Source organism: Nothobranchius furzeri, chromosome 15 (genome assembly GCF_043380555.1).
Source record: "Nothobranchius furzeri strain GRZ-AD chromosome 15, NfurGRZ-RIMD1, whole genome shotgun sequence".
NCBI classification, from domain to species: domain Eukaryota; kingdom Metazoa; phylum Chordata; class Actinopteri; order Cyprinodontiformes; family Nothobranchiidae; genus Nothobranchius; species Nothobranchius furzeri.
In genome coordinates this window covers 25983815-26055903 of record NC_091755.1, presented here as the reverse complement: position 1 = coordinate 26055903, position 72089 = coordinate 25983815, and the positions used below count along the sequence as shown (strand labels likewise).

Here is a 72089-nt window from a genome sequence, read left to right as displayed (position 1 = left end):
TGGCTATTCAGAGCAATTACTTCTATCTATCTATCTATCTATCTATCTATCTATCTATCTATCTATCTATCTATCTATCTATCTATCTATCTATCTATCTATCTATCTATCGTCATGTTATTTGAAGTTTGACCAAATTTCGGTCCCACTGAGTCTAATTTTCTTTCTAACCATTTTGCTTATTTTTATAACATTTTGGGACAGGGCATTTAATAAATAAAAGTCCAGTTAGAATATGTAATAAGTGCTGTTCACATATGTGTTTATGTGTGTTGTTTTTACAGTTTTTCTCAGTTGCTTTGGTGCATTTCTCAATAGATCTCTGCACCATTACTAAGGCTCTTCTCAAAACAATTAGCGCAAACTGCAAATCATGGTGGATAACTTGCAAAAGTGAGTCACTTCATCAAAAAGAAAAGTCAGTTGTTCAAAAGCAAGTCCCTTCATCAAAACAGATAATATATTCATCAAAAGCAAGTACTTACATCAATCAAAGTGCCAGGGCTGTCACAATTACAAGTCATTACACCAGCACCTTTGGTCACAAAATCAAATGGTTTGAACATGATCTCATTGTGACGGATTTCTTTGTAGGTGCTTCCCAATCACATGTCAAGTCTGGACAGCATGCATGACATGTGTAAAACCATAAATTGTAAAAAAAAAAAAATCAAGACACTTCATATGCACTCTTGATAATATTTAATTGAAACTGTTCACAGCATTGTGCAACTGGGGAAATACAGTAAAACAAGCAGCAAACATAAACTCACAGACAGTAAACCTTACTGCAGTAGTTATGAAACAAAAATAAAACTGAACACACTGCTGCATATGATATCTAGACGCTCCCGTCTGTCTGCCCACATATTTTCATCAACATCATAGGGAATGTCAGCTCCATCGATGCATCTGGGAAAGTATCTTCTGGAGTGTAGAATCCACCCTCTGCAGGACTCTGCTGTGAATTCATCACAAGCTGCATCCATAGCTGCTAGCAGGGGCATTTGGGTATGTGGATGCCTGTCATATACCTTCCACCTCCAGGAAGAGAAGAACTCCTCAATTGGATTTAGGAATGGAGTGTAAGTAGGAAGAAACTCCATAAGCATCCTGCCGTGTGCTGCATATCACTGCCTGACTACAGCAGAGTGATGGAAGCTAACATTATCCCAAACCACTACATACAGGTTGTGCCAAAACGACTGCACGTTGTGGAGGTTGAACTAACTGTTGTGCAAAGTTTAATTCTGTTGTGAGAAATGCACCAAAGCAACTGAGAAAAACTGTTAAAATTACAGTATTATTACGTATTACCTCCAGTTATTACCAGTAGTATTATTATATAACTTGTTGACCCATCAGGCATAATAGATTGCTTAATGTCATTACTAAGAAAGATCATGCAGAACATTCGTTTTCAACTACTTTAGATAACATCTTCATCACATTAACCACAAATCCTTCCACAAGTATAGATGCGGTTGTTTTATGTATATACTTCACAAGTAAGACTTTTAATATATTTACTATTTTTGAAGAAGTACAGAAGTACAGAAGTACTACTCCTACTCTTACCCCTCCTCCTCCTCCGCCTCCTCACTCTACTCCCAATCTCAGTGTGATAAAGAAGAAACAACATTTTTCACGGAAAGAGTGACTAAGATATTTGAAGTGAAAGTATCAGATTGGAAGTTTTTTTGTTTGTTAGAATTTAGTTTAACTGCAAGGAACTTATTTTAGAACTGCTAAAATGTTTTAAAAAAAATCTGAACAAAAAATGTAATGCCCACAAATAATTATTTGAACAGCCTCAGTTCAGAGAACTGAGTGAGCTGCTGATTAGTTTGAGTGAGATCAGTTACAAATTGCTTTAAAAACAAACAAACAAACAAATATATATATATATATATATATATATATATATATATATATATATATATATATATATATATATATATATAACATACATTTTTTGCTTGGTTGTTTGTTTGGTTTTGTTTTTTAACAACCTGCATGAACTCTACTTGAGGTCAATGTTTTGTAGAGTGCATCTTTGAAAATGCTGTGATCATACAATAACTTCAGTTTGGTGAAAGAAATTCTACTCTTACTCCTCATCCTCACACACACACACACACACACACACACACACACACACACACACACACACACACAAACACACACACACACACACACACACACACACACACACACACACACACACACACACACACACACACACACACACACACACACACACACACACATTCAAGAGCATGCCACTTACTCAAACTACATAGTTGCATCATTGAAAGCACATTTTCATGTCAACAGTGTTATCAAAATAAAAGTCCTGACATCATAGTTTATGAACAAGATGGCCTAATGGCTGTGTCATGTTTTCATTATGACGATTCACTCTGGAAGTGTTTTCTAATGCACACAACTCAGATCTTGTTGACACTACCTGACTAGACACTATTAGAACATCTATTTGAACCCTACAGTTCAAATTAACAATTAAAGTAAATAAGCAGAACCTCAATGGAGAATAGCCATGCCTTCCGTCTTTTCATACAGTTTTTCTCAGTCGCTTTGGTGCGTTTCTCATAACAGAATTAAAATTCTCATACCTATTAGTTCAACCTCCACAACATTTAGTCATTTGTGCACATCATAGTAGCAATTTCTCCTTTCTCTGAACAAACTGCAAATGATTTTGGACATGTATCAGTTGCTTTCATACAGTTCTCTGCTGTTTTTTGACATTTCCATTTGCTTATGTCATGTCAGTCAAAATTAATTGTACTTATGGATGCTGAATAGTCATTCTCAATAAAACTAATAGTCTTACTTTCATTGCTTGAGTCATTACACACAAAATTGTTGAACTAGTTATCAAATGTCAAATATCAGTCATCTGTCAAGCAAATTCTATACCTTTCTTTATCATTTTATTCTGGAAATGTCTCCTAAATTGAACAGTTGATCACAGGTGAATTTCATCTGTCACTCATGAGGAGGTGAATCCTCAATTGGCAAGCATATTTGAACTGAGCAGGAGCTAGTGTGTACCATTTCTATACTTCTGTATACTTCTCCACTCCAGGAGATACTTTCCTCGCTGCATTGCGAGGGACGACATCCGTTGTGATGTAGATTAAAATATGTGGCCAGTCGGACAGGAACGTCTGGATGTGCCAGAATGATTTAATGTACCTGTATGTTACAGTACTGTGCAATACTGTATGTACTGTTACATGTACTGTATATTGTTCACATTTGTGCACAGCTCTACCAAAAGGGTGATTTTTTGTTTACATGTATTCTACAGTAAACAAGTGACTGGAGCATATTTTTCTTTTGCACAATGCTGTAGAATTACAAACACTTCTATACAGTAAAAATGTAAAATGTACGTATTCAGTGTCTCAGTTACTCCCCAAACTCCCATAACATCTACAGTAACTTTACTGCACATTTCAAATGGCTGTACAAGTAGGGCATAGTGCTGTCTTGAGCATTTTCTGGTGTCACCAAATACTCTTGCAATGGAAAACACTGAAATTATAAAATGTCATAGTGAAAACATGACAAAGCCATTTGACTATCTTGTTCATAGAGATGGTGTCAAGACTTAATTTTGATGGCACTGACAGTTTCATTGACATGAATACTTGCTTTTGAGGAATGGATTATCAATTTTGAGCATGTGACGTGCTTTTGCAGGCTATCCACTAGGTTTTGCAGTTTGCACTAATTGTTTTGAGAAATGCACTAACTGCTGTGCAAATGTTAATAATGCTCTGAGAAACGCACCAAAGCGACTGAGAAAAACTGTAACTTCAACTTGAAAGATATTTTCAGATTTTGACAAATAATTCAACATTTTTGTAGGTAGGCAACTAAATTAGGACTATTAGCTTTTAGGAAATGACTATTCAGCAGTTATAGATCATTTCGACTAACATAACAAAACAACTGTAAATGCTAATGAACAGCAATTAGTCCAATTGTGTTGATAAAATTGATGCATGTCCAAATTCATTTCTGATTTGAATGAGCAACTGCTTCCATGATGTGAACAAATGACGAAATGCTGTGGAGATTGAACTAACCGCACTAAAAAATGACCTACATTTATTTTCAGATCTTTTAAAATCTAAAATAAACGTGCCGTGAATAAACAATATATTCAGTCATTTTGTTAAACAGACCTCATCAGATATGGTGATAAATAATTCCTAAATACTCTCATTGCCCGTTTGAAATGCTTTAGCTTTGTGAGTACACAGTCACGATGATGATGATGTTGGTTCCTAAAAACTTAAGCAGCAATAAGTCATCAGTGTCTTTAATATCTTTAAGTTAAATAAAGGGTTGAATTAATAAAACAACTGTTTATGACAGAAATTCTGAGACTGAAATACCTTCTGAATGCTGATCATTCTTTCAGATGAGCTAATCTATATATATTTTGCATTTCGTTTATTTTGAGCTGCACGTCTCTGTCTCACCACTAGAGAGAGCCACACTGCCAGACATCGGGAGAGCGCGGTAGTTTCGATAAACGCCCCACAAAAAAAAGTGACTGGTTGGCAACAATGAGCCTGACAATTGACTGAAATCATCTCCGAAGAAAAGTGAAGGCTAAACGGGACTTCCCTGAAGATTGCCCCGACGTTTTTGGGTTTGTTCCACCGCCTTGGTAACTTCTCTGTGCGTGCCATCCACTGGTTACACGTCTGGCTCCGGCGGATGAAGCCGAGGCATGCACTCCTCTAGAGTAGTCAAAGAAGAAGAAGAAGGTAGGATTTTCTGCTTTAAACATAAATCACCCCCCCTGTCGTGATTAATTAAACGTGGCTAAGAATAAACAGCAGTTGGAGTCGCGTATAGCCGGGCGTGTGTTTACTCATCGTGTGAGGAACACGTTACGGCAGGGCATCAGATAATTACAGGCTGCTCACACGGGCTTGGGGACTGAGCGGAACGCGAGTTGTTGCCAACAGACGCACCTGCAGAGCGCAGCTTTGCCTCAGGCTTGAGAGAAGTCTTCAAGTGTGTGTCTGTCTGTCACCCCCCCCCCCCCCCCCCACCACCACCACCACCACCACACACACACACACACACACACACACACACACACACACACGCACACCCTGCTGAAAGTGCGTTTCATGAGAATAGCGCCACTTTGGCGCATGACTGATAAGTTTAGATCATCATCATCATCATCATCATCATCATCATCATCATCATCATCCAGGATGGTTGGTTTAACTCAGGAAGTCAAGGCACAAAATGTGGAAACTTTTCAGATCTGTAAACTGTGTTCAAACTACTTATAAAACATATTCCATGAATGTATTTATTCTCCAGCCACACATGTCAAAATGCTTAAGTAAAAAAAAAAATAACCCAAACTCTTGTGTTTTCTTTTCTCCTGAGGCGGTATTTAGTGCCCAGCTTCCTCACAAGGGCAGTTTTATGTGCAGGGAAGGAGGCATGGAAAAGAAGACCTTCCTTTTGAGCTCACAGATTTGCAGTAATTACTGAATGACTTCCATATGTGGCTCTCTGGCTGCCTTCTCTCTGCCCCCACCACCCCTCTCTTCTTCCACACTGTTCTCTCTTTTCCCCTTCTCCCCTCTTTCATTTTGCATTCCCCTCTTGTTGTGCATTTTTAACGCTTTTATTACTTTCGCCTCAAATTCAAACAATGATATGTGTCCTGTAAAAAAAAATCTAAATCCACAGCTGATAATCAGAACATCCTGCATTTTCTTTGGCAGACACCAGTACCTGGTTTGGTGATTCCATTCAAAGGAGGAGGGGAAAAAAGTTCTTCCTTTACATTTGGGAGAGGAAAGAAAAAAAAAGTACAGAAATGGACATATGAAAGACAAGTGAAGATCTGAGAGGCAGGAGCAGAGCATGAAAGGAGGGAGAGGTGGAAGAGAAAATGAGGTGGTGAGAGGGAGGGCTGGAGTAATGCATTCTGACAGAGGTGGGTTCAAGATGGGTTCATGGTGACATCATGGCTGATTTTTGAGCAAAGTATAGACAGGAGAGCCGTTCACCTTTCATTGGACGCACATGTTGGGGAATATATAGGCAGGGAGTTCTGATTCGCTGGCACATTTGCTGGTGGCTGTGCCGGCAGCCTAGTGAACCCTAAAATATGCACAAAGGCCAACGGTTTTCATCTTCTCGTTTCCTCCCGTAGTTTCAGACACAGTAAAACCGACTTTGGCCCCGCGCTCCTCTGTTTCCAAAATTACGTCCATTTGTTTTTCTTACAGTCGCAGCATATGCCATTAGGTCCCTAACACATACATTTCTCATTTTTGCCATGAGTAACTCATTTTCCTCTGTGGTATTCCTCCGTGTATGTTTTTACTTGGAGGCAGTTGGACTCTAAACGAGCACACTTTGCCAGGGAGAATGAATGCTCCCCTTCATTCACAGGATGTGTATGTAAGTCCCTCTAACCGAGAGTGCAAGGAAAGTGTACATTTATGTATTTGTGTGTGTGTGTGTGTGTGTGTGTGTGTGTGTGACTTTTAAGTGGGTTGCTGCCGGTCTCAGGGTGCCACCAAACTTCACATGACATCAGTCTGATGTGTGGAAATAATGATCTCATTATGGATGTCTTATATGGACTCACCTCCACCTTGTCTCCACACATGCCTGATACCTGTGGCCCTCACACCTCTAAACCCCCTCTTCCCTCCCCTTCTCATCTCCCCCGTAACCCCTCTGACCTCACTTCCTCCTTCTTCATCATCAACCCCCTCCTTCAACTTTCCTCCCCTTTCTGCATTTTCTCCTCTTCCTCTTGCCAGCGAGCCCCGGGCCGTCATCTCCGTGGCTCTTCGAATGCTAATCCGATGAATCTAAAGTGGAAACACACGACCGAGGAAGATCTTGCCATGAATATTTCATATCTCTCTCTAAACACACCCACAGAAACTGCAGAAACTGCAGAGTTATGCGCTGAACAATGTCTGTGTTTGCCAGATGACTTCCTGCGAGGAGTCGCCGTGCAGTCTTTGACCGTTTTGTGAGAGCGCAATGCGTAGGGATTGAAGTCAGGGGCAGTACGTTGTGATGTCACCCGGCTGAAGTTAATGATATGAGAATGGCGGGGGCCATAGGCCACGCTTCCAGCGGTGCCCAGAGAGAGATAGCACCCTGATCCGTCTTCATTATCCCCCTCTCTGCAGCCTCCCAGACACAATGATCATAAATCTCAGCCTGGAGCACACTTCACTGACACTGAAACACAAACACTAGTAACCTTTGACCTTTTCACTGCTACTGCCTGCACACACTCATCCATGCACGCAGTCTCAAGCTCAAACATATCACAGCTGCGGCTGTGCACGCTGCAGGATGAGCACAGTTAAACTTGTAGTTTAATGAGGACACAATGGAGGATTATCTTCATGCACATGACTGCACACCCTGACACGAGTTAGCCTGATGTCCCGACACCGACTTGAAATCCACACCTCTCTCTTATCATCACACAGAGATAGCTTTTGAACCACAGCTGCATTTTCCTTCTTACTTCCTATTACACATGTGGAGATTTAGTGCTGCTATGTAAACAGTCAGGGGATTTCTATTAGCCTTAGTGGCCTTATAAGCAACCCGCAAATCAAATGTAAACCAGATAAGAATCTGCTGGAGGGCTTTTTGTTGTATGGCTCTGATCTATGCTTCCTGAATATATAAGGCTCTGGCCAAAAGGCTGCAGCGCCCCTCTCCGCCAGTCCATTCATCCAGCTTTATTACGTATCGGCAAATCCACGGTTACCGTGGACCATGTGTGGCTGTGAGGGCTGGGCAGACCAACGAATAAGAGAGACAGATGGGTTCGTTTCCTTGTGAAGGTGGCCTAACTGTATCCTGGAGACAGATTGAGGTCAGGCTGAGATCTATCTAAGGCCAGTTGCTGAGGTTTGCAAACAAAAAGTACAAGTAGCAAGAACATAAGCTAAATAAATCACATAAAAATGATATTGTAGATGGGGACATTTGGGAAAATGCAAGTCTGAATAGTTTTATGTCTGGCGGATTGTTAAAATAAACACTTTTTTATCACCTCTAATAAGAAAAGCCTGATTATAAAATTTTTGCCAGTTGTTCTTTCACTCAACAAATTTAAACAAAATTCTTGGACATTGATCCTTTGTTGTACATTAAAAACTGATTAAGATATGGAGTTAAAGCAGAAATCTGAATTCTATTCTCAGACAGCATCATCCATAGGCAAAAAAGTGTATAGCACCTTAAGCCCCTCTCTCTACTTTCGTGATTATGGCTGAAAGCAATGCCTCTAGTTCATGAATGCTCACCTCTAGCCGACCAACAGAGCAAAAACACATTATCTTACACTTGCGGCTTTTTCAGTCTTTACTCGACACAAAGGTAGCACAAGGTGATCTGTATGCCACACAGCAACACAGCACAGCACAAATATATCAGCGATGTTGAACATTCTGCTCAGGTGTTTTGTCAGACACCTGGAGATGGCTACAGGCAGCGAGGCAGCAGGTGCTGGAACAACCACCCACTAGCCAATCAGTGATCAACAGTCACTAATGTCCTGTTTTGGGACCAGCTGAGCACACTAGGAACCCCAACAAGTTGGGAGAAAATACCTTACTGTGCAGTTGGAAGAAGCTGTCCGACCGTACCGAACACGTCGGTTACCCAGAGTAGTACTGTTGGAAAATCTCCATTAGAGAACACAAACATGGTTGTAACTCAGTCAGTTTTAGTAACCGTGAGCTACAATTTGATGTGCTAGTATAGCTAGAGTCTGACCATCCACCATCAGATGATCTCAACCCTGGTATGAAACACTTCACATGTGTTCATCAGTTCACAAAAGGGATAGGCCTTTAAATTCTCATCCGATTTGCTGAGTTTAGATTCTCTGTGTGTGTGAAAGCGTGAAAGCATCTTCCACATTTGATTTGCAAAGGTAGAAGGGTCTGCTCAGAAGGGCCAGTTAAGGTGTGTCTACTCCTCCTAGTTTTGAGGTTTGAGGTGCTTCTCATAACCAAAACTACTTGAGAAACATTAAATTGAGAAAAACAGGGCACACACCCAGAACCACAAACACATAAACACAGATCTGAAACACATGATCTCACATGGAGAGAGAGTGAGAAAAGGGGCATGCTCAGGGGCACACCCAGATGTGTCGCTATCTGCCGCTGCACAGTTCTGCCATCTCATCTGGGACTTCCCTGCAGCTGATGTGCCAACCCGCTAGTTTCGATTTAAAAGATTAAGTGATTTAGTCACAGGTATCAGTTCTTTTAGGAGATAATCTTGACTTTCAGGTAATACTCTTCATGATGTGTGGCAGGATGTTGACAGATGTTGTTAGCACTAAAAAATGCAAGCTGTGAAAGCCAAATTCTGGTTTTAATTTCATAAGTGCAGTGTTTTATGGTGAATCAGATTCCTTGTGTCCAATACTTGTCTAATGTGTTTCAAATGGTGTCTGTCTTTAATATTCACTGCTCCGTGCGCTGATCAGTCTAAGAAAATGCTTAAATTACAGTCAGGAAACAAACAAAACTAGTACTGCCAGTTTTTTTGCGTACAGCGAACAGGCAGGGCACACGTTTATTGAGTAGATACTTCTAAGAATTCAGGACTCAAGGTAAAAAAAAAAACAATACACCAAAATAAATAAACCAATAGCATGTGAGCTTAATCAAAACAATAAAATATGGAGGATGTGCAGGAAAACTTCCTCTTCTCATAAACCTGGCTTACTTCACTTAGTGACGAGACACGAATGATCTAAGGCCGCGAGGACGTTCAACAAGTGCTGCTTGTGGGCAGACTTACGCCTCAGTCCAGAAGTAAAAGGAGAAGAAGAAGAAGGAAATCAACAACAACAACAACAACAAATAATTCACCAAGAGACAAAGAGGGCAGAGAATTAAAAACAGAAACTGAAGCTCCCCGAACCCTTTTCTTCCCTGCAGGCATTTTGTGGCTTGTGAAAAAATGTGCTGTATATTTGAAGTGTTGGAGTCACGTGACAAAGGAAGCCTTTATGAATCACAGTGTAATTATTTCTCTGTGAGAGAGTGAGTGTGTTCTGGGAGTGAAAGAGTGATTTTAAGAGGTAGTGACTGAAGGAGGAGGAGTGCAGGAGGGGGGAGCGCAGGACGGAGTTGGAGTCTCACTGCTGCTCTGTCTTCACCGTTGAAGGGACGCCGCCGACCGTGCACTCGTCTTTCCTCCCTTTTCATTGGCTCCAGCTAGTCATCAGATCATTTTGACGGCAACTTCATCCGTCTGTCTGCATCGTCACATGAGAGCTCGTGAGTAACTCGTACTGAACTTTGGAATGAATCGATAGCTCGAGTCAGTGTTTGTTTTCATTCATTCATGACTAAGACAACTGACTCTTACTTTTATTATTGTTAGGAAGGAGTTAAAAGCTTTAATTGAAGACAGAAACCGGCCTTGCAGACAGATTCAGGACACAGTTGCAAAAATCTAAACAAATGCTTGCGCGTAAACTCCAAATTGTCATGTTTGTTTCCATTCAGCGTTTCAGTTTGTTGTTTTTTCTTTGTGCTTTATAAATGTACGCGTGACACTGAGTTTATGTGAACTCCACCATGTGTTGGCCTGCATGCCTGCATATGTGCTTATTAGTGAGTGTTTCAAGTGTTACCCCAGTGCCTGTGGAGCTCTTTATTATTAGCATGTGTGTGTGGATGTGTGTGTGTGTGTGTGCTTGCGTGTGTTTGATGTGTATTCACCAAAGAAGTCCCCGGTCCTTGACCTGTTTTTTTTAATAACTAGCATATGAACACTTGGAGAAGAGAGGCATTGTTTTTGCTGTATTAAACAGAGGTGGCTGATTCCTGTGGAGTGAGGTGTGTCGCTGGCCTTAGTTTACTTGGAGTGTTCATTGTGCACCCATAGCTAGCAGGATGTCAGTGAAGATTATTTAATGATGTTGGCGCATGTGCTAGTGTAACAGGTTCTGCTTGTTATAGCCATGTGCAACAGAAAGTATTAAGCGCTGTGTGTGATATGGGTGCCAGATAAAGATTAGGCAGCAGGTATCACGGCTTAGCTTTCTAGTGACAAACTGCTCCAGCTTTGCACCTGCTGTCCAGCACTGGTTTCTCCTGGTGAGTTTGACGTAAGTGCCAGAGACAGAAAGTGAACTGACCCAGGGATGGTTCCTGGTTTTTGCATCGCCCTCCTCTGACATCTGGTTCCACACAGAGTCGTGACATCTGGAGTGGAAGAAGCAAGGCTCATCTTTCTGGCGGAGAAATGTCAGTGCACTCTGCTCCTTCTTCGGTGAACTACCCCCGGGTTTGATTTGAGGGCCAAACAGAGGAGCTTCACTGATTCGGTGCACAGAGACTTTCGTCACTGTGAAAATGGGATCTGAGCTCAACCTTGTACACATCAGTTGGATTTAATTAGCCACGATTCTTATTTCTTATTTTCAAAAACATTAATTAAAAAGGTTATGTCTATAGTGTCTCAGAAACGAGCTGTGCTTTAGTTTGACATATCAGAACAAGTCGCAGCAAAAATGTAACAAAAAGACTAAATCAGCACATTTAAAAATCAGTATTTTAAACACACTGTCAAAGTGAAATATGAGTGTGTTTTTCAAACCACTGAAACAACACTTGGCACACAAAAGCTTTTGTGTTGCAAAATCTACTAACAGTCACTCTGTGACATGGCTTTAAGCGGTAAATCAGGGAGTTGTTGATACCTGTCGTCTTCTGGAATTTCTATAGCAATTAAGGCAGAGTGGAGGGGAGGGGCTGGCCAGGTGACTCTGGAGGAATCGAGGCGCTCGGCGCTACCGCACTATAATTAACAAGGAAACTATTTCTACGCCATTTCCTCTTGTCTATTTTTGCAGGTGTGCCGTTCTGATGGGGAGGATTTAGATTTTCGTCCTGCGCCCAAGCCATCATTAAAGGAACGTGAACAAACTGAACGCGTTTTGTTGTGTGCGTCTGGGCTTTCATCAGCTGGTGGGGAAACCCGTCCACTAGGCTCAGCTTTATCCAGAGAAAGGATTATTTCCTCCTGTTTTACTTAAATATCTTCTAAAAATTTGTGTCATGGAAACGGCAAGTTGTCAGTCTGAGCTCCTCATGACACAAAGTCTTTTGCAGTGAGTTCTCACCATGTCTCTCTTGGTTTCTTATCGGACAAAACAACATATTATTTTTTAATGATTTATAAGTAGCAAAGAATTGGATTATCTAACCTTCCAGTGGCAGTGCTGCAACAAACAACAAAAAGAAATGCCACTGCGAGACAAAAAGCCTCACAGAGGTGCCTCTGTGCATTGTCTCTATTAGCAAATATGTGTTTGTGGGATGCCAAGTGCAGGCAGATGTCAAACAAGTTTCAGGTAATGGAATGCAGGTGGAGTGTCTGTCACTGCATCTCAGCCGGAGCCATTAGACGGCTAGACGGCCGCTTGTTGAAAGACTGGAAGCTTCACATCTGACAATAGCGTGAAGGGGATTGTTTTCCCTGCCAGAATACTGCCGACACCAGCGACTGGATGAGATTGTGCTCTCACTGTGGCATTTCAGCTTGAACATTTTAATTTGTATGTACAACTCTGGGCCCATGAATCTTTTGTGATGGCTCTTTGAGGACACATTAAGTAGAAATGATGCTCGTTTTGGTGCAGGCATTTGGAAAAAGCCAGTCTGTCCACCCAGTGAAGAGGACACACGGACTGTGCTTGTATGACTTCATGTACAAACCAGACTTAAACATAGCCCTCTCTGTTTCAAGTAGCTTCCTTTGCAAAGGTACTCACCATAAATCACTTGAAAATGTTGGATGACTCTGAGAAAACAATGCTTCTCCTGCCAGGATACATGGCACACTTCATCTCTCTCCAGGCTGTGAATTTACAACTCAGCCCCGCTAGTGAGGGTTTTGAGTTGCAGCTCTGCACAAGCTGCTTTATGTGTTTTATTTAGAAATCCTGTGATGGGAAACTTGTCGAAAACCTAGAAGTTTACCTAATTTTGGAAAAACTAAAGAGAAGTCAGCATTTGCGGTAGCTGCTGCTAACTGTAAATACCCTCTGAAGTCTAAAATTAAATCCACTGTTTTTGTTTCCCTCGATGAGAATATGAGTCATCCACCTGTACACAAAGAGGGCATGAATCCAGCTCATACGTCCATTATTCACCAGTGGTTTCTTATTTTGACGAAAAAAAAAGCCTGTCTTGTTAGTGTGATGCTGAGCTTCCTGAGATGCTTTGATTTATTTATTATGTTTGAATGCAGTTCTTATTGCCTGGGGGGGGGGGGGGGGGGGGGGCTTTGCCACAATCGTTAAAGCACAATTGTTGTTTTGCTCACTGAGGATCTGATACCCTCTGTTTGACAGATATTGCGTCTCTGGGAACTGCTCTGGCTCTCTGTGTGTCTTTCATGCGTGATTTCTCCTTCCGCGCCATCTTATTGTTGAAATCCAAACTCTTGAGCAAACAGGAGAATCTCACCCTCTGTGATCGTGCCCCGTCTTGCAGCTCTGCCTCCAAATTGCCTGCTTGAATGAGTTCATTTTATAAGATACGCAGTGTCATGTCCTGATGAAATTAATGGATCATCATTTCAGGCGCAACTGGTGTGCCTACTTCAGCTTGATGAGCAACTGTGAGGTCTGACACTCGACTGTTTACCCAGACCAGAAAAGTTAATTTAAACCTTCGCTGTGCACCTCTTAGGCAACGATGGAAAGTCCCTGAAGGAGCAGAAGCAGCATTAGCAGTGAACCCAACCCAACCCAACGCTGGCTCTGCAGCTCCCCAAATGCCAAATGCCTTCTTTGTGGGCCCCCCCCCCCCCCCCCCCCCTTAGGCCCAAGGGAAGCGGGGAGGCCCTCTTTGCCCGTTTGGCCCAACCTTACAGGGGATGAGGTCACTCCAAATTCCCCTCATCCCCTTATAGCCCCAGACGGGCTGGCAAAGTGAGACTACCACAGGATCTGACATAAAACATAAATGGCTCTGTAAAAAGCAACAGGCTGATGTGACTCATTAAAAAACACTGGCGCCTGCTCGTTTTATTAATTCATTATTGTGTTTGGGGAGAAGAAATTTACTGGGTTCTATTTAAAGTGTTGCCACTGTGCTGCAGCTCATTACCACTCTTTGTTTGAACGTACGGTGGCATCATGGCTCAAAGGGCGGCACTTCTCACGACTGGCTGCTTCAGAGTTCACTTTAATCAGGCTGATTGATGTAACTCTTTATGTGATCCCTTGGGAGTGTAAAACTCACCTGCACACTACTCTAACTCTCTCTACCTCTATTTGTCTCCCAGATCCTGCAGACATGTCCTGCCTGCGTACTTTGAGTTCATGAAGGACTTATCGAAACGGGCCAAATCCATCTGAGCCTGAGTGCTAAGTTTTTGGCAGTTCTATTTTTCCAGTATACCTCGTCTCCCATCAGGCCCGCTGTGAAATCTTTAGATATATTTTCGTGCTCCACAAAGTGGAACCACTGCACTGGGTCATGGTACAAGTTGCATAAGCAGTGGGATTGGAGGATAAGTGTGGAAGAGGTGAGAGCTCAAGGAAATAAAGAGGGACGATTCAAGTAAATGTTGGTGAGGAGTATGAAGGAAAGGGTGATGGAAGGAAAAAGGGAACTAGAGAGGATGAAGAGGAAAAGGAGTATGGTAGTCTGTGCTGGCAGGATGGGGGTGGGTGCCTATCGGCGGCAGCTTCTTCCTGAAACGTGGCCGCCCGAGCCTGCCTGGGTCCTGGATGCACATGTGGAACAGTTTACTGTAATGGAACTCTAAATTAGTGGTGGTTTGAAGCAGCCTGCAGCAGTAGGGTGTAATTAACCGGCTCTGTTGAAAGAGACAGAGCCAGAAAGAGAAGCAGGGTGGGAGCCAGAGCCTAGGAAAAAGAGGGAATGGGGTGAGAAGTGTGTGTGTGTGTGCGTGTGCGTGTGTGTGTGCGTGCGTGCGTGCGTGTGTGTGTGTGTGTGTGTGTGTGTGTGTGTGTGTGCGCTGAAACAGTGCTCTCACACATGATGTGTGGAGTTTAGGGGTACGTTGCATATGTGTGTGTCAGCGAGTGTGTGTGTGTGCGCGTGTTTGTGTGTGTGTGTGTGTGTGTGTGTGTGTGTGTGTGTGTGCGTGCGCTGAAACGGTGCTCTCACACATGATGTGTGGAGTTTAGGGGTACGTTGCATATGTGTGTGTCAGCGAATGTGTGTGTGTGTGTGTGTGTGTGTGTCTTGGAAAGGTTTCTCTTTTTCCCAGGCATGGTGCCACCCCTTAGTGCCCCCATGTGCCTGAACCCTGTCACTGTTTCACTCTTTTTTATATTTTTTCCACACAGTTCAGCAGTTCACTGGTTCAGTCTTAGACACCCCCCCCCTCCCCCCTGTTTATACCGAATTCATTACCAACATTTTTTCCGTCTTTTCTCCCAAATTCGCAAGCCACAGCAGTTCCAAATTCCTTGGCTCTGTTCTTTTTCAAAGCCACATTTTAAAAACAAGCTGATCACACCACCCACTCATGAAATCACTCTAAGGAAGCAAATGGCAAAAAAAAAGAAAACATATTTTTTCCTGATTTCCCCCCTCTTCTTGTGCTAAGAGTCAACAGCAGGGCACAACTGCAGCCTTGTCTGCTCTTCATCCTCAGCTGTCTGTGCCCACTGTGAGAAGTTGAAGTGATGAGCAGCCTGCAGGAGGTTAGAGCCAGAACCACTCTGTGGGATGGGAGCCTGACCTTAAGAGAAGATAGTTGGAAGTGACAGCATCAGTTAGTAATCAGTGGATCTTATTCTGCGTACTCATCAACCATCTTCCTCCCACCCTTCTTCACGCTCTGGACCCCGTGTCTGGGCCTCCGGTCCTGGGGGAAGGAGGCTGCTCTGCTAGGCTGGCAGCAGAAACAGAGGAGGTCTTTATAGTAGAGTTCTGGTGATTTAAATCATATGGCATAGCTTGGAATCACTGTAGAAGTCTGGAAGCTCTTCAGAACTGCACGAACAAGAGCTTCCTCTCTCTCCTTTTTCCTCTCCTCCCTCTATTTTGTTCTTTAGTAAAAACTCTTTCCAAACTTCTTTGTTCTTTTCCATTTTCTCTCCTCTTCCAGTCCTGTTTTGTCAGACTTTTTCTTTCTCTGTGGTTTTATTGGTCCTGGCTCTTGCCATGCCGTCCTTCACAACTTCCACTTCCCTTCCCATTGTCTCATACCAGTTGGTATGAGCCTCAAACATCCTTCTTTCATTAAAACTAGAGATGAAACTTTTCCCTTTCCCAAAATGTTGATGGACTCTGGGTTTATGTGAGGTGAAATCCAGCGAGGGTCCCAGCACAAACCACAGATTTTATCATCGCATTCAGGCTAATTAGAAGCACCACTCCTCGTGTTTTATGAAACTTATTTCTCTGTAACAAGAAATGATTAATTTCTTTGTGCTTTCTTTCTCAGAAATCTGACTGGATAACTCCTCCAAGCTGGACCACAGCTTTTCTTCAGCTCCTTAGACGTCCCACTGTTGCCTAAACGGCAATCATTAAGAGAGAGCCTAGCGGGCTGCTTCGGACCCCCGGGTGCACCGTCGTCATGGCTACAAACAGGGAACAGCAGGTGGGTCACATGACAGGCTTCCCACCTGCTGTCTACCCCTTTCCCTTCAACTCCATGAGAAGCCACTCCCCCTTCGACCTGCTGGCCAACAGCAGCCTGTTTGGGAGATTTGGGGCTGACCTGCCAAAAGAGATGGCAGCTCTCTGTAAGTCATTCTCTCATTTATCATTTTAGCTGTAAGTGTCCAAAAAAAGACAGTTTTCGTCATTTTAGTCATATTCCATTAAACTATTTCGACAATTTGCTAGGAAAGTGGAATATGCAACTACTTTAATTGTGCTTCATTAAGTGTAATTTTGTGTAGAAATCTGAAATCGTTTGAGTGTGTCTGATAAAGGATGAGTGGTAGAAAAAGAATCTCCAAAAGAAACCCTGCTGTCATCAGTGCAATGATTACTGTGCTCCTGTGGTTTCCTTATACTGTATTCTTGATCCCTCTGGGATTAATAAAGTATCTTTGATTGATGCTCGTAGATAATGTGGCTATGACCACACACTCTGTACTATGTGTGTGTGTGTGTGTGTGTGTGTGTGTGTGTGTGTGTGTGTGTGTGTGTGTGTGTGTGTGTGTGTGTGTGTGTGTGTGTGTGTGTGTGTGTGTGTATGTGTGTTTGTGCTTGTGCGCATGTGTGTGTGTGTGTTTCGTGAGGCAGACAGCCCACAAGTCTGAAATAGGAGACAAAACAACATTCTTTTTTTTCCTAGATGATGAGTAATGAACATTAGCAAATATTTGAAAGTGGGCCACATTGCAGTTTTTTTTTATGTTTTCCACAAACCTACTTATAGAAGGGAAGGTGAGCTGGAAGTTGGTTTATGAAGAATATAATGAGCTTGTAGTTTGTAGTGTGACCACAGGGGGCACTGTTGCATTGTGCAGAGCCAAGCAGGAAGGATGGATGGAGCTCAGAACACAAAGAGGAGTTTGTTGGCAATCCAGACTAGTTTTATGATATGCAAAATCTGTCTCGCTTATAGTTTTAAAACCCCTCCAAATCAGCACCAGGATTTTCAGTTGGGGTGTGTAAAACAGCACCAGGCCCTTATGTGATTTGTTTAAGAGAAATAAAAGGCTGAAAGACAAATGAACACTTTTGTTGATATAAAGGTAAGCCGGAGTTTTTTGAAATTGGATCTGAACGTGGTGGTAAAGGGGTTGAAGGTGGTGGAGGGGTAATGATGGGTGTGGGTGGCAACAGCTGAGCGCAGAGCCTGTGAGCCAGCCCCCCTCTTCATCTCCCTTTAACACAGCATGCCTGAGCACCTCTCCAGCCTTTCAGCTGTCAATCACTACCTTTCCCCGCCACCCTACCCCCTTCCTTCTCACTTTTTCTGCCCACCTAATCCTTAAGGTATTTTCAGTAAAACCAGAGTGTAAAAGAGAAAGAGCACCTGGGGGTAATGTCCCAGTGTGTTGGAATCCACGAACACACCCTGCAAGAAAAGCACACACAGATGCACACAGGCAAACATCGCATCAGAGGCGATCTTCCCACAAGCTTTCTCTCTCCAGCTCTCTCTCTCACACACAAACACACAAACACACACACAAAGAACACTTCTTTCATCTAAAAACTAGAAGCATACCCCTGATGCATAATGAAATCCCATCGTACTGACGGACAGAGTTTTTATGGGTTTTTTTTTACCCTGGCATGAGTTGAAACAAAAACAAGTATCAAAGCACAAACAGACACAGGCAACCACATGCACCAGAGCTCCATACATGACTGCTTGTACCAACACATCCACACTGGCAGTGGTGTTGTTCACAAGGGTTAAAGAGTGCAGTCATTTTGGTAAACCCTTCGGTTTGAGCCGAGGCAAGGCTGGGGTCAAAGATTAAATTTGGATCACAGTGATGATTAGTTTAAGCTTAGCTTTGTGGGTTGTTGATTGAGCTAATGTCACCATTTGGCTGAGTAAATACACGTGTGTTGGTCAAATGCTTTACAAATAATTACAACCCCCTTTTAACTATTAAAGTAACACTAAGCAGTTTCCTGCTCCTCTTCCCTTCTGGTTGAAAGTGGAATGACAACAGTTATAAACTAGCCTGTTGTAGCTAGCGCTAACAACGATGTGACAATAACATGAGCCAACTAATTCTAAAATAAATCACAATTTCAAAAGATCCACACTGTTGGACAAAAATATTATTACTTACAAGTCCTATAACAACAAAGCCAGGTCATCATCAGTCCGTGAGTTTGTAGACTTCTTTAGCTCTCTCAAACTAGTGTAGGCCATGCCGATGTCCACTCTATTTTTCTTTGCTTTGCCTCCAAAGACATTACTCTCTTACTTTTATTTCCAGGCTCTGTCAATATTCAAACAGATAAAGCAATTTTTTTTCTTGTGCTTTTTATTGAGGATTGGCGAACTGAAAATGCTAACTGCTAGCTCCCTCAAACTAATGTAGGCTGAGCTCATGCTCCCTCCGGTTTTAGCGCTTTGCTTCGCCTCCAAGACATTACCTACTTTTACTTCTAGGTTCTGCCATGATGCCAACAGAAAGAACAAACTTTGTTTTCTTTTTCTCATGCTTTTTATTGACGATTGGTGAACTGAAAATACCAACCGCTAGCACAGGGTTTCTTAACCCTGGTCCTCAGTGTCCCCCTGTCCTGCATGCTTTCCATGTCTCTACTACAGCACACCTGGTTCACATACTTGCGACATCAAGTGCTGCAGAATCCTGTTAATCACTCATTCATTTATGTCAGGTGTGTGGCAGCAGGACCAGGGTTGAGAAAGACTGCATTAGCATAACAGGTAACAGCCGTAAAGGTGATAAAGAGCGCTCCCTAGAACACCTACCTGCTCCACAAAACTATCAAGTGCTGTTTTTGCTCGGCAGAGAGCTGCAGAGAGGTGTCAAATATGAAAGTGGTCAAGTTTCTAACTCAACAATCCCTGAGATCAATGTTAAAGCTCTAGCTTATGGTTTTAAAAAACTGTCCATTGTTACTTTAAGTTGTCAGTCTTAGTGTCCAGTTAATACTGTTGTGAAAATTTGAAAAAGTTTGAAAATTTATCTTGTCACAGATCCGATTAGTGATCCCAAAAGTGACCAGTCATCTTGCTGACAGCAGCCTCATTCCTTGCTCTTCTTAAATGTTTTTTTTTGGGGGGGGGGGGGGGGGGGGTGCTCTTAGTATGGACATTCCCCAGGATCTGTTTTTCCTTTTCCTTCTACTTCTTCTCAGGGATTTTACTCAACAGTCCTGCTCATGGTTTTCAGGCCTGTCTGTGGGCCAGACTGAGAAAATACCTTCTAGATAAAAGAGGCTTTGGGTATTTATCAGTGTTTGCTTCTTTCCCAGCTTCAGAGCTCTGTGTGAGCATAGTTATTGTTTAAAAGGTAGCTCAGATGATGCCTACCTTTTGTACGGCGTTTCACTCTGTGCTGACCTGTCGGGGCACCTCCCATGATGGCGCACGGTTTTGGCAGTGAAGTGTGTCTTTGGAAATACCTGTTTTGCACAGACCTGGGAAAAAAAAAATGGGGAGGGACAATTTGGGCTTTTCCATTATTATTCAGTCACAATGTACACTTAAAAGAATAAGGATTCCTGAGTGCATTATCTCAACCTTCAAATCAGTGACGTACCCATAATCTGAATGGATGTGCTCATCCATGGGATAGTTTGATTGCCTTTTTGCACTGTTTGCAGGGAGAATGTTATCAGTTTAGCCCTGTCATTATATAAACCCTTCAGACAAACAATTGGAAGCCCATTAAGACCACTTACTCTGTGATAACATCGTCAGTGAGCCCTGAAACACCTCTTTAAGCTTTCACCAATCAGAGCCTGAGCTCTGGCCCCAGAGGCAGCCGTGGGGATGTTATGAAAAGCTCGTAGGTCATTTCCTCCGGCCCACATGGTGTGGCCCAGAGTCTCAAGTTATTTGTTCTTACTCTGTCTCTCCATTCATACCATTATTTGTACGGTAACAATGAGTGTCAAGTACAAAAAAAAAAAAAAAAAAGTAAAACTTGAGAAGCTCAGCTCAGAGTGTTTGAAGCAGTGAAGTGAAATTAATTGTGTTATATTAATAGAATGAATAACTTGTTGAAACGTGAGCAAAAGCTGCAGGAGTGTGCTCAGTTGTGCCCCTGGTGGAGGAAAAGTGAAATGTTGACCACTGCGGTGTACACATGACAGGTGGTGAAAAGGACTGCAGTTTTCCAGCAGAAAACATATCCTGGTGCAGAGTGACACAGTTCTAAACACACACATTCACAAAGGGGTCACGTTGGTTTAGGGAGCTCAGGGAGTTGTGCAAATGAACTGCATTGGTGGGAAATGTAGTATGAAAGAGAATGTAAAAACAAAGCTCCAAACGCAGAGGAGGGACACCAGGACAGGACGTCAAGCAGTAGAGTGAGGACTTCTCCACTGGAGGCTAAGCAGAGCACAAACTGCACATTGTACCACTTTATTTATTTTCACAAGCGTTGGGTTTCAGCCAGCCCTTGATGGATGCCGGCGCTTTCTTGTTGGCGTAGGTTTGGATTTGTCCAAGCGCACATGGCTGTGCTCAGATGGGTGAGGTGTATATTTGGGAAAAGGAGGGAAGTGATTTATGTGTGGAAATGAAAATATGATCTTAGCTCTGCTACCCCTCATTTGTGAGCACAAGCTTCCTGCACACAGCAGAAAGCTGAACAGCCATATTTTTTGGCTCCTTGTGCAAAATGAGGACACACTTCAGAGAGAGTGTGAAGCCTATGGTGACACCTGAGTGTTTGCTTTGCTGTTTACTCTTGAGAGCAAAGTTAATGGATTACAGACCTCTAAGTCATATAGACCTCATATGGACGCATTTGTTGTGTAGCAGTAATAAAGCAAGATACAAAAAATCAAAATGTGAATAAAAATATGCATTTTGAAATGTGAATGTTAATTTTGGGTACTATATTTACACAAAGAAGGCATTAAACTTTTTGGAGGTTCTAAATAAACTACATGATTTCAAAATGTATTTATTGTTGTAGAGACTATATTTGCATTCATCCAAATGCAGTTGGACAATTGTTTTAAACATTGCATTTGAAAGACAACATTAGAGTTGCACAAAAATAATCCTCTGAAGATCAAACCAGTAGTAAAGGGATATTAAAGGAACTACTTTATGACGAAGCCCAGCTGTAAGTTTTTGCCGAAAGCCAAAAGGACACCTACGTCTGTAAACAAATTAGCACGTTGCTCGCCATTCGCTAAGACGGAGAAAAATATCGACTTTTCTTCCTGACAATGCTAGTTGGTCCCATTAATTTACTGTGTTTTATGCTAAGCTAAAGCTAAAGGAGACATGCTGGGTGAGAAGAATGACTGGGCTGGTTACAAATGATTTTTCTCTTGTTATTTACTCTGGGAAATATGTCAACACACAAAATTTCACTTTTGGATGGAATATCATTTTAAGCATGACTGGTTTAATCTGTGATTGGCCAATCTGAAACTTGAAAATCTGATATTTTCTATTGGTCCATGAAAGCACCATTGGCAGGCAGAAATACTGACACAATCACAGTTGAACTCACCATTGAAAGGAGCACCAAATTGTGATTAATTTTTACTTTTCCATTATTTTTTCAAGTATTTAGTTGACAACATTTTAGAGTGCATTACTTTTGTTAGGCCTAAAATGATAATTAAATTTAAACATTAAATGCTGCTTTGTACATATTTTTAATAATTTAAATTATCCTTCACCTTTTATACAAATTGTTTTTCTGGAGGGATTTACAAATTCATTACATAAAGTAAACAATTTAAAGATGTACCGATTATTAAATAATGCTAAGGATAAACTCCTTCCCATTCATTCATTGCTATTTTATTCTGGCAGATTTTGCTCCTGTTTGACAGTGATGAAATGGTAAATGGCCTGTATTTGTATAGTGCCTCCAGGGTTCTACAACCCCCCAAGGCACTTCACAACACAACCAGTCACACACAAATTCACTCGCTGGTGATGATGAGCTACAATGTAGCCACAGCTGCCCTGGAGCACACTGATAAGGCAAGGCCTTCCATACACTGGTGCCACCGGTCCCTCCGACCACCACCAGCAGAAAAGACGGGTGAAGTGTCTCGCCCAAGGACACAGCAGCAGCATTCTCTGGGGGGAGGGATCAAACCTACAACCTTCCAATTACCAATTACTGGACAACCCACTCTAGCTCCTGAGCTACTGCTGCCCATAAACCAAACATCTGGATAGATTTGTTTAATTATAACCTGTATCCAAATTTATCAAATTTTTAATTAAGATTTAATTATAATTTAATAGCTCTAACAGCAAAAAACACACCCTATATTAACAAACACTAAATCATACATTTAGACTCTCATGTAAAAAATGTGTATAGCAAAACCCTAGTATCTCTGCTGCTTTGATCACAATCTAGGTAACAGGTTAGTAATGCAGGCCGTGTGCTCATGTGTGATGACACCTTGTGTCCTTCATCTGTCAGTGAGATGGTATCATGTTCAGCTTTGATAGCCAGCTCAGCCTCATCTGAAAACCCTGCTTTTATCTCTCTAGGTGACTGCTATGGTCCCGAGATGACAGCTCTTTGAGATGCTCCAATTTCAGTTTTTTGGAAATCAAATAATGTATTTGTCACATTGCATGTTAGAATGACTTCACAGGTTTGGATGGGTAAGATTGTGGTTTAATATACTAATACAGTGAATGCTTTAAAGAGCAAAAAATGAGTCATTAATAACAAATATATAGTTTTTAAAACCAAACTAGTTAAAACTCTTTGATTTTATTATGCAGTTATATAACAATATAACAGTAATAAAAAAATATAATAGGCCCTTTCCATCTGTCGGTCCTCTACCGGATGGCAGTAGACATGTAAAAGACTCGATCTAGCAGGTTTTTGATGAAAGTACTACTCCTAATACCCTGTCTTTTCACTTTACAGCCAGAAGTGCTTTGATGTGAGTTCTTAACAAAAACCTGTAGCGATTAAGGGAAATAATTAAGAAATTATAATAATAATTATAAAAAGAAGAGGAAGAGAGGAACAACAGATGCCGAAACACATTTTTCGATTTTTGTTCTTCGAAGAAAAATCGTAATTTGAAATATAACGTGTTTCATAGTTACAGAAAAATTGTTGCATTACATTTAACATTTTAAAAAGTCCACATTTAAATGTTTGCTGGATTTTACATTAAAGGTGCAGTGTGTAAGAATAAAGAAAGATGACATCCTGTGTTCAAATTTGGTTACTGCAATCACTCTCTCACTCCCTTTTCTGTGCGTTTCATAGCTGTTGCCAGTTACAGATCAGCACCAGAAGATTCTAAACGGTGCTGATAAGTATATAAATACATTCGTAGCTGGTGCTAGCACTCTTGGGTGTTTTACACAAGGGAGCACTTACTACACTTATTAAGGTGAAACCTGATTTATACTTCTCTGTCTGCATTGGTGCAAAGACACGCAACGCCATTATGCCTCTCCGATGGGCTCACAGAGAGTGACGGAGACATGCCCCAAATTTTTAACACCCGTCAAAAGTGACGGAGACTGCAAGCTTGTGATTGGTTAGGACGCCACTACCTGTAAATTTGTCACCAGTACCGCCATTGCCCCATTAAAAAGTGAAAAGGCATTTAGCGGCAGACTGAAGAATGCATCATGGAAAAAGTCAGAAAATATGAACGTTTATTTGAGTACAAAATACAGAGCAAACGTAGACAGAAATGACTGTGAACGTGGGTTTAGAGGTGCTGACCGCATTAAAAGGTGGAGGAGACTAAAGGGCAAATTTTTCCATGTTATAAAGTCTCCGAAATATATAAACACATTAGTAAATACACTATCGTGGACCGGAAACACGAGTGTTATGGTGGCAGGATACCACAGAAAGCGCTACACCCTCTGTTGTCCTGGCGGTGAATTGTTTTGTTACTCTCCGCTGCCTGCGCAGAAGTTCGCATGTGAAAACCTTTCTCTTCATTGCGGAGCTCATTCAGAAGTATAAATCAGGCTTAAGTGTGGTTATTTACTGTCTTGCTGTTAGCTTGCTGTTTTTGCTGAATGACTCCTTTAAGGAAGTAAAACACCACCTTTAACTCATTATTCACTTCACACTTCACAATAATATTAGGTTGGTGGTAATTGAAAAGGTAGCTTGAGATATTTTTATAGCCAACTATTTGCTTCTAATTCACTATTAGTTTTTCTATCTCATTGTTAGCCTCTAGCCTTCTTTACCCAATATTAGAGTAAAACAAAAAGATGATGTGGCTTCTTAAGGGTACATGAAATAACCTTTGGGTCCCTCTTGTTACTGGCTTCGGTACTCTGTAGCTTTTTTGCCTGCCATAATGGAGTTACAAATGTTGATGCTGCAGCATTAGCTTGCAGGAAACACGGCAGCCTCACACTGATAGTGAACAGTAGCTATGTCCCTCCTTCCTTTATTTTGACAGGAGAAAAACGGACAACCCCAGCAGCCGGCTGAGAATGTTTCATTGTAACCTTCCTTCCAACATGATTGAGACACTAGACTGTATTGGGATTACTTCACAGTAGAAATCCTACTGTATTTTTACACACTGCACCTTTAATACAGGGCAGTCAAGCTGCAAAGTCAAGTTTAATTCCTGTCATAACTATTTTAAAGTAACTTTACATAGATTTAACACTTTTTTTTTTTTACCATTTACTGCTCTTTTACATACTGCCAGTAGCCTACCAACTACATGTTCAGGGTTAGGCGTACATCAAAAATACATAATGTAGGCAAATGTGGTGGATTGCAGAAATACAAGCACTTCTTGCTGTGCAGCCTTTCCCTGATCAGTCATACACAGAATTTAAAAGACTGGCAAGCTTGAAAGAATGCGTATCACCTCCTGCCTTTCTAGTTTTAAGTAGATTGTTTATGATCAGGAATGGCAGAGTTTATAATTGTTTTGATCAGCTCTGTAAAATAATATTCTGACCCCATTTTAATGTGAGATGATGCTAACCATGATTGGTATTTATTAGATTTATTCTGACTTTTGAAACTTTCACTGAACATCTTTGTGGTCTAACAGAGGACTTTTCACACCCCTAATGAAATCTGCCTCAACCCTTATGCTCTCTTGAATTTTCTCACTCTTTTCCTCGTTCCTACTTTTCCTGAGCTTTCACCTTTTATTTCCTGTCTTTATTCCCCTCTGCCAAACATGAGCCGGTGTGTTTGCAAGAGTCAGCAAGAGCTGCTGGTATGCGAGAAGCCACAGAGTGTTCTGCAGCTTTGACATGATGACAGATTGTGATAAAGAGGCTACTATTAAAAATGGGAGAAGTGTGTTTCCAACCAGGCCTTTTGTGAGCACGTGCAAGACTTAAAATGTGCAATGGCGAGAAAGAAGGGTTGGTTCTCCTGAAGGCGGGTTTACGAGAACAAGATTGGAGGGGTCACAGTTTTGATCAAACAGCTTTTAGATCTGACACAAAAACAAAACAAAACAAAAAAGAAAACAACAACCAAAATGCTTGGGTATCAGAATGTCCTGACAGTGTGACAGAAGGAGAGAAAAAGACTTCTCTGAAAGATGGCCAAAGCTGATAGCTCTCTGAAAAGTAGCTCTGTTAGCCTTCAGTGGGACCGACATGTGAACAGAGGCAAACATGGCCGCCTTTAAACTAAAAAGAGCTCTTTCAGAAGTCAGTCTGCACTTTCTCAGCGTTACCAGAAGGATCCTGCATAGTAATTTTGTAATGGAGATAACTAGCTGGTACCAATTTATTTTTAGGGCTTAGCATGTGTCAAACCTGCAACTGAAAGAAAGGTTGATGGATGCAATGAAAATAACACTTTTAGTTATTTTTTTCTGTACAAAAACCTAAAAACACACTAGTATGGGAGGCCATTCTGGACCGGTAATGTCTATATCATCATCAGAAATCTGTTTCAGCATGCCCACACTCTGTACACATGCCCACATCAAAAATGTTAAAAAAAAAAGATAAAGTTCTGCATTCCTTTCAAGCTCACCATGCTTTTCCCAGAGCCAGGGCTTGTCTTTATTACCTCACACAGCAATGTGTTTTTTACGGTTTCACTGAAACCTGAATGGCTGTATACAGAGGAAGTGGCAACAATGTGTTGCATATGGCTTATCTGCAATTGGCATCGTAGTGTCAGACAGTAGTAAAGCCTGATTTTCCTCGGCTGCAGACTGCGTGTGGCTTTAGGCGGAGTGGGACCAGGTGATGGGAGCGTCTGTCCACTCATTGGTTAAAGACATGATGTATGGAAAAATAAACGTTATCACAGGTAATCAACAGAAAAGAAAGAACAAGCCTGCTTAAAATAACCAGTGACGAGGGTTAGACCGATATGTCAGTCAGCCAATATATCGGGCCGATATTTACAGGTTTTTTTATATATTGGCCAATATTTTTCCTTATTAAAGACAATTTAAAATCAGGAGGACCTTCGGGTGTCCATCCATCAATTTTCGGCCGCATATGGCCGGGTCATGGAGACAGCAGCCTAAACAGAGAGGCCCAGTCTTACCTCTCCCCTGCCACTTGGGCCTGCTCCTCTGGGGGAATCTTAAGACGTTTCCTGGCCAGCCGAGAGACATGTTCCCTCCAGCATGTTCTGGGTCTTCCTTTAGGTGTTCTCCCATTTGGATGTGCCCAGAAAGCCTCAGCAGGAAGGCGTCCTGGAGGCATTCTAACCAGATACCCAAGCCACCTCAAATGGGTCCTCTTGATGTGGAGAAGCAGCGGGTCTACTCTGAGCCCCTCCTGAATGACTGAGCTTCTCACCTTATTTCTAAGGCAGAACAAGGACACCACTCTGCAAAAAGCAGAGACTCAGTCCGCAGGCCACCAAAACAGATCCCCTCAACACCTTGGCTGCACCTAGAAATCCTGTCCATAAAAGTTATGAACAGAAAGGGCAGCCGTGGCTGAGTCCACCTCTCACTGGAAACTAGCTCGATTTACTGCCGGCAATGCGGACCAAACTCTGACACCAGTCATACAGGGACCTAACACCTCGTATCAGGGTGCCTGCCTGGTACCCTATACTCCTGGAGTACCCCCCACAGGGCCCCCCGAGGGATGTGATCTAACGCCTCTCCCAAATCCACAAAACACATGTAGATTAGTTGGGTGAACACCCACGCACCCTTCAGGACCCCTCTAAGGGGATAGAGCTGGTCCAGTGTTCCAGGAAGAAAACCACATTGGTCCTCCTGAATCCGAGGTTCGACAATCCATCAGGTCCTCCTCTCTCGAATCCTCGGGCAGCCCGGTGCAATTTACGCTCTATAATAACATCTGCTTAATAAATACTCTAAATTTACTTAATTTAGGTGTATGATGTTAAAACTGAGCAGTTCACAAAGTTAAGATTTAACCGATTCAGCTTCAGAAAGTCTGTTTGTCAACTGATGTTATTAGTGATATTTCAGCATGAAAAATGATGGAAAACTTTTGGTTGTAGGCAATTGAAATTGACCCGTAAAAATCGGCAGTACATGTCAGCGAATAACTGACCGTGTCTCCTACAGATCGGTATCTGCATTTGACCTCGACCAGTGACTTTAATGAAACATTTCCAAAACCAGCAACAAATAAAGAAAACTAAAACGAATCTCACAGTCAGGTAAAAAAAAGTTCACTGGGAACTTGATGAAACGGAGAATATCTGGGGAGAGAGATGGAGCGACTTTTGAGCTGGAGATGGGGAGAAACTGAGGGAGGGTAGGTTAAGTTTTGGGGGAAAGTTAGTGGCCCTGTGGGGGTTTCTTCTAGAGTTCAGCCTCTCTGACTGGGGAAGGAAGGGGAGGGGAGGGGGAGACAAGGACCAGCCAGGGTCAGCAGCATGGAGTATGTGTAGATTATATGTCTGAACTCAAACCTACTAAAGCCCTCCAAGTTTTGCAGCTCTCAGCGCTGGCTGCCAATAATTAGAGCACCTACGAAGTTATTGACCTGAGTTATAGCCTCCAAAACAGTAAAAAGAAAAAAAAGTCCTGTCTGGAATGAGCAAGGCTCCATAAATCTCTCAAAACAGAAGGGTTTCTAGTGTTAGCACAAGAAATAAAATGATTGTGTTGCAGCACGTCAGCCCACAGAGCAGCCGTGGTAAACAATACTAATGCTACTCAGAGCGTTGGAGCACCAGGGGGATTAGCCAGTTTTTAGTTTCCAACATGCTGCATGAAACTAGCAGCGAGGAAAAAAATCAGACAGGAAGGAGACGAAAGACGAGTGTGAGAAGAATGCGTATGGATCATAAAATTGTGACTCCAGGCAGAAATGAATAATTCTAAAATTCATCCACATACCAGCACAGCTTTAAACAAATACAGCATCGTTACACTGCTTGAGAGGTAGAAATAGTTGGTGGTGGCAAGAGTTGGCTGTTTGATTTTTCTCACTGCCTTTCATGACCTCACAGAAACACATCAAAATCTGCTGATGATGGAACAAAAGAGCTATTACACGTAGATCTGTTGGTGAAAGTGTTCGTTATGTGTTCGCCTGCACGAGTCTGTGTGTCTCAGCTTGAAAAAACAAACCCAAACAACTCAACCAGAGAGGTAGATTTTAGGTCAATAAACACTGTAATGAAAATCTCTCCCAGAAACAAAAAAAGAGGCAGAAATGTGAAAAAAGTTTCCTTTCATCAGACAGGAAAAAGGCTGAAGTGTTAGACAGACGAGGGAGGGCACTGTGTGTTTATGGTGAGTGTAGCCAGCAGCACAGATTGACAGGAAATGGAGTATTTTTTTTGCATGTCGGGCTGTACCACTTGTGCTGGTGTGACGGGGGTGGAGGTGAAGAACTCACAGACTTGACTCATCCTATTATCATGCATGGGGCTGTTTGCTTTAGCTCAGCCTGAGATGATCTGTCTGCTGAGCAACAGTCCGCACCAGTGATGGTCTGTTTTATTGACCACAGACATCCTATTGATTTCCTTTGATTAACCGTCACTGAGAGGGTGCCTCTGTTCTTTTTTAAATTGAATTGTTTTTTTTAATCAATAAACACTCAGAGCATTTTAAAGGAGACTAGATGTGAATCATAAAGATGCAGGCTTTACCTGCATGTGCAAACTCATCTGCATCCTTGCATTTCTTTGCATAATGCTTTGGTGGTTATAAATCACAAACAAGGTCAAGTGAACCTGCAAGGAGTGTGTGTAGCACATGGTGTGTTTGTACATTGGAGGTATTTGTCTGTGTAAATGCACTGCAGGGATTGAGCCCTCATCCATCACCGTTAAAGCCCGTCCAGAGGGGGGAAGACAGTGAGGACTGCCCCGTCTTCCATTCCCTCGAGCATTGGATTTCTAAGTCTACACAATCTCAGTTTTCTGAGTGTCTTCCTAACACACACACACACACACACACACACACACACACACACACACACACACACACACACACACACACACACACACACACACACACACACACACACACACACACACACACACACACACACACACACACACACACACACACACACACACACACACAGTGATCCAGCTCCCCAGGCCTGTGGCTGGACTTTTAATATGGTTATGATTAGAGAAAGGGGGCTCAGAAGAGGGAGGAAGGGATGGGGTTCATATTTACTACGGAAGACTGTGGGAGGTGTTGTCTGGAGACGGACAAAGATCATATCTGACTGGGATCTGATGGAGAAGCCTACTTGTGTTTGTTTATATTTGAAGCTGAAATTTAAAAGATGAAAAGAGCAACAACAAAAAAGGGAGGATAGGAAGAAGTTTTGTTCTCCAAGCAGATCAGCTCTTCCTCCCATGTGGGCTGTGTTGGACAGCCCTCCCCTCTCCTCCGTCCAACCCTCCTCCCTTAATCCCGCCTTCTCTGGCATTCTCTGCTGCTACTCATTCCTCCCTCCTCTCAGAGCGTCATGCCTAGGCAACTGGTTTGCTCCTCTGTGTCTGGGGCTCAGTGAGAGGCTATTTAGCTCTGTTACAGCAGTCGGGTAGCAGCTCACCCTCAAGAGTGAGGGGGGGACAAAAAAAAGGAAGGAGCAGAGAGGCAGAGTCACGCTCAGCGTAGCCCCAGCCAGGCAGGAACCAGATCTGCATTCCAGGACGAGGACGGAAAGAGGGAAAGCTGTGCATCTGCAGGAAAACCAGCGCAGAGAGTGACAGTGAGAGATAAGTGAAGGGAAGGTAGCTGATAGCTGTTGCTGCTGTCACTGCCTCAGTGGGTGACGTGAGCAGTGAGAGCAGGGCAGCAACATAGGCAGGACGTGTAGTGATTTGTGCTGAGGGCGTTCAAGAGGGGGTTACCATGTTTGACTGTATGGAAGCTCTGGGAATGGGCCCCCGTCAGCTGTATGATGTCACCAGCCGTGGTGCGTGCATGCTGCGGAAGGCGAGCCCCTTCTTTGCAGGGCTGGACCCCTTCGCCTGGACGGGCAGTGCCAGTGTTCAGTGTAAGTGACATCCTGTTTGTGTATGACAATCACATCTCTCTTTCTCTCTCTCTCTCTCTCTTTTTTCTCTCTCACTCACTCACACACACACACACACACACACACACACACACACACACACACACACACACACACACACACCCATTTTCTCGTTGCCGGCTTGTTTACCCCTCAGGGCTCAGCTAAGGGGGCTGCTGTCAGGGGCCACAGAGTAGCACAGGAAGGGACCGCGACAGACAGTCTCTTTTTCTCCTCCTCCTCTCTTCTCAGCCACTTTTAGCTGCAGAGAAACTTTTCTGCCAGGATATTATTATATTCAGCACTCAGCTGTTTGTTTGTGTTAATGCACTTGAGCTCATGAGACTTCTGCACACATGGGGTCAGGTTTCCGTGACGACGAGAGCCACCTGATGTTTGACCTTGCCATGTTGGAGGGAGAAAAGGTTTTGTGAGTGACCAGAAACAAAACCACCAGAGCTGACCGTGTGTTTGACGTGATCCTGAAACTTGGATGGAACATTGAATTATTAAATTAACAAATACAGAAACAGGAGCAGGAGACGTTCTCATCATCTTTTCTTTACCCGGGCTTGGTAACAGCTTGTTTCTTGTTCGACTTAAAAACAAAGCCAAACAACGAGAAGCTTCCCCCTCTCTTTCATGCTCATTTCTCTCTTCGTTCTTCCATTCCTGACTTCAGAAAAAAAGCCTATGACAATAACAACAACTGGGGTGCATTTCCATACACTTTCAGGGTGGCTGCTGCTCAGTGTGTGACACAGAAGGAGGTGGTGGGGGATCTGAGCAAAGTCATTGTGGGAAAAAGGGAAAAGTGTGGAGCAGTCAAAGCAGATTCAACTTTGGAAAAACACTCAAGAATGAAAGAGGAACTGAGGAAACGGAGTAGATAAAAAAATGAAAGCTGTTCAGATATTTTCTTGTTTTGAAGCTGCTTAAATGGGAATTGTGACACTTCTTTTATTCCTCCTGTTAGCTTGTCCTGCTGCTTTTTGTTCCTTGTTACTGGGTGGAAGGGAGGGGGGTCATCTGTCTTCATTAATCGTGAAGACACCAGCATTTCAGTGGCCGTCATGCACACTGGCTAAGCTTTAATGAAGACAGATGCCCTGTCAGTGGAGGCTGCGACCAGAGGGGACTCCAGCCAGCCAGCCTGTCCTGCTCGGCTCTGCTGGCTCTGCTAGGGGAGCCCTGATGATAACAAGATGAGATTTGTTTATTTAATCAATTAGGCCTCTTTTCTCTTCAACCACGCTGAAAAATAATCACCAGCCCCTCCTCAGATTAAAGATATTTTCCTTTCCCTCTTTATTCCCCACAGTCAGAGATTTGAGAAGTGGTGAGAAGCTGCCCCGAGGGTGGTGTGTGCAGGCTGGTCGGTGTGTTTAATTCAAACCCTCTGTGCCCGGTAACCTTTGTAAACAAGGCTGCCCTGTCCCTGCACAACGAGCCATAATGCTGCTCTTTACCCAGGCAGTTGCCTCTCATTGTGCTCATCAATGAAGCTGATGAATTGATGTTTGAGTCTGATATCTCATTAGACGGGGCCAGCTGCACAACAGAGGGAACGGGCCTGGCTCCTGATGCCACACACACACACACACACACACACACACACACACACACACACACACACACACACACACACACACACACACACACACACACACACACACGGTGATCCAGCTCCCCAAATTAACTTTTGATTCTGTTTGAAAAAATTGATTTGCCAGGTCGTTATACTAAACAGGGAATGTCAAGAATTGTTTCCCTCTCTAAATCTTCCACCAGATGAGTGCATCCTATAGTCTTGGCAGTAAATCCGACACGGTAATAAGTGTCACTACTGTTGGCGGTGAGCCAGGCCCAGCCGACACACTTTAAGTGTGTGGTCGGTTTTCCTGCTAGTTTGTTCTCTAATGTGGAGACCTGTGTGTCAGAGGTTAGTCAGAGGCTAATACAGCCTGGCCAGTGTCAGATCTGCTGCATGTGTGGCGGCCTTGTCAGCCTCCTGAAAGGGAGGCCCTTTCAACCAGCTCAGCTGCCTGGTGTAATGCTCTTAAGTGCCTTATGCCACGGAGCTGGTTCTGCATCTGAGCTGCCACACACATAAAGATAATGGACACTGATTTAGTCATATGTCAATGAGAACTGAATTAGTCAACTGCTAGGGAAGCTATACTCCCTCTCTGTCAATGTTCATTTGTAAGAAGTATTAGCCGCTCTAAGGGGTCAAAGATGGGGAAAGTGTTGTTTATTTTTTTCTCTGGTGCAGCTTGATCATTTGAAGCACAGTTTGAGGATTCCCTGTGATGCTCACAAGCAATACATGTGAGAGCCTGAGGTTGAACGGATTGTTTTCACACACGCACACACCGGCACATCCACAGAGGCACAAGCTTCTTTGTTTTCCCCTAATGTGTCAAGAGGTGAACTGAGTCACTAATTAAAATAGAAGTATAGATCTCTGCAGGAGCTCCATGTGGCCAGTGGCACATTATGGCCCGATCATTTTTTCACTGATAGGAGTCTGCGGTTATTTCATTATAATTACAAAAGATTCAATTAAATGATTAGAATGCCTGAGGGGGCAGGGCTGGGAAGAGATAGCGGTATCTCAGATAGGACTGTGTGTGTGTGTGTGTGTGTGTGTGTGTGTGTGTGTGTGCGTGCGTGCGTGTGTGTGTGTGTGCGTGCGTGCATGCGTGCGTGGAAGAGCGAGATTTAGTGTAATAAGGTTGCAGCTCTGACAAGAACTTAACACGCCTGTCCTGTACATAAATCCTGTTGATCCTTTAAGATAACGTCACAACAACGTGCTGAAGTTATGATGATTTTTAACACTTAAAGGTCACAAATCTGAGGGGAAAAAAAGCACAAGACTTACGTTAAAGGTGCGATTTAACTTGTGCATTTGATGTGTACATTCATTAAAATAATTAAATATTTGAATATAGTATTGTTGTATTTGACTGTAACAACATGGAACATATTTTAATCACACAAAGCTATTCTAAAGATCTACTTGTGTGGCAATGTCACACCCCCTTGTTGACAGAGCCGCCTCACCCCCAGCAGTAATAGCTGAGCCCATTAATGGGCAGCGCAGCCTATAAATAAACACACTCAATCACAGCAGTTGCTAGTTTTATTTCATTCTCCAGAAACTTTTTTTCTTAGTTCTGATCATGCAAAACTATTAAAGTAGCAACCAGCTCTTATATTTGAGGAGGGCAGCCTCAATGATATCAGTGGTGTCTACATGTCTGCTCTGCTGGCGTTGGGCACTCAGACTGCTGTGTCAAATCTAGAGACGGTCATTGTGCCAGGCTGGATTCCTCACACCTGTGCTGGAATCCTTCTGTGCACTAAAAGCAGTTTATAGCCCCCTGCCGCATCACTCACATCACTGTAAATAAAAGCCCAGTGCAGAGGCTCAACGTCAGACTGGCGTTTTGCATAGTTCCGTCTAAGTTGGTGTGTTTTACTTTGTCCACGTCAGTTCATTTCACAACAGTGCTGACTATGACGCTGCAGCTGTCTGTAGATTGCAGCACAAGAGAAGGCCAACAGTTTTTCAGCTGTGTTTGAGTTCTGGCTGAATGCAAAATATGAACTTTTGTAAGTTGCACAATAGTTTGCTGGTCCAAGAGTTATTGTTCCTCCCCCTGATGCCCATGTCTGGCTGCTGCTATTGTAGCTGTTTACTGTGAACAGCCCTCTTACCGCCACCCAGGCACATTTCCCCCTGAACAAAGGCACGGGCAGTTGGTAAACTTTGTATGAATATGCGTGTGCTTTATCAATGTGTGCATCTGAGACACAGGATGTACCCGTGCACACATGTGGTTGTTTATAGCATATATAGAAGCGTTGTGTACACCAACACTGAGACCTGTGAGACCTGAGACCAGTTCTGTCACTAATGTGTTATTGACTGACGGCTCGGCTCGAGTGTTGCTAGGGGCTCGGTGGGGCCTCATGCAGCCTGACCGCCCTGCCTCTGTGCATGTGTGAATGGGTCATGTTTACGCAGCCGACAGCGCTTGACAGGGAGTGGTGAGCGACCGGTGTTGGACAGCTATTATCTGAGCTCCAGGGTGGAGAGTGATGGAAGAGCTTGAAGAAGGGGGGGGGGTTGTTTTCCCTCAAACATTAGTCAAATTCTGTCATGTGCAACTGCCATGAACATCTCTCTGGTTCTGGTGCATTAGTTCATTTGTATATACTTGCATTAGTTCATTTGTTTGTATGTCTACACGTCCATTTCAGTGTGATTGTGTCCCTGTGTGTGTGTTCTAGCTGTGAGGTGTGTGAGGAGGAACAGGTGTGTGTAAACTGGCTGGCCTGTTATTGTTCTCCCTGCTGCGTAGTTTGGGAGAGAATGGATGTTAATGGAGACTTCCACAGATGCTTTTCTGTGGGTCTTTGCACATTTGTGTTTATTTGTGCACAAGAAATCAAGTTACTGTTAGAAAGCAAGTTTATTTGTTTATTTTTTTATTGTATAATAATGTCCGTTCTGTAAAGAGAATTGTTTTGGATTCTGCTTCTGTTCTTCATCTTGTGCATTTTGCTCTCTCTAAGTGGGCTCTTTTACAGGTAGAGATTCATTCTAGATGTTTAACAATCTAAGTTTTATTTCCTAAACGTATCTTTTGTTGACAAAAATGGATTTATTGCAACGAGATTCAACAGTGGAGGTTTATCTCCGAACTTGACACAAGAAGTGCATTATCATGTATACCCATGACACACACTCACGAGCAAACGCGCGTTGCCACAGAAGAGAAAACACGTGCTTTTTGTGGCTACAAACAGGAAGATAATACTCTCCCACTGTGAAGTTGCCTGTAAGTGATTGAGCGTTGTCTGTTGTCCTCTTGTGATCAGAGTCCAGTTTAACAGTTTGAACACACACACACACACACCTGCACTCACACACGCACGCACTGTGAGTTAGACAGGGTAAAGAACAAAAGATGAGTCAGAGTCTGACTTTGTGCTGATCTGAGTCCACGCACAGAGAAGTTACTTAACGGGCAGTGCCCCCTCATTTCTCTAGCATAAATGCACATCTGTAATTAGCATCTCAAGCTGCCATTAGCAAACAGCAAAACGTGCTCTGAACTGTAAATGCATTATTATTTCATGTGTCAGTCTTCTGTGCAATGTTGGTTTTGTGGCATGTCAAGAAAGAAAATGAATCAATGTTCAGCTTAAATCTGAGTTTCTTGTCGGCACTCGGGCAACCAGCTGGTAGCACATTACCAAGTAAAAGTGAAATTCTTTGATGTGTATAAAATTCCACGAATCAGTCAAAGCAAAAGTTTCTCACAGTGCCTTCTACATCTGATATGAGTGGTGCATTTTAGTGCCAGCTGAAGGGGACTGCCACTGTAAAAAGGGTAAGGACTGCAAATCACTCAGTGGTAAGGAAGCGAGTGTCATTTCCACGCAGTTTTGTTGCTGCAGATCTTTTTCTGAGGCTTTACATGTGCTTTTGAGCCATGCTGCATATTAAACCCATTATTTACATCGCTGTGCTCGGCGTCTGTCAGTCAGTTGTGGTAAAGAAGACAGGAAGGGGAAACTTGGTGAGCTATTGCGTTGCCACACGTTGATTAACAACAAGTCCTTCCAAAACACAGAAGCCCCTCGAGTCAGCCATGAGAGAGGGGAACAAAGCGCATAACGTACATGTGGAGTGAGAGCAAACCCTGCGTTACTACTCGTGAATGAGTTAGTTTCCTCCAATATGAGGCTCAGGTTCACACTCTTTGGTCTGTGGTGCTTCCCCTAAGTACTGGAGTGAATACTACTGTTGTTGTTTACGTTATCGTCCTTTCCCTTTACTTCCTCTGACAGAGCCGAGCTGCAGCCACTGCTGGGCTACTTCTACTTTTGAAGGTTTCTATTGTTGTGGGGAGGAAGCAATAGCAATTAAACAAGCACTTGTAGCTTTTGCAAGAGACAGACAGGTGAGAGCGGGGCTGCAGATGGTGAGAGGAAGTCTGGGAGGACGAGAAACAACCCAAGGATCAAAGAGTCTGGGTTTCCCTCAATGACTTCTCTCCTCACCTCGCCGGTCCGCCTGACTTACACTTCCTGCCCATGAGTTCACCTGTCATTGTGCCATGATCAATAGCCCAAGCCTGTGGTGGACTGCCAGGTTTGGGTTCATTCAGTCTCTGGAGGTGAGCGTTTTTCCTCTTTGTGTTGTGGTGGGCAGATGACGAGTCAGCTGGAGCTCACCACAGGGATGTGGCTGCACATTTTTTCCACAGATCTGCACTCAACTGTACTCTCCCCCCGCATCACACATAAAACACTTTTACTGAAGTTGTATTTCTTAGAATTTGTCCTTGTTTTAATACCTCCACTCTGAGGTTTTGCACAAGGACGTTTGACCGAAACTTTATTCGCTGGGTTCACTGGGGACAGCGCAGCTTGCCTGTTTGAAGCCAACTTGTGTTTCTTGACTTGACAAGGATGTGTGGTGCAGGAAAATGAGGTGGAGCGGTGGGGTCACCAGCCACCAAATGTTGGCTTGGCTGACTCCATCAAGGAAATATCAAAAGGCCCTTTATGAGGTGCTGTAAAGAAGAAAGGGTGTTTTGAGAACACCAGCAGACTGCAGGGGTAATTCCACTTTTGAAAACGTGGCCCGGGGGTACTTCTTACCCCACCTGCTGCCTTTGCTGCTCAGCCTTTAAACCTTTTCTGGGAAGGAGTGGATTGTGTATATTGGCAATACTTGGTGTGCCATGTCACTTGGTGTAACTCTCCAGACATCCTGAGTTGTGTAATTAGCACCTCAAGCTGAAATTAGCAAATAGCAAAACGTTTTTCGTGTGTGTACACGATTGACGTATACTTATGTCCACATCTGTTTCTGTGTTGCACGAGTTTCTTCTGCTCATGCAGAAGTGTGTACATTTCTGGAGTTTCACTGCTCAAACGTTTCCCTTTGTATCCATGTGTCTAATTTTGTCCTATTTGTTGGGTCTATTTATTTCTCTTATAGATTTTTCACAGCTTTTCCAAGTACTCATTGTCTACTTGAAAGCTTAGCAGAGTAAATTTAGGAAGGTGCAGCAGTATGGAACAGAGAAAAGTGGCTACATAAGCAATGACGAAGATCCTCCGGAAAGGTTGGTATTGAAATGAGGAAGGAAGCACGAAGCGTGGGGGCCTTGTGGCAGAAGAATCAGGGTGATGGCAGGAAGTGGTGGGCAGAGAAACAGTAAGTAGAAGTGAAATGTACTGGCACCACTGACGAGGGTGTGGTACTTTCTTTTCCTCTTTCTTGAAGCCAGATTCTTCATGGAAACCTTTCAGTGCGCTTTTGGTCACCCTGTCAGTATCCAGCAGTGCTGTCAAATCCACCACAATGAAGGGGGCCAAGGGCATCGTCAGAGACCCCACAATTTGTGCCAGGGATTCTGGCAGCCGACTGGTCGCCATGCTTTCCCAATCTGTTGCCCGTCTGCTGCTGATGTCCGTCCAGTAACCAGCAACGTGACCCTTTCTCCCACCCTGTCTCAAAGTCTCACACAGTGTTTTTAATGAAGGTAGATGTGAAGGCAAGGGCTCTGATTTGATTTAAAAAATCTGAAAATGTTTCAGGAGAAGTGAGTTTCATTACTTTTTGATTGGTCATGTTAGACGAAATACAAAAAGCAATGGAAGGTGGATCAGAAAGCAAGTATTTCTGAAGAGAAATCACATGACCTTTCAGTGTTAACAGAGCTGCCATCATAGCTACTCCAGTAAGCTGTCAGGCTTTTCAAATCCTAAAGTTTCACTCTATATTTTCTATCAGAAGCTAAAGCAGGAGATAGATGTTTTTAATGAAAAACGTTGAGTGATCAGTTGTAATCAGAAATAATCATTAAAAAATGGGTTTTCAGTGAACCACACCTTCAAAGAAATACTCTGAAAAATGACCTGACATCAGTGGATCCCTCTCTTGTATGAGAACTGCATGTTCTCAAGCAGAAGCTACCTTAAATCCACTCTCGCATGCCAGAACGAGACTGATTTGCTGTGCTGCTGAAGATTCCGCCACACCACTGAGTCACACTACAATATCTGTAGGATTATTGTGAAAGAACACTTGTTACACTGCCAAAGTCATATGCTGCTCAGTCAAAAGGGGTGTGTTGCAACGCAAAACCAAAGTTGCATAGTCATGCCTTCAGTAATACATTAGAAACACTCCTCTTTCCATCTGGGGGAATAGCAGGCTGCAGATTTACCCAAAAGTCCAATGTTTTCACACATTATCTCTTTCTCTTCTACTCCATCCTCGGATCCCAAAGGGATGCTGACTGGCTCTGTAGACTTGATCTAGAATTTTATGCAATTGACCTAGTTGAAGTCACCTTGAGTTAAACAGCTATTTCTGTCATGTGCAGTTACGTTTTACTTCTAATGAGGTTGTGGAGAGTGATGTACTACACATCCCACTCAGGCTGAAGCGTTTAATGTTAGTGGGGCAGATGGCTTCGTGTGTGTGTGTGTGTGTGTGTGTGTGTGTGTGTGTGTGTGTGTGTGTGTGTGTGTGTGTGTGTGTGTGTGTGTGTGTGTGTGTGTGTGTGTGTGTGTGTGTGTGTGTGTGTGTGTGTGTGTGAGACCAGAAGGATTAGGTCTGGTCAGTGCAGCTGGGCCACTTGTGCACAGAGAGCCTTGCAACGAGGGATTACGGAGTGAACTGATACCTAGCAGGAAGCAAACAGTGACTACTGATAACCACACTCTCCCCTCTTCTTACCTTTTATGCTCCTCTCCTCCCCCAACAGCAGCAACCACCAACCTATTCCACTCATCTCATCTGTCCATCATCAGCTCTCTTGCCTCGGCCAATGGATTGTCATGCAAATACTACCTCAGGCCTCAGAGCGCTGATAAGGAGGGCCTCTCATTTTACAGGGCTTTGTTTTCTAAACAGTGATGAGCTGAGTTGAAGAGACGGGGAAAAGGGGCTCTGAGTGGTAACTTGAATGGGCCCTCTCACTGTGGCGCCCTGGGGTAAGTAATGCGGGAGATTTGGATGGAGTTGGTTGAATGAGGCTCAGTGTGGGAGGTGGGTTCAGGAGTCATGTTCTCTGGCAGGAACCAGGCGCGATGTGCTGACAGAGTCTGATCTATTATCTCTATCGCCCCTGTCTTGAGTTTTCTTTACGATGGACTTTCTCTGTCTTTGGCTTCTTTATTCATTTAGGCAGAGTCAGTCAATGTCCGTTACTTGACGCCACATATGGTTTGCCCTTTTGTAAGGGGTTGTCAGCGCTTGGTCTGGAGCCTCATTTGCTGATGTTATTATTGCATAAACAGTGGTTCATGGCACGTTCAGAGGGTTTCTGCTCTCCAACTGACCCCGCTGCTTTGTTATATTCTGGCCAGGCAGACATGAGAACTGCTGTAGAAACATTCAGTGGGTGTAAACTTCAGGTTGTGGATTGATTTGCACATTTAGCTTTGGGATTGCTCTGAAAACTAATCGAAAACATATTTGCCTCCTGCAAAGTAAGGGTTTCAAAGCAGGAGTCTGCATGGATTCTGAAGAGTACTGTGCATATGAAAAACAGATGTTTTCACAGCAGGCAATAAATAAAATAAATGTCTAAAAGTTTCTGTTATTTTCATTAATGAGGTTGCACTAGACCAATCCCAACAGCTGTTTCAAAAGTAGAGCTGATGGTCAACTTGGTCTTGAACAAGACCTACCCCGAGGAACTCAGCCCAACCCCTTCTTGCCATAAAAAAGTAGAATTCCTCCTTTTACGCCTTTCCCCTCTGCTTTTTGAAGTCTCTCCTCTCTTGTAAAAAAGCCATGCTGGTGTTTTTTTTTTTTTTTTGCCTCAGTCTTGGGTTTAGAGACAAAGGAGGGGAACCGTAGGTTAAGTTTAGGCAAGCCCTCTGTGCTTGCCATTGAAGGTGCTAGCGGGGGGAGGTGGGCGCAGTAAAAGTTAGAATTTTAGAGCCTCCCTGTTTTTCATTTTATGATTGGCCTTTTTTTACGGGCTGAGAGCTACAGCTGGTGGTGTGAATAGCTGCCCAAGGTGACCGAGTCCCAATAAAGTGCAGGCCAGCCGGGCTGGGGCCTCCGGCCCAACCATGGGACTGCCTTTATAGGCCGCCTTACGAGCTTAGGCCTCTGTTAAAACCTGGCAGGGCTGCACTGAGGAATTTAGGGCCAGGAAACAAGAGAAAAAGAGGGTTTGTGTTAGAGGTTTGTAGGATGCAGAGTTGGGGGGTTGAAGTTAAAAACTGACCAAGGGTGAAAGTGTTTTTTGTGAGTGTGTGAACATGTGTGTGTGGTGTGGGGGGTATGTGAGCTAGTGAGTCTGTGCAGACTAACATGTGTGACTAAGTTCTGGTCTTATAGCTACATGTGCTGCGGCTTTTGTTTCTCATGGGAACGCTGGGATCCTTACACGAAGAAATGTGCAGCACATATACGTGGTCTGCTTTGTAATATAATAAGTGTAATGCACCATAGCGAGCATGCGGCACGAGGAGACACTGGCATCACAGCTGGGCTGGTTTGAAAGTTAGAAGTGAAGCCTCACCAGCTTATCAAGCCTGTGTGATTGTGACGTTTAAGGTGTCGACGCATTGTCGGTGTGGAATGAGGCACAGCCAGCTTTGACTGCTTCAGCAGCTGATACCTATCCTCATCCAAGCTCGTGTCCATCATCTTACTCACTGTAGCTTGATGTTTCAAAGTCGCTGAAATAAAATTCCATTTTATGCTGAAAAGACTTGTTTAAAAGACGATAATTAGTGCCTCTAAATTCTGTTTACGCTGCACCACATATTTCTTTCAGGTTGTAATCGGATCTATTTAAAAAAAAGTGGAAATTTATTCTGAATTATCTCTAAACCTGCGGTAACTGTTACTTGGTGTCCATCTAGAAAAGGAAATATCTGTCATCTGTCTCAGTGAGACACTCATCCATCCGTATATATCTGCTGTAGAAACTGACAAGTGCGCATGAGGCATTTGTAAGCTGAACAGTGGCTTTGAAAGCAATATCCAGTGACAAATTTCACACTCCTGCCATCTTTGTTCTTCTGCTTGCACAGCGGTGGAAACCCAGAGCACCAGCTCAGAGGAGATGGTACCCAGTTCTCCGTCTCCCCCTCCTCCGCCTCGAGTCTACAAGCCCTGCTTTGTGTGCCAGGACAAGTCCTCAGGGTATCACTACGGGGTCAGCTCTTGTGAGGGCTGCAAGGTGAGAAGAACCTGTCAGGGCATTTTTAGCTTCTGCTTGTTGATTACATGTTTTGCAGACAAAAGTAAGACTGCAACGTTCCCATCAAGCTGAGAAAAGGAAGGCAATCCGCACAAAGTTAAATGTCACATCCTCTGTTTGATAACTATTCCACCCAATTTCTTACTCTTGCACTTTCCTCTTTTGTCTTTTGTTTCCTGATGCTTCAGGGTTTCTTCCGCCGTAGTATCCAGAAGAACATGGTGTACACCTGTCACCGGGATAAGAACTGCCAGATTAACAAGGTCACACGCAACCGCTGCCAGTACTGCAGGCTGCAGAAGTGCTTCGAGGTCGGCATGTCCAAGGAAGGTGAGCCCCCCACAAACCGAGGAGATTATGACAGACCAAGATCTCAAACAGATAATTGCGACAGTTCCTTGCCCTTTACAGAGCCCGTGGGACATGTATGTGGGTGTAATGTTTGTGTGGGATGTGTGTTAGGACCGGGATCACATTGTGCCTCTGCTATTACTGGATATCCTGAGAGGAAGGAAAGTATGGGAGGCGGATGGGGGAGAGGAGGCAGTGTGGGAGAGAGTGGACTGGCCTGTGTGGATCAGTGGATTGATAGATTGACATGAAAGCAAGTGGATGATAGAGAGAGATTTACATAGCCTTTAAGAGCAGCTTCTGATACGACTGAGTTATTGTTTCCACTATGATCATCACTGAATTTTCAGTTACTGATCTATTAAAGTGCGAAATAAAAAGGATCCTGTATTGAATTCTTTCTCACATTTGCTGTTTTTCTATGTTATGTCATGTAGCGGTGCGTAATGACAGAAACAAGAAGAAGAAGGATGTGAAGGAGGAGGTGGTGCTTCCTGAGAGTTATGAGCTCAGTGGAGAGCTGGAAGAGTTGGTCAATAAAGTCAGCAAAGCTCACCAAGAGACCTTTCCGTCCCTTTGCCAGCTGGGAAAATACACCACAGTAAGTCCAGCTCAGGAACCTGTAGGTCTGATCTTGTTTTGTGCAGTACCGACAGAGGTCTCTCCAAATTCCTGCCAACCATAAATTCCCATTCAGTTTCTCCACATAGTGGTGCCCTAAATAGGCCAGTTGTCAATTAAGCCTTCTGTGTGGCCTCTGCATGATTGATGCAACATGTAAATAATAGATTTTTATTTATTTTATTGATGAAAAATGTAAATGTGTTGAGAGACTGTCACATTAGGCCTTGATGCAAACAGGGTTGCACACTTCCTGCGGTACTGTATGCTAAACTGTGAGGGCGGGGCTTGTGTGTGTTCAGAACTCCAGCTCAGACCACCGTGTTCAGCTGGACCTAGGACTCTGGGATAAGTTTAGCGAACTTTCCACCAAATGCATCATCAAGATTGTGGAATTTGCCAAGCGGCTGCCGGGTTTCACCAGCCTCACCATTGCTGACCAAATCACTTTACTGAAGTCAGCGTGCCTGGACATACTGGTGAGGAGCTTTTAAAAATGACCACATCTCCTTGATTTAGTTTGTTGGCATCTGGTGTCTAACGGTGGTAGTGCAAGTTTGCTTAGTTGTTGCTGACTTGAAGCTCTTTGCTTAAGAATAATCATTCAGATTATGATTCAACATTTGTTTAAACTTTATGTCTTATTTTTGATCTTGTAGATGTTGAGAATCTGCACACGCTACACCCCAGAGCAGGACACTATGACCTTCTCCGATGGCCTGACATTGAACCGAACTCAGATGCACAACGCTGGTTTTGGGCCGCTAACAGATCTGGTCTTTGCCTTTGCTGGTCAGCTTCTACCCCTGGAGATGGATGACACAGAAACCGGTCTCCTCAGTGCCATCTGCCTTATATGTGGAGGTACTGCAGCACTCACACCCCCATTGTTTCATTCAATGTTGAACAGGCCCTGTGGCATATTTTTTTCCTGTAAATGTGCCACAGCTTTCATTCGATAAGGGATCTCTGAAATGTTAAATGCAGTTTTTGCATTTTCTGTATCACACACCAGACCGCATGGATCTGGAGGAGCCCGAGAAAGTGGATAAGCTGCAGGAGCCGCTACTTGAAGCTCTTAAAATCTATGCCCGTCGTAGACGTCCAAACAAACCTCACATGTTCCCCCGCATGCTGATGAAGATCACTGACCTCAGAGGGATCAGCACAAAGGGTCAGTGTTTGGAAAAATGTTTAAAACGACTTTGGATGTGTCTGTACTTTTTCCAACCGGAACATAACTCCAGTAGCAGTTTTTCCTTCAAACAAGCTACAGAAATGGGTTTGAGTAAAGGTATTTGTCTGACAACATGTTAAAAGGAAACTGATGTAGCCTCCATTTTTATAGGAAGAGGTAAAGGAGGTAGATTTCAGTTAGTTGCATTCTAAACTTTACTCACGAGATATCACAAAAACAACGTGTTGACACTGAACTTGTATTCCCTGTTGTAATGCATGTATTGAAAACTTAGTATTTGTTACTCACCATAAATTGTTTTTCCTGAACTTTTTCTGCGTCTTCACAAATGTTTTGTGCATCAGTTGTGCATGATATTTTAAAGTGCAATACAGGTCTTCGTACTTTCTTCTGTGAAACCAGATGAAATTTATTTTCTATGTGTAAATTTTTACACACTTTATTTTCAGGTGCAGAAAGAGCCATCACTCTAAAGATGGAGATCCCAGGCCCGATGCCTCCTTTGATCAGGGAGATGCTGGAGAACCCAGAGGCCTTTGAGGACCAAACGGATAGTAACGAGAGTGCGCTGCCCCCGCCTCCGCCGCCACCGCCTCCGCCAGCTGTTGTTGTGAAGCAGGAGGCCGAGGACGAGGACGACAGCTGGGCCACAGAAAATGGGAGTGAGCCATCCCCAGAAGAGGAGGACGAAGATGACGACGACGAGCTGGGCGATGAAGAACGCGACAGGGCCTCGGACAGTGATGGGGAGCCCTGGGGGGTGTTGGATAACTTAGACGGGTCGAGGAAAGGCTTTGCTGGGAGGACACAGTGAACAGAACATTTCATGCACAGTCGTACAAGCATACACACACACATAGACAAACAGCACAACCTCACACACTTCCACATCAAAAAATGCTGGCCTTTCCTCTCTCCCTCTCCCGCTCTTCTAGCTGCACATCACTGTGTCCCCTTCAGCGGAGCACAGCAGAGCCTTAAGTGTACAGACACCTTCTAACTCAGGCCTCATGGTCCATTACTTGTAAACTCCAGAAAGAAAAAGTCAAAAAGAGGTTGCAGGAAACCATATGAACTCCTGGCAAAGCCACGAGGGAAGTAAAAGAAACAAAAACAGAACAGAAACTGTTTGAAAAAGCTAAACAGTTCTTTGCTTTTCCCACTATTGTTGTTGTTGATATATGAATAGTGGAACGGCCAAACCCGACTCCAGAACTGAGCAGTCGTTTGTGGTTGATTGCAGCAAGCACATTACAACAAAAGAACAGGGCAAAACCAAATAGTGTATGCTAACCTTTTGTTTGAATGCTTTTGAATATTGATTTTAGCTTCTTTTTGTTCATTTTTGAGTTACTGAATAAGTTCATACGTATCTAAATAATGTAATGTTTTGTCTTTGATGTGTTTATTCTGATTTTATACATGATTTAAGGGTCTTCTTTATCAGCTACGGACGCTTAGCTCGGGCGTCTGTCGGCCCTTCTGCTCATTGTGGATCTCTTCGATATTCAACCCAGAGAACTATTACTGTTTTATGGTGACTTAATCAGTTTCTGTTATCAGGGAATTGGCATTGTTTCGATTTTGCTGCCGTTGTAGCCAACATGTGCTGTCAGTGCAGGATGTATCTACGTGCCAAAGTTAGGGAAAGGCATCAATGGAGTATGAGTCCTGGCAGGGACTCCAACTACAATCAGGCAATACTCACACCACAGTGCTCCCACACATACGCACTAAGAACACACACTCAGTCTCACAGTGTCAGGATCACACTTACACACACGCTTAACAGCTTCATTGTCAGAGTTGGCAGATGTATCCTCCTGGCCCAGAATGCCAGGATGGAAATTTAGTCCTGACCATAACTGCAGCGCTTTTTATGATCTCATTCAAATTTGGCCCGTTTCATAGGTAGACGGGATGGATCAGATCTTTTAAACTGGGTAGGTTTGTGATCAGTTAATATCTTACCTGTTGAAGATAGCTTTTTGAACAACATCATTTTGTAAAAACAGATGAGTTCTGATTTAATTGATGTGCTAACGGCTAGTCAATCAGTCACAGATTTCCGCTGTTTAAGCGAAAACTGTTCCACAACATTAACATGCTGTAAATTTTACATAAATGGCTATTTCTATAGAATTGTATGGTTCATTTATCATGAAAACAGAAAACGTTTCAGGATATTTTTTAAAGTGTACAGGGTTACAAAATACAACTTGTATTAAAAAAAAGAGACATTTTTGAATCAGTGATTTCAGGATTTCTGACACCAGCCCAGATGTTACCAGCCATTGGCTCCTCAGTCTGATCAGATCTAATCTCTGTTTCTTCAAACTGAGGTTGTTAAAGGTGTGGAACGCTGAAAAACCATCTTTAAATCCTTATTTCTGAAAATAATCGGTCACTCTTAGTTTTTTACACAAGCTGAACAGGAAAATAGTCTCCTACACCTATCTCCTGCATTAGCTTCTGATGATGCTAGGACTTGAAAAGCCTGACAGTGCTACGTCACACTGTCACTTAACATTCATGGACTCACCTACCTTGACTTGCAAAGGGGAAGGCAGAGAATGTCTTGGTCAGTAGAAGCTAACTGTTAGCATTAGCAACTTCACCACAAAGCAGAACTCCTTCAAACATGTTAATTGTGGCAATAAAACATCAACATTGCAAGTCAGTCATGTTGCTGCTATATAATCTGGGGTGAGATATCCATATATCAGAAAATAAGACCACCCCATGGCTTACAGGGCATGCATTCCTACTATAGACCACTGCAAATGCATTGATTAACTGAGTGTTCCACACCTTTAAAGAACAAATGACAGACCAAAATGTACATTTTTTCCACACACTCATTTTGAAGGACCTGAATAGTTCCTTTAATAAATCAAGCTTCCCTCTCAGAGCTCATATTCCCTTTAGCGTGAGTTAATGAGAACATCATAACAACACACTCCAACGTAAAGCACTCCTCTGTGACGTCCCTAGATGAATGCACCATAGACAAAAACACCCACACGTGATAGCATCAACACAATGAATAAAGGCATATGCAAGCCGTAACAGGAATCTTTTTCTATGAAAGACATTTTGAATCTGACTCAGGGCTTTTCAGTGAGGACCAAACACTAGCTGCATTTTAGGCATGCTAGCAACAGGCAATATTTATGTGTATTCTTATCTATGTAGTTTCTCAAGTCCCTCTGTGTGTACCTAGAAGGCGACAAGTCTGAAACCCAGCATGGATGTCCTCTGACTCTGGAGAGGGGGATGGAGCGTTGTCACCTTCATCATCACCTCTGATCACCATGCTGACCAACCATGCATCAAATGACGTCCTCTTCCCTAAAGCCATTTTCTCATCTTGTCTTCTTTTGTATATTCTTGGTTCTTTTTGAGGAAGCAGAGGAATGTTATATGTGTTCTCGTTTATCACTTCTTTATTGCCAAAATGTCACAGTGGGCGATCAGCTGGGAAAACATGGCTGATGCGCAGTACAGAGGTTTAATTTTTTTCTCTGTTTGAAGCAATACTCTTTGTAGCAGTGAGGCTTGTCTTCTGAGCGTGGGCATGTCTTGGTGTGTGTGTGCGCACGCGTGTGTGTGAGTGAACGGTTTTCAATCATAGGGTGGATGTCCTCAGCTTGGTGCTTTCACACAGAGGCTTGTGTGTGATGACCTCATCTTTTTTGTGATGGAAATGCTGGCAGAATATTGAGATTATGTTGTTTTATGTATTTTCTTTCATTGTTATTTTTTCAACAAGGCTAATGTGTTGCCGACCCTCTGTTTATGTCAACTCTTGTCATAAAAAGAAAAGCCATATAAACAGTAAGAGGCACAATAAACTACTTTTGTGAGAGTACTGAACTTTTTATTCCTACTGCATCTCGTAGAAAGTGCTTTCCATCACCATTCTGCAGTGTTCTACTAGTTATTACACAAGCAAAACAGCAGAGGGAGCTCTTGCCCTTTAACTTTGCTTTACTGCATGCAGCAGTGTTCACTGCATAGAGGGGGAGTAGATCAGGGAGAGCCACGGCTAATAAATTACAGACTCTTGCTGAACAAGGGCATCAGATTTGTTCTGCTCCTCCTTGAAGTAATGCAGTTTTCCTTTACTTTTGTACCACGTGAGGTTAAAAATAAGAAAAAAAAAGTTAATTTGTTTAGCTGCACCGGAGAATTGACTGGTAATTGGAATCGGCCAATATTCTGCTTGATCAGCCCATCAGAATCTCAAAAGGCCTTCCTTAATGCATCAATGCCTGGCAGCAGTTAAAATATACATTTATGGACAAACCACTGGAGCTAAATCACATCAGGCATAAACAGATTTTTTGACCTCAATGATTATTATTCTAATTTGAAAAATGAATACTTATTCTGGTAATTCTTTCAAATTAGCCAGAGTAGGTCAAGAAATTGGATTCAGCTTTAAAACAAAACCAACACAACCTTATTATTAAAGGGATACTTTGCAACTTTTTCATATTGAGCCAGTAGGTAAAAATGACCCTTCATTAAAGGCCACCCAGCCCCTGTCACCCCCACGGCCAGAATATTCCACTTGCAACTTCAGTCTGGCGGGCCGCTCTGTGGGGACTTGGAAAAATGAGCTGACATACCTGGCGCTGCAGTCTGCTTCCAGAACACTCCCTTTATGTTTTAGATCATGAACACAGCTGATATGTTTAATTTTGTGATGAATCACTCCTGTAGACACTAATGAGGGCTGGGAGACGTTTCAGCTGTTAGATTATAGACAATCACACAGTGAGGAGATAAGTTTTGCGTTCAGTTATACAGACACTAGGGGGTGCTAAAAGCAATCCTTTCAGATTTGACACAGAATGAGACAATTCAACAGAATAAAAAATAAAGCAAATAATTTAGATGTAAATATCTATACTTTTGTCTATACTTGATAAAGTACATTGATATTAAGACACATTTTTCTATTTACAGTAAAATGTATTGAAATGTGTAAGTGATGCACCTGGATTGTTTAACATTAGGTCAGCTATCTGACAGAGAAAGCATACGTGATGCTTTTGGTTTGTTAATATTTGAGCTTGTTGAAGAGGCTCTTTTGAATCCAAAACTTGTCGTGAGCTGAAGCAGAGAAATAGGAGCTCCTGTTTAGTATTTAGCATCAAAATACTCAACATAAAACTCCACTGCAATCAAGTAGATGAAAGAAATCCTGAGATGTCCTTTAACATTTTTCACACTGGCCTTGTAAACCTCCTCCCTCCTTGCTTTTACCCACAATCGCTGACATTACCGCCTTATCTTCACCTGACAGGAATCCTCCTCACAGAGCTCCACCAATTGTAAACATTCCTTCTTTTCAGGATGCAAGTGTGGGAGACTAACTCTTCTCTTTGATGTTATTAATAGAGAGCCACAGACAATCAGAGGAGGGCGATAAACAGAGATGAGATTCTATCAATTATATGATTGCTTTAATTAACTCTCATTAAAGACAAATCAATAACGCCAGACTGGAAGTAAAATGAGGCCCATACATTATACACTATTTTACAAGGAACAATCAAATTGCCTCATATACTGTGAACCCTTCAAGGTGTTGCCATGGTAACAAACGGAAAGATGAAGAGGGGGAAATTTAAAGGAGCCAGGTTAGATTTCTATACGCTGCCACACCACTGACAACCGATAAGATATAGAAATGTAAATTTTTATACTTGTAACAAATTAAAAGTGAAATGTCTCTTTAATATCATCGCTATCAATTATTAATTTAAACAGTAAAAAAAAAGATCCATAAAAGGAGGTAATGAGTGCAGCACAGCAGAGAAACTCATTAGAATATTTTAAACTAGATGAACAAAATCCAGCAGAGAGACTGGTCCAGCTGAGGCTGCAGCCCCTCAGAGAGAGAGAGCCCCAAGTCTGGACTCGGGGTGTGATGATGACAGAGACTAGAGTTGTTTGCGACCTGGGTTTTGATGTGTTTAAAAAAAGGAGAGATGAATGATGCGAGGCCTGGAGTTGCAGGGTCATAACTGAAATAGCTCATTTCACCGTGGGACTCCTGCTTGGGTCAACACAGACAAAAAAGGACCTCTTCCACGTTTGCAGTGAATCCGCAGAGAGCTAGAAATGAGTCGAGACAAAAGAAGAGGTGAAAGGAAGGTGAAAATGTGTTTCAAGTGTAAAGACCATAAATTTAACACCTTCCCCCATGTGAGCAGCAAGTTAGACCGGCGATCTCAGAGAAAAAGGTAAATTAGTGACAGGAAGCGTGGCAGACAGGAAGAAGGAAATAAACGAGACCAGGTAAAGAAGGGAGGCGGTTTGAGGAAGATCTGGACAGGAAGGTGTTGGTGGAAGTGATAAAAACTGGGAGATGTGTTCTGGCCTCTGGGTCTTCATATCTTTTACATTTCTAATTAAAAGAGATAAAGAGTGAGGGAGTCATCAATCCCACAGTGATTTCCCAGTTAAGGTTTTAGAGGGGGCTGTAAACTAGGCAGCCCGGCATCATTGATTTTATAATTAGCTATCGTCACCCCAGACTTAAGATGGGGAGGCTGGCTGGGTGGGGGTGGGTGGGGGTGTACAAGGCAGAGCAGAATGGTAGGAAGGCACAAGGAGGAAGATGATGATGAGGCCAGCACAGAAGGAAGCCAAGGATGAGAGAATTCAGTATGAGACGAAGAAATGAACGAGCCAAAAAAGATGTGGGGATTTCCAGCTGACGATCAAAAGACTGTAATAATATTTGGCCGGAAAAAGCACATTAGCCCAAGTGATGAATACATTTTATTATGCTTAGCCCAAACCTGTTACATGACTGAAAAGAAAATAACACACAGGGTGGCATTCACACACACATTATAATAAATCATAAGGCAGGAAGCACTCTCAGTGGACAAAACTACAACTTCCTTCAGACATAAAGCAGGAAAACAAACACAAAGTGTGGGCTGTCATCTGATAAAGACCTAAAATCTTTAGTCTTCTATATAGTCAGACATGAAGGATAAACACCAATAAAAACAAAAACGTGGACAGATTTGAACTTTTCTGACTTCAGTCATCCCCATCTCATTCCAATCTTTTGCACATTTTTACACCAAACTTCACCAGCTGGTCTAACATCAAATCTGAGTAGTTTTCATGGGAGCATTCGGAATCAGAAATTAAACTGAAAACCCAGATGAAGGATGAGTAGCTAAAGCACACACGCCTTACACACAAAACATTATCTAAATACTCTTCTGTAGTAAAAACAGGTGCAAAAATCAGCAGATAAAATCAAACATCAGGATATTTATCATAAAATCATCTCAGCAGAGCACGGGGAGTTTAGTAAGCTACACATAAACTGAATCTAAACCCGAACATAGTCCACTTGCAGCATAACTCACGTTAATTATAAATAGAAAACCATGAAAAATGCATATAGTATTGATTTAAAAGTAGGCAGCAGTTTTTATTAGGCAGTATAGTGCCAGGGGGTGGGTGGGGGGAGCACATGCACTGCATCAGGACATCTAAAGATGATTTTCTTATAACATCAGGCACAAATTTCAAATTGCATGACTGAATTTTGATTTTAGATCAACTATAATAGAGGCAGAAGCTACCTTTTGGAATTAAATTCATAAAAAGCAAAGTCTTGGTTCATTAACAGATAAAAACGGCAGCTGATTAAGAGAGCCTAAAAGCATCGATTTAAAAAGATATGCGGCATTTACCTCAACAGACATTAATAAGTTCACTTATTCAAAGTTTTAAGCAAATCTCTGCTTCACTAAATCACTCAACTGCACCTGCACCACAAACAGCTGTTAGTGTTCACAAGAAAGTGCGTTTGAATCTAAAGTTTTAAAGAAACGAGGGAGAAATGTGATGTCACAGAGCAACAATACGGCAATATTTTATTCTTTTGCATCAATAGTTGATGCTGCCATGAAGTTTCCCCCAAAAATGTAATGCTTGATCAGATTTTGCTGTGATTTCCTAAGAAGACGAGTTTGCACAAAACATCATAATTACAGCGCCTGCCGCGGCTCCTAATCACAATCCCATAAAAACGACATTACATCCGTCGTAAAGCTCTCGACACAGCAATGATTCAACTAAATCCTTTCCTTCCACGGCTCTGAAACATCAGAGTGGAGACAAAAACCATCTAGAGAGGGAAAAAATGAGGCTGGCTTCAGATATAAAGTTATTGCATATTAACATTGTGTTTGTGTGCTTGGAGGTTCCACAACAAACTTCAAAGTCCTCTTGTTGTCGTAGCTGGATGTCCTCTCGTCACCATAGGGAAGTGTCAGCCAGATCACTGGAGGAAGGCACAAAGCAGAAAGTGTGTGTTAAAATTCAAAAGAACACACACACACACACACACACACACACACACACACACACACACACACACACACACACACACACACACACACACACACTGGTTGAATAAGGAGGCTAAGACTGCAGGAGCAGCTGAGTGGGAGAATGAGAGCCTTAACGATGCTGAAAATTGGCCCGTGACTATGGCACACCCCTCAGGTAAATCATTGCTACAGCTTGCTGTCAAATTGTCTGTCCCCTCGTCCTCCCATCTTACCCCTCCAACTCTGTCTCCAACAGTCTCCCCCGCTTCACCCTGACTCAACTTCTTTTATGAGCACATATTCAAAACTTCCATCTTCCAGCCACAGCGAGCCTGTCACAGTAAATAACGGCCCGCGTTTTGCCCGTGAGCATTTGCAGGCTCTGAATTCAGTGAGAAGCTTCCTCTGTGAGGCCAGAGAGGCAAAGTAACAAACTGTGCTTCAGTTCGTATAATTAATACGTTCTTCCACTTTGGGAATCATTTAGAGTGTCACTTTTAAAATCCCGGGAGAAAACATATTTCTTACTCCACCGCGTTTTGACGTGAGCTGGTTTGCAGGAGTTTATTATCCACACAAATCAACTCACGAGCTCTTAAAGTACAGCAGAAGTTTAAAACCAGTCATCATGACGGAAAGATCCCTACAACTTTTGGATTAAAACCAACTGGCAACACTTTACAATAAGGTTCCCTTTATTAACATTACTTAGTGCATTATTAAACATTAATAAACAAAGGGTCTCTTTAGTAACACGTTACTGTTTACTATCAAGTGTGCTTAAGGTTAGGATACATGGCAAGGCAGAATGTCTAATTGGTAATGCATCACTTAACATTATTATTAAGCAGTTTATAATACTTTATGAAATAGTTTATTAATGCTTAATAATGCACTAAGTAGCGTTAATAATGGGACCCTTATTGTGAAGTGTTACCAAACTAATTTTCTTATCTGTTTTTCATCATTAGATATTTTCCTGCACCAAAACATCAGACTGTTGAGTGTTAGAAAGTCCTCATTTCTGCCTAAGATGCTATAAAACTAGTAATTAATTTGCTAAACCATCTGTGACATTTATTATTTTGAGGTCACAAAACTAAAGTAGCAATGGCAAATCTGCAAAACAATCTAGCTTTTAAAGGGCAAGTCACCAGGGTCTAACTCCACTCCCATTTCCTGTTTGAAAAATACGCCACAAGGAGGCATTGACTGGCAGACCGAGAGGCCGGAGCCTCTAACAAAACAAGCACACACACAGGCTCACAGCGGCATTGTGACATCATATGGTATCAGCTAATGCCATAGTGTACATCCACTAGCGATGTCAGAGTTAAATTAAAATGTAGTGCATAGTTTTTACCTGAATACTAACAGTTTTAGGCAAAATATTAAAAGTTTAACTAAGATGCACTAAAGTACTAAATTATTGGCTACACGTGTCTACAGCACGATCAGACACTCGTTTATGTAGTTTATCAGCAAAAAATGTTTATTTGGGGTGACTTGATCTTTAAACACAAACACCTCACACCTCCTGTTGGCTAAGCCACACCTCCATGATGTAGGAAAGCACAGCAACAGGAAACGAGAGAGAGCCAAACAGCAGTTGCAATTTTCTAGGTCCAAACGTCTTTTGCTTTCCACAACTCAAAATGTTGCTTTTCCTTTTGGGACTCGGTGAGACAGACAACCGGATGGTCCAATCGCTGGTTCCAAACCAAGCCGTGTTATTGGCTGATATCTTTAGACAAATGTGAGAGAACCGCTTCACTATTTTTTTTTTAAACTTCAGTGTACTGTATATGTTTACAGAACTAGAGGTCGACAGATATTGGTTTTTCTATTGCGGACGCAGATATGTAGGAGGCATGGTAAGCGGATGCACTGCAGGTTTTCAAGGGCCGATTTTCACAGCCATTACCAAGACATTTTCCACCTTATCTTCATGCTAAAATGTCACTAATAACATCAGTTGATGCACAAAATATCTGAAGCTGAATGAGATTTGGAACTCTGAATTTAACCAACTGTTCAATCTTAACTTTGTGCACTGCTCACTGTTACAGACAGCTAAATAAAATAATTTTGAGTATTTATTATGCAGATGTTATTAGTGAACATAAAAAAAAACATTTAAACAAAAATCTGCAACAGCACCGGGCAGGAGGCTCCTGACTTTAAATCGGCTTCACTGATATCGACCGATACAATATATAAAAAAACAGTAAATATCAGCCCGATACATCGGTCTACCCCTAGTTAGAACGTTGTTAAAAAAACGTTTTGAGCTATCTTGTTTTGCAGATATGCCATTGTAGCTTTAAATACATTAAAAAATCAGTAAAAACACAAATACAGCAGTGAAAATATGCTCGTAAATATGAGTTTATGCATTCAGGATCCCAGGGGTCAACAGAGAAATAAACCCTGCAATCGCCAACTTAGCTCGTTATTATCAGACTGATGCATCAACGTGTCGATTTTTATTGTTGAGAATAACGAGGGCAGTTTAGCCTAATTTGGAACACATAATATAAACGTAAACATCAGTAAAATGTTCCAACTGTAACTGGAGCGGTTCTTAAATTTCATGTGGGAGTTTGTACCTGAGAACATTATCCTTGTAGTCAGCCAGCAGAAGGGCCGTTTCCTCTCCAGAGCTTTTCCTTCCACACGGAATTGGATCAGATTCCTCCTCCTACACACACACACACACACACACACACACACACACACACACACACACACACACACACACACACACACACACACACACACACACACACACACACACACACACACACACATGCTTAACTCATATCTCTCCAGCGGCTATTACAGACTAATAACTTGTCAACTAGCAACCTAATTGCCTCCATGAGATAATGTCCGTATCAAACGACCCGCTGCCCGTGTTTAACTGGTGTGCTTTGCTATTAGCATGAAGCCGTAGCTCATTTTCAGTATCACATATAATTAAACTATGGCCACGATGAACGGATCTGATAGGGCGTCTCACCGAATCCGAGCTGTGTGCCTGAGAGTCGGCGGTCTGGTGTGGCAGGGAGAGCGGGGCCGGCTGGTTGATGACGACCGCGCTCCTGTTCACGTCCCTGGGGGAGGAAGGGGGGGTTGACAACAACATGGAGTCGTGCTGACCCTGCTCACATAAGCTGTAGTGTCCCAGAGTTCTGGGGGAATGGAGGAGCTGCAAAGCCTCGGGACTCTCATCCTCAGAGTCAGATAAGGCAGCGTCAGGACATCCTGCCATAAAGATTGGTCAGAGAAAGACAAAGAAAAAGAAGGGAAGGGGGAGTCACTCTTCCTCTTGTTTCCACACACAACACGAGCCCCTCTGAGCAGTATTTAGTGCTGCTCCTGAGTGATAACACTTTTACTGTTCACATCTGCAGGGCGTACAACAGATTGATGTGCTGCTCAACTCACCTGTGGAGGCGACGGGAGCCGCGTCCCACCCGGCGCTGGTCACTGTTCCCACCTTCTGCTCCAGCTGACAGATGTACTCCATCAACTCCTGCAAGACAGATTACAAGGATCACATCACAAACCGGGGCAGGACTCCGATAACGGCTTCAGCAGCCATCACCCTTACAACCCTTATGACACCTGACAGCTTCAAACCAAAGTCACATAAAACTGCTACTCCATCAACACAAAAATACAACTTTTATTATTACATAAATACTGCTGTCACTCTACACTACGTACCTGAATCCTTATTTATTTATTTGATGTGCTATAGTGATGTGTGCTTGCTGCTGAAATGCAGCAGGACTCTTGAGTTTACAAAACAGATTTCCTTATTTTTTTGGCAGACGTGAAATTAGTTAGAAGCAAACTCTGCAGGCACATTAACAGCCCCAGAGCCAGCTGCCCTGAAAAACCCACCATTTTATATTGCACTATAAACAATTTATACAGCACAATAACAAGAGTGTAACAACAGAGAGAGGATCCACAACACCTGGTATTTTCACCGTACTTGTAAACCTGCAGGTTGGCATTAGGATTTCTCTAAAACCAAGATTTAAAAAATAAAAATGAAGTTAACAGCAAACATCATTCTATTGTCGAAATTTAAGGTTGAGCTGTGACACCAAATGTACCAAACTGTAAATAAATATACTTCATAGAACAAATGTCTGCAGGCATGCATGTCTGCAATAATATGCAAACATGGGTGATCAACCATAGCATCACACTTCAATGCTTCTCCACACAAGATGATCTCAGTTTAAAAACTCGGGCATGAAAGTCGATGTGCATTCGTTCAGTAAGTGCCAGCCCTTTATTTATAACGTGCAAACTCTTCTGCACCCAGAGTCTTTGTGAGAACTTGGGACATAAACCTGATTTTGACCTGTTTCTCTGCCTGCAGCTGCTCCTTCTCCTTCTGTGCGACCCTCAGGCAGGACTTCAGCTCCTGGAGCTCCCTCCGGGTTTCACTCAGTTGAACCTGCAGCCCAGAAATCATAAACATCTTAAAGTGACAAATGAGGTGTGAACACGTCCCATCAATCCCACTAGAGCTTGTGACATCATGTCCTTCTTGTTGCTATCAAGTCTGTGTTTATTTATTTTGTGCACGTTTTCTCACTCGATTGCAATCTTTTTCTCTTCCAAGCTCAACCTCCAGCTTCACTCGCTCCATCCTTTCCTCCTGCAGCCTCTCCTCCACCCTCTGCATCTCTGTGTTAAGCTTCTCTAAGCGATCATGGTCCCTCTGTCCGTGCAACACACACAGAAACACACACTATGAAACACTTTCTCTGCCACATGTCCACCTATTACCTGAGGCAAGGAAGTAGCTTAACCGTGTGTCATATCTCAACTTGACTCATGTCCCTAATTTCTGCAGGTTTAATATTCCGTACCTCTGCAGTGCGCTGCAGACTTTCTCTCTCCTGCTCCCAGTGGGTGCTTTCTTTTCTTAGGTTCATAGTTACATCTGCGAGTTGAAGAGTGAGCTGGGCAGCCTGCAGACGAGCCTGGTGCAGCTCGGCATGCCCGTGGTCCCTCTGCGACACCATGGTGCTCAGATCTCTCTTTAAGCCCACCGCGGTGCGCTCACTCATGTGAAGATGCTCCCGAAGGCTCCGCATCTCTTTCAGCGACGCTTCGTTCTCCGCCTGTCGACAAAGCACGAGTGTGTTACATGATTCATTTTACACATTCACTTGAAGCCCCAACCGTACAAGCGTGTTTGGAATATGTCTGACCTCCTTCCTGTGAGCGGTGGTGAGTTTCTGTGTGAGGGTGGTGATGGAGTTTTGGAGCTGCAGGACGCTGGTGTCTCTCTGTGCCAGGGAGTTTCTGAGACTCTGGAACTCCTTAGAGAGACTTTTGAGCTCCACCTCTGTCTGCTCCAGCTTGGACTTTGAGATGGACAAAGAAGAAAAATCAAACACGGGCAGAGAGGAGTCCAGCAGACGTGGCTGTTCAGAAAATACCTGCAGGCTCTTCCTTTCATTCTCCTCTTCTTTCCTCAAGGCCACAGCTCTTTTGGCTCTTTCCTTCATCCTGCACAAAATTACTTGTCAAAAACAACCAAACTACTTAGATTAATCTAGAGAAGAAACCAACCAACCTCTCCAGCTCTGTTTCTTTCTCCACAGTCCTCTGAGTCAGGGTTTTGATGTCCTCCTCCAGCTCTCTTATTCGCACTTCATTTTCCTTCTTGGCACTCATTAAAGCAGCTTTCTCCTGGGCTAGAGACTCTGCCAAAGCCTGCCCGTCCTAACACACCAGAGATATTTTATTATGAATATAAGTAACATATCTTAGTAGAGGAACGCTTTTCACTGCAAAAGTGAAGGGAAAAGTCTTAAGCCACCTCCTGCTTCCTTTCCAGCTCCTCCATCTTTTCTCGACTCCACATCAATTCCTCCTTCAGCCGGGCGAGATCACATTCCAACCCTCTTCGCTGTCTGTCCCAAGCCTCCTTGGCCCTCTTAAAGTCATCCCTCTCCATCTCCTTTTGCTTTTTTAACACCTCCTGCTCGTGCAACAGCTCAGCACGCACTTGCAGGCACTCCTGCAGTCGACTCTGTCCAGAAACAGGGAAAACATTCTTGTACTAAATTGGCTGCGTGAGATACCAGAGCCAACTCAACAGGACGAGTGTCTTCTCAACACTCATTACTTATGCAAAGCTGAAGACATACTGATCCATTTTCACATCAAGCTTATTTATTGTTAATGCTCACCTGCAGCAGTTCAGCTCTTGGTACTACCAACAGCATGTCTATGCCTCCATCCTCACCGTGGGACACTTCCTCGAGTGTCACCAGATCGTCAAGCGGCTTTGGTGCACAGAAGGTGAATTTGGAGCTGCGGGAGCACACGTCCCCTTTAGCATCAATGTATACAAACTCATACTCTTGGGAGCTGGGTTTGGGCAGGTACGAGGCTAAAAGCAAAATAAAAGTTTGGTTGAAACAATTAAAAATAGAATATACAGAGAGTCAGGTTTGCAGCTAGGCCTTTACCACCTAAGACACTACAATGTGGAAATGGTGCCGATTATGGTCTGGTATTTGAAACTATTTAAAACATTCTGCAGGAATTATGCCTTAAAAGCTGCAATCTGGCAAAAAGCAATCCATAAACAATAACAAATATAGCACAGCTCATTGTGTTACTTTTGAAGCCATAGGAGCTTCAGACTGCTGCTTTTGTTACTCCCTGTAGTGGCTAGCTGGGCTACATTGTTAATGCTAGCTTGTGTGTACACAAGAGCAATAAATGGGGATTTAATTTATTTTATCACTCGCATTCCTTCTACCAGTTTTGCAATGTTTTCAAAATGTCTGCTCAAGAAAAAAAATGTTACTTGCTGATAGTTGTGTAATGTTACTGTTGAGTTAGGTTGCTGTATTTTATATCTACAATAAAGGGGGCTGCAGCCCCAACAACACCCCTCTTTCTGTGTGGGTTTGTCACTGTCTTACAGAAATACTCAAGAGCTTTCATAAAAAGCTTAGAACAACAAAGTCTTCCTATTTACAGATGAAAAGAGTTATTTCCTAAGTATTTGTAAAGCATGTTTTTTTAGGATGCACGGTTACATCTACCTCTAAAACAAAAATGTTCCAATAAAATCACAAATGAATCACAAACTGGCACCACTTGGTATATTGCAGCCTTTAAAAAAGGATTGTTATAGAAGTAATAAATAGATGAGGAACGTTGTAAAATACGTTCTAAAAGATTCCAGCCACTAGTGGCAGTAAATCTGCTCAGGCTAAGAAAAAATGTGATCTTAAATATAATTCAGATTTACATAGTTTTAAATAAAAATAGTGCCAGTCGTTGAAGCATGACTGGTTGCACCAACCTGGGACTCCTCCCATGTTGATGTTTACAAAACCAGGTGGAACACACTAAACTGATGAAAAGCACGTTGACTTCTCCAAACAGCTCCATAAACGGGGTCAGCGGGAGGCTCACCAGCAGTTAAAACACCTCAAAACATTTTAAAATCTAATGAGAAACTACACCAGACGCTAAAAGTGAAAACACTCTTCCTGACAGATTTAAGATGCTTTGGTACACAAACACACGTGCAAAACATTAGATTTAAAGGCTGTAAATCGCCCTGAAATAAACTTTGCAATGACTTAATTGCAAGAAAAAAAAATTATAAACTGGGTTATTTTATGGCAGGTTATAAATTTCACAGAAATCACTTGTCATCACAAGAAAGCACAGGAAAAAAATGACTATAAAACAGATTAAAACCCATTAAACTAAATACAAAAACAACTTCCCTTTTATTTTCTGCTTAAACTTTGGTTAAATCTTTAAATTCTTGACTCTGTAATTTAAAATGATGTTACGCCTCACCCATTCTATTCAGACCACAGGACTATCCGTACTAATAAACAAGATAACTGCTATTATGTCCTGCTGCACTGGTGGTACCTTTGTATTTAGAGAAGGAAATTAGGATTTTCTGTTTTATTTGCTTTCCACACATGCACGAAAGATGGAAACAAAATCTCAGATTCAACCATTCTTTATGAGCTGTGTGCATCAGCCTCAGTCACCGTGGAGACAGATGTTCCTCTCAATCACTGCTAAGGATAAGCTACATGTGCTTGTGTTTGACTTTGTTTTCTGACTGCATGCTGAAGTTATTCACTGTGCCTCAGGTCAATGGCACACCTGCTTCACACGTGTCCCCCTGCACCCCCCCCTCGAAGACTCAGGCTCAGCTACCTCTCATACTGAGGACAAAGTGAACAGTGTGTTCCTGTGTGAGCCACTGCCTTTGTCATCCTCATTACTGTAGACATGAATTCATACGTGACAAAGACTTTCTGTGTTAGAGACCAAACCAAGCAGGGTATTTGTCTTCTGCACGTGATGTTTTTTCTTCTTTTTATCTATAGAAGCTTTTAAAACAAAAATAAGTTCTTCCCATTCTCAGAAAATGAGAAACTAATTGTGTTTAACATCAGTTTTGACAGATTTATGTGCTGAGCTGGTCTCTTACTAGCCTAGAAATCTTGACCAACCATGGCTATAAAAGATGTTGCTCTGCTAGTTGGTCCATTGTAGCCTAAGCAGGTTATCTTTTGGCCTGATCAGTTTTGTGTCTTGCCAATCACAGCGCTCCATGTTTATGTTTATTTATTTGGCAGACGCTTTTATCCAAAGCGACTTACAATTTATAACCTATAGGGCATGTTGTGATCTGTGGGGGAAACCAGAGTACCCAGAGGAAACCCACGCATGCATGGGGAGAACACGCAACTCCACGCAGAAAGGCCGCAGCCGAGTTTCGAACCTGCAACCTTCGTGCTGCGAGGCAACAGTGCTAACAACTGCGCCACCATGCAGCACATGTTTAATGGGCGGGCATAACACAGCTTAATTGGCTCTAGCGCTGTCGAATTTGAAAGACAACCACGGATCCCCCCACCCCCCTCTACGACTGGGTTGTTTCAAAGGCTCATATTTACACAAGGATAGCCAGCTAATGTCCAGCAAAAAATATTTGCAATAACAGCAAATGTTATGAGCAGTGTTTGGAAGTGACTTTTAGCAGCAACTATTAATTAATTACTCTTATGAGGTAACTTAGCTGTTTTTGGTGCATATTTAAAGGTTTTCACCACACATTTGTCCGGTGTGTCACTGAATGCTGATGCAACTGTCCATTTACAAAATAAATGAGAATAAGGAAAGAAATATTGCTTGAGGACATTTATGCATAGAATCCTGTTAACAGCTCTGGAAGGATTTTCCCTCTTTCAAATGGGGGCGACTAAAATAACTTTACATAAATTATTTTCTGATTAACAGGGTGAACCATTGCGTAGGGATAATGGGGCCAGTCGTTCACTGGGTTGGGTCTTACCTCACTGATGGGTGCTTTTGTTTGAAGCTGGGTGATGTTGCATCTGAAAAGTGGGTTTGAATTATGGAGTGCCACAAGGATCCATTCTTGGACCACTTCTGTTTTCCATTTATCTGCTGCCCCTGGGCTCAATATTTTGAAGACACAAGATTAGCTTTCATTTTTATGCGGACAACTGCCAGGTGTATGCTCCCATGAGACATGGGGAAACAAGCTCACTTCCGTGATTTATATAATGTATCTCAGAGGTAAAGATTGACTGACACTCAAATTTCTGAGTCTTAATGAAGGTAAAACTGAGGTTATCCTCTTCCATCTAAATGGTTCCTCTGATTGCCTCATCGGCCAAGCTTAGGAAGCTATTACGAATCTTGGGGTTAAAGTGGATGATGGTCTCACCTTCGAAAAGAAAGTTAAAGGGATGCTTTGTTCATCTGTGCCACATCTCTAGGATTAGACCTGTCTTTTCAAAAGCTAACTTAGAGAAGGTCATTCATGTGTTTGTGATCATGCGGTTGGATTATTGTAATTCCCTGCTTGTAGAAGCAAACCAAGCATCTATTGCTGCAGTTGGTCCACAACGCTGCAACAAGATTGCCGACAGAGGCTAATAAGAGAGAACATATCACTCCTGTTCTGGCTATGCTGCATTGATATATATATATATATATATATATATATATATATTTTATTTATGTAAATAAAACTGCTGATGATGTCTGTCTCTGATCTTCCTGCATCTCCCAGTCCACCAGAAAAACTCCTGCCTGCTTCCTTCTTTTTCACCTCACAAGTAACTTTTTAACTAGCAGATCAAATTGATCTATTGACCGCAAAAAAAGCGGAGTGTGCTCTGCGCTGCCCGGCTGCGCCAGTGACGAGCACTGCAGTGGGGGCAGCGCAAGCGTGTCCACACGTCATGCTCAAATACAGACAGAACTTACCAGAGAGAAAATGAACGGACATGAATGACTGTGTTAATTATATATTTTTTGGTAAAGCCACTTAGAAATATAGAAAATGTTACTGTGGCCGTGGGCAGAACGCAGCTGGAGTTCATGAATAATCAGCAGTCTTCCTGCTGCTCTCTGCATCTCTGCTCAAAAGAATCCCCGCTAGCTGAGTAGGGCTGCAACAACGAATCGATAAATTCGATGAAAATCGATTACTAAAAGCATTGGCAACGAATTGCGTCATCGATTCGTTGTGTTGCGCAACTCTTCCAAAAGCCCCCTCCCCTCCCGCCCGCCGTTGCGCGCAGACCAGTGGAGAGCTGGCAGGTGTTTGGAAGAGGAACATGGCAGAAGCAGCGAGACCCCAAAAAAGTAAAAACTTCTAAAGTTTGGGAGCATTTTCAGTTAAATCAGGCGAAGACATGCAATGTTTGTAGGTCAGACTTAGCATGGCACGGGGATACTACGGTGATGATGCAGCGTCTTAAACGCAAGCATGTCAGAATCATCAGCGAGGAAGGAGAGAGCTCGGTGTCCGGGTAAGTTGAAAACTTTTCAAAAGTGATTCACCCAAGCCCCGGATTATTACACAGGCTAGACATGCCCTAAGCTCGTTAAAAAAAGTCTATAAAATTGTAAGCGCAACGCTATTAGATAGGCGGGGGGGGGGGGGGGGGGGGGGGGGGACTCGCACCGCTGCGAACCGGTTCCGCCGTCACATTCCCGCAGAAACTGGTTGATCACACCGGGGCCAGACTACTAACATGTGGCTTTACAACCACAATGTCCTCAGAAGCGAAAACATTTTTAAAAGGGAGGGAGGAGTCCTAACTGTTGCTGCAGGTGTGTTGTGTGAGTGCAGTTATACACTGGTTAATATATTTTTGGGTTCAGTTGCTTTCATGTGGCCTAATGTGAGTCTATTTGGGATCATTGGAATGATCAGCAGCATTTCTTGATGTGACTTTATGGCAGTTGCCCAGGGCATCATCGCAAGGAGGATGGCATTCATTTACTTTTGTTTTATTTGGTATTTTTTCAGTCATTTTTGGAAATAGTGATTAATTTTGATTAATTCACAGCCTATGTTTAATTACATTTAAAAATTAGTTGTTTGACATCCCCAATTATAATAAATGTCTACAGATGAGATCAAACAAAACAGATGAGAATTGCCCTTAAAGAGCAAGTCATTCCCCAAATAAACTTTTTTTGCTGATAAACTAAATAAACGAGTGTCTAATCGTGCTGCAGACACGTGTCGTCAATAATTTGGCACTTCAGTGCATCTTAGTTAAAATTTAAATATTCTGCCTAAAACTGGCAGTGTTGTGCCGTTGTCCATACCATACCATTTTATTTATAAAGCGCATTCAACATGGCATTACAACCAGACAAGGCGCTGTACATTAAAAGATTACAGTTAATTAACACGTTCAGAATGACATTTAAAGCATAGTTTATAAGAAAAAATGAAAACAAGAAAATACTAGAACTAACAGTCGTAAAACACTAAAAACACAAAGGAATGTGAAACAACAGGTAAAAACATATGAAAGAACCACAGTAATACAGATGTTAATTATAGTGCATTCTATTGTAGAAAGAATGCGGTAAAAAAAATGTCAGGTAAAAACTCTGCACTGTATTTTAATTTAAATCTGCCACCACTATTGGCTAAGAAGTATGCTATGATGTAAACTGGTACATTATGATGTCACAATGCTGTCGTGAGCCTGAGTGTGTGTGTATATGTTAGCGGCTCCGCCCTCTCGGTCTGCCAGGCAACAGCATGCGTTGCATTTTTCAAACATGAAGCGGGAGTGGAGTTAGACTCTGGTAGGGGTTGACTTGCTCTTTAAGTTGTTTAACTTGGACCAAGCATTTTAGGTCACAGATAGGTGTAGCTTAGGGTCTCTGTCTGTACACCTTATAAGACAATTTAGGTGATGGCATGTTGTTTTTCTGCTATTGAACTGTTTTCTAATAATGTTGTGTTTAATAAAGTGAAGGAAGGAGAAAAATAACGTTTCCCTAGCAGTTTTTAAAAATGTCCCTATGTAATCCGATTAATCGATTAATGGTGTCAAGACCCCATCCGATTAATCGATTATCCAAATAATCGTTTGTTGCAGCCCTATAGCTGAGTCCATATAAATAATATAATATAGGTAGAACCTGGATCTTTTTTGGTCTCCTTCTGGGTGTGAAAGTTAAGGGCATCAGGGGAGCCTGACAACCTTTAAGGAGAACCAAGTTGCTCTCCTGTAATTTGAACCCAGTATCCGAGTCCGTATCGGGGCTTGGATCGGGAAGTAAAGCCCGAGTCCCGATCGAGTCTGAAACCACGTGATCGGGGCCGATTTCCGATCATGTGATCGGATCGGGACATCCCTAAGCACAATACTGGTCATTAGGGTTGTCACGGTAACCGGTATAGCGGTAAACCCCGGTAAAAAAGTTGACAATAAAAATAACCGTCCAGTTTTTAAAAAACTATATTATCTCGGTGGGTTTACCGTGGCCGCGGTTTCGGCGCGATGACCCTTACCAGCCACCGTCGCTTCAGCTGAAGTTCCCGCGGTGCGCACACGCACTTTTTAATTTGCAACGGCACCAAAACTTTGAAGCTGAAATAATGGCCGAAGGAGGAGACGGCAGCGCCCAGGACATCCAACAGCCCTCAAAGAAGACTAAATCGGAAGTATGGGCATATTTTGGATTTCTGAAAAATGCTGAGGGACAGTTAATAGAAGACTGCTATCCCGTTTGCAGAACGTGCAGGAAACAAGTGTCTGCAAAAGGCAGCAACACTTCGAATCTAATGGCACATCTGCGTGACCATCACCCACGTCTCTAGAGCCAGTGCAAGGTAAGTTAACATTAGCATTTTAGCTTAAATGCATGACGCGAGGACTTTTGGTTGAGGGAGAATGCAACGAGTCACTATATACTGCAGCCGCAGCGTCCTCTGCCAGCATTTAAACCGTGTCACGGACACCCTGTTGCTGGATGAAGCATCTTATTTGTTGATGATGAAGAGAAATATACAATTAGTTCCTTGTCATTGATTTGTTTACTTATTCAATGCCATTTATACTTGAACATTTGGATTTGATTACATAGTGTAGTAGTTATTTTAGTAATTTGTTTAAAGTGGCTATTTGTTTTAAATACATATTTTTTAAGGTTGACTTGTACAGTGCTCAAGTCAAGTGTGGACTGGAGTTTTAGATTTTCATTTTGATAATGAAGAAAACAAGTATATGAGAAAACAAGTGGTGTTTCTTTGATTTGTTTACATATTGTTTATGTTTTGAATGTTTGGATTTGTATAATTTAAACCTGCACTGACTACTGTAACATGTTCCAGAAAAATAAGCTATTTGTTCCTTTACTTGTGAAAAGTTGCACTTTTGCTAAGGCTTTGTGTTATTTTAGGTTTAATAAACACTGTTAAACCTTTTCAGAACTATTTCAGTTTGTGTAGAACAGGACTATCAATGCTTTCTGAACATATGCAACACCGTTTAAAAAATACCGCGATAATACCGAAAACCGTGATAATTTTGGTCACAATAACCGTGAGGTTAAATTTTCATACCGTGACAACCCTACTGGTCATTACCTTGAAACTGCACACAGCAGTTATTATCTGTGCCCTCCTGGTAATCCGCCGGGGTCAGAGCCCAAACAAATGTCTCGTAGTCCTTCACTGACGTCCATCCCACCTGACAAACATAACATTCTTACCATGAATTTTAAATAAACCTTTTATTTATCAGATTTTTGTAACGGCTGTGAAGGATAACATTACCTTGAAGAGCCCAATCCAGTCACTGCTGGTCCAGCTGTGCTGTGAGCTTAAGGTGTAGTGGCAATCTACTCTACTCTCCGGGAAGTAAATGCAGCCCACATTTCTAAACTCCACCTGCCAAGTCTTATCCATGGCAACACACACACACACACACACACACACACACACACACACACACACACACACACACAAAGCCAGGCAAGGCTGTTCCTAAAGGAAGAAAAAGAAATATATGATCATTTATCTCAAGTTCAAGGTTGATACTGTCATGTTTGGTTTGCTGAGCTGAATGTGAACGAGGTAAAAGGTGACAGCTGGTGAGCAACACTGAGCAAGCAGGAGTCGGTGAAGACACTAGAGCTAAACCTCTCTGACAGGAAGGGCTTTGAGCAACATGGCACATTATACGTTTGTGGCAGTGGTTATGTTGGTCATGGTAAAACTCACCGCGCTTCTTCATGAGCAGTACAAAATTTCTAGGCTCTCCCGACATGTTAGAAGACTCAGATTACACAGACATGGTATGAATCCTGCAACTGCCTAACACAAAGCATTATTACTTTAGCGTTATGTCAAATTTGACCTCCAGCATAGATCAGATGTCTAGAAAATAAAATGCTTCCCAATAAAATACAAGTCAACAATAACAAGGTGCAGGTTTTATAAAGTTTTAGTTTATTATTTGTGATTTCACTTCATTAGGGAGATTATTTACTGAGAGGGCCACTCTAAACTTGCATGTGAAGGGTAAATTGTATTTACATATCTTAAAGATAATTACAGATCAGGCAGGAAAATTTACAGCAGCTTTTTGAGGAATCCTATTACACCGCAATGCTTGAGGGCTATCGCAGGCAGGTTTAACATATAATAGTTAGGCAGCAAAATATCTTTCATCATATCTATAATTAAATATTTAAAATATCCCAAATGTAGAGGCTGATCCCAAAATTAGCTTTTTAAGTGAGTTGATATTATGGGAAAATCTAATCCGATGATCCTGAAAAACTGACAGCTAGAAGGCCTAAGATTTTTTCTTTTCTTTTTGATGAAAGCAACGTTTTGAGAAATTTATGATTTCTTAATTTCTATTTCTGACCATGTCTGCGTGCTTGCCATAATTGTTATTCAGAATAATTCCAAGTATGCTTTCATGAAAAACAAGAAAACTTCTAAATGAGTGTATTTAGCAGAGCAGTCAAGCTAAGACTGCTCTTTTTTGTTTTATTTTGAAATGTTACATCAGTGCTGGTAAATGGGGTATTTTAAATAAATAATTTGGCCTTGATCACTACCCAGATAGCAAGCTTACATTGAAACCATATTGATTTTCCATCTGAATCATCAGAAGTGTTGATATTGAAATCTTGATTCAAACTAGATGTTGAATGAATGTTGCAAAACCGATGAATCCTGCATGAAACAGCATGATATTGTAATAATTTCTCTCAATTGAAATATAAGGGAAAATGCATTGATCTGTAGTTGTGTTGAAATTTCAATGTTTTAATATTTAGGTTATTTGAAATACAATTTTAAAGGCGTTGATCTATATTTAATAAATAAATAATGTTTCAATATTAAATTTAGGTGCAAAATTATGCTGACTATATGTTTTAACATTGACAATGCAATGTGGATTCTACATTGTTTCGATATACGCTTGCTATCTGGGTATAGACTGGTATTGGGCAAACCTAAACAAAAACATTTTGGGTGATCTGTTATTTCTGTGCATTAAACCTCTCAGGTCAACAAGTATTTTTTTCATAATGATTGATTTATAGATGCATTGCGGGGACTTTCTTATCTTGCCAGTAAATGTTAAAATATGTTAAAATACTCTGTTATTTAACTTTATTTTAGAATTCTTAAACTTTGCTTTACTTGGAAATAATATCTGGTAACGTAATAGGGTGAAATAGTATTTTAAAGTCTTAATATTGTGACTAGCATGGTTTGTAATCTGATTTTTGCATTGTTGACATTTTGATTTGATTTTATGTCACTACGGCCTGCCATACAAGGCCCAGCAGAAGCACATGTCGAATAAACACGGCCACGCGCGGCGATGCATGTTAAATAAGACAAAAATGTAATGTCAGTCACTGTAGGCAGACATTTAATTATTTATCACTGTCAGACCAGTTAAGGTGTTGCGGGCACGAATAATCAAACGGAACAACAATGCGGGCTTTGTCAACCACCTAAAATTATCTGCGCACATTTAGGTCGAGTCCTCTGCGAAGTGTCTCTTACCTTTAAACCCCTCTCCTTAAATACCAGGCTGCGTTTGAGATAATACAGCTGCAGTCCAAAAGAAAAAGGGAAATGAACGTGTCTGAGTCCGCAGCGATATCTTTTTCTGTCTGCTGCTCCAGTAACCTGAAACAATAACAAAAGACCCAAAGCAAAACGCAAGCTTGACAGCTTTCACCCCACAGAACTCTGGGAGTTGTGGTTCATTACGGAGCCAGAGCGGAGACGTCAGGTTACCGTGAAAACTACAATCCCCAGAAGGAAGGCAGAGAACACGAGAACCGCTTCACGTAACTTGATGCTGCGCTTGTTTTTGGCTTGGACCACCTAAATGTCCTCCAATGAGAAGCTAAGGAAGGGAAATGAAAAGGTAACTCCTGTGATAGAAACAGTTTTCTTTCGTATGTTTTTATCTGGGTCAGGACCACTCATGTGTTCCGATACAGGTTTACAATGGTTTGAATAGTGTGTTTGTGTTAATTTAAATCAAATTATGGGTGTACTTCTTTCGTAGGACAAGTTGGTCCGTTTACGATTTTTAATTAAGTTAAATGAAATGACGTTAAGCATTTTGTAAAAAAAATTGTAAAATAAATAAATAATTGGCCAATAGGAATAAATGTTGCCGTCAGATCGTCGGCTAGCAGTGCCTACACCACGCTCAGGACAGTCCAGACTCTTCTCATGCATCGTTCCACAAATGTGGAATGACCTACCAAGCGCTACCAGAACAGGGGCTTCCTTTTCAATTTTCAAGAAACTCCTGAAGACCCTGCTCTTCAGAGAGCATCTTCTTAACTAGCACCTTGCCTGCACCCGTCCCCCCTCTCTACTGTCCACTCCTTGTTCTCTCCTCTCCATGATTGATGTCAAGTTGTTGTTGTTGTTGTTGTTGTTGTTGTTGTTGCTGTTAGCCTCAAGGGCAATATGCCGATTATCACTTGTAAGTCGCTTTGGACAAAAGCGTCTGCTAAATACATAAACATAAATTTTGGATCATTGACCCCCCCCAACCACACACACACACACACACACACACACACACACACACACACACACACACACACACACACACACACACACACACACACACACACAGTGATATTAATCCATGTTTCCAGGAAAAAATGTGGGTTTTATTTAGACAAATTCTCCAAATTATCCAGTAATCTCACTTTTTGGATGTCAGTCAGTCCTCTCACCTCCCCTGTTTTTGCAACGTGGAGGGTGAAAAAAAAAGAGAAAAAACCAAGATGATGTTTTGATGCTGAACAGCAGATGGCAGTATACCATTTTTAAAAATTCTGTCCCTTGATTTCAGCTTTTCCCATTTAGATCGTTTTCTCTACATCTTTAGGGCTCATTAGATGACCCAACTGCCTATTAAACTGAATTTAGCTCACCCTTTAAAATATGCACTAATCCTATGTTGTACATCAGAATCTACAGAAAATGCAGACGACAAAAGCATAGAATTATCTTAACTCCACCTTTAACCAAGATAATTAAAACATTTACAATAAACCGCATAATTATTTTTGTTTTGTATTTGAGTTAAAAGTTGGCTCCCTGCAGCCACTGAAATAAAAACCTAACAGAAGATTAAATTAAAGGTTCTCTTTCAGATTTAAGGCGATCGTGGCTTGAACAACACTAAATCTTTATTATTGTTGGTGTAATATTGCCCATAGACTGCTTGTTTGTCTCTGCTTGTGCATGAGTCAGCGCATCCACATAGTACTTTACCCCTCCCTCAATTAGTAAGCCAGTTTGTCTAATTTAGTTTTTTGACAACACTGTAAGGATGCTCCATGCAATTTTACGCCAAAGGACAGTCAATGTTGAGACCCTATAAATTGCGTTTAAGTGGATTAATAGTGCGCTGAGTCTGTGAGCGCAACGTGGTGAGGGAAGTAGGGTTTCTCTTTCATTCCAGTGATTAAAAATATTGTACAGGGATGAATATCCCATGATTCACCATTGTTTACAAATGTATTATAGAACAACATATCTCGTTTAAATGTATTACATAGCTTTATTTTAAACTTATGCTTTGTTTCCCCTTTTTCCTCCAGATTTCAATTGCGTGAAAAGTCAGTTAGCCATAAAAAAGTTATTATGGTATACTCCCAGCATTGGTAGCTTTTGTTCCTCCTTTGTCAGTCGTTTGTTGGTTTGGGCTGATTTTACTTTCAACAATCAGCTGAAAAATTTGCAGTAAGCTACGACGGAGCGCAACCATAATGGAGAATAGACTGTGATGAAGTGGATTGTCCGTGAAGCTGTTTGATCTTGACCTGACTGGCTGCCGTTATGGCTCCTCTGATTGTTATAACGTCCAACCTCTACCCTGAGACTCCACTCAAACATTCACCTTCACAAGTAATGGGCTTCATCTTTGAGATGAGTCAAACTAATATATGCACACGGACACGTTCTGGCAGGAAAGCTTTGGCACACTGTTTGTTTATCGGCTGTAGAGCAACGCCACACAAATGTAATCCCTGTCATCGGATGACTTTTAGTCGTCTGGCTTTGAATTCCTCTAAACATAAGAAAATGGTATAGCCCCTTAGTGCTACTGCAGTTTTATTACCTGAGGTGGTTTGTCTGAATAAAGCGTACCACATGTCTCATTCAAAGGGAATGGCAGGTATGTGTCACTGGTCATAAATCGCAGCTTGCCT

At 42.4% G+C, this 72089-nt stretch overlaps 2 protein-coding genes across 3 annotated transcripts; one reads left to right on the top strand and one right to left on the bottom strand.

Moving 5' to 3' along the window:
* Positions 1-16535: 16535 nt before the first annotated feature.
* Positions 16536-45643, top strand: rarga (retinoic acid receptor gamma a). Of its 2 annotated transcripts, none has more exons than XM_070544615.1 (8): positions 16536-16831; positions 42268-42416; positions 42626-42767; positions 43226-43389; positions 43712-43888; positions 44069-44273; positions 44425-44583; positions 45057-45643. In XM_070544615.1, exons 1-8 carry the CDS (start codon positions 16663-16665, stop codon positions 45419-45421), a joined length of 1530 nt encoding a protein of 509 aa, XP_070400716.1. In that variant the 5' UTR covers positions 16536-16662; the 3' UTR covers positions 45422-45643. The 2 variants fall into 2 exon arrangements, with proteins under 2 accessions (XP_070400716.1, XP_015823398.1); XM_015967912.3 differs by lacking the exon at positions 16536-16831 and adding an exon at positions 30779-31155.
* Positions 45644-52089: 6446 nt separating this feature from the next.
* Positions 52090-69541, bottom strand: calcoco1a (calcium binding and coiled-coil domain 1a). Its single transcript, XM_015967913.3, has 16 exons — positions 69403-69541; positions 67335-67353; positions 67144-67296; positions 66955-67057; positions 59216-59418; positions 58843-59055; positions 58597-58745; positions 58460-58529; positions 58229-58384; positions 57884-58138; positions 57607-57732; positions 57370-57465; positions 56436-56523; positions 56008-56252; positions 55595-55686; positions 52090-52936 (listed from the first exon to the last, which is right to left on the bottom strand). The coding sequence occupies exons 3-16, from the start codon at positions 67273-67275 to the stop codon at positions 52909-52911; spliced, it is 1956 nt and encodes a 651-aa protein (XP_015823399.3). The 5' UTR covers positions 67276-67296; positions 67335-67353; positions 69403-69541; the 3' UTR covers positions 52090-52908.
* Positions 69542-72089: the final 2548 nt, after the last annotated feature.

Excerpts from the sequence above, each read along its gene's own strand:
- rarga (XM_070544615.1), top strand. The coding sequence starts at position 16,663 with ATGGCTACAAACAGGGAACAGCAGGTGGGTCACATGACAGGCTTCCCA. Across the intron at positions 42,417-42,625 it reads GCTCTTGTGAGGGCTGCAAG|GGTTTCTTCCGCCGTAGTAT; the intron begins GTGAGAAGAACC and ends CTGATGCTTCAG. Across the intron at positions 44,584-45,056 it reads CAGAGGGATCAGCACAAAGG|GTGCAGAAAGAGCCATCACT; the intron begins GTCAGTGTTTGG and ends CTTTATTTTCAG.
- calcoco1a (XM_015967913.3), bottom strand. The coding sequence starts at position 67,275 with ATGGATAAGACTTGGCAGGTGGAGTTTAGAAATGTGGGCTGCATTTAC. Across the intron at positions 59,419-66,954 it reads CTGCTGTGTGCAGTTTCAAG|CCTCGTACCTGCCCAAACCC; the intron begins GTAATGACCAGT and ends TTTTGCTTTTAG. Across the intron at positions 56,253-56,435 it reads GGCTCCCGTCGCCTCCACAG|GATGTCCTGACGCTGCCTTA; the intron begins GTGAGTTGAGCA and ends TCTTTATGGCAG.